We start from the raw sequence: 72,089 nt of genomic DNA on the forward strand, positions 1-72,089 counted from the left end.
GGAAACATGCAGATACACCAATTTCTCATGGCACAAAACTGAACAAAGAAGATGTAGCAGAACTGGTTTATTCCACATTGTATAAAAGTCTAGTAGGTAGCTTCTTATATCTCACTTAAACTAGACCTGATATTATGTTTGCAACAATTTTGTCTCTGGGTTTATGTAGTCACCTAGGATTTCTCATTGGAAGGTTGCAAAAAGGATATTAAGGTATATTGCAAGGACAATAGACTATTGTTTGTTCTATACACATTCTAAAAATTGCTCACTTTTAGGTTATATAGATAGTGATTATGCAGGGAATTTAGATGATAGCAAAAGCACCTCATGGTATTTTTTTCATCTTAGATCCAATCTGATTTCATGGGAATTCAAGAAACAGTAAATCATTTCAATAACTTCTACAGATAAAAAATATGTAGCAACAAATTCAACAGATTATCAAGTTTTGTGGTTGAGAAGGTTATTGAAAGATATTTCAAATATTCAGAAGGAGCTAACTCCAATCTACTATGATAACAATTCAAAAATTTCTTTATAAAAAAATCACATTTTCCACAAAAAGAGAAAGCACATTGGCATGGATTTTTATTTCATCCGTGAGTTTGTCAATGATGGGGACATAATACTTTCTTTTTTTCGTTCCAAATATCAACTAGCAGATATTTTCACAAAGCCATTGGGTAAGAATGTATTTGAATTTCAAAGAGAACAATTAGGGATTGTATGTGTCTCTACATGTAACATTTTAGATTAGGAGGGGATGTGGAGATATTAATCTCATTGTGAGTTAGTTGCCAGTTAGGTGCCATCACATTTGAATCTCTTGTCTGCTAGGTGTCATAGACAATTCAGATTTACTTGATTTCCACTCCACAGGTATCGAGTTTTACTTCAGCTATTTATTATCAATGTTTTCAATGTAATATATTTAGTTATTTTGAATATTGAGAAGAGCAATCTTTGCTCCACTTTTCGGTTTCATTCTTCATCAATTTTTACATAATTTCACTATCTTAACATCTAAAGACTCCTAGTCTTACATCAAACTCTCCTAATTTCTAATTAATACAAAATAAAAATAAATAAATAAATCCCCTTCAAAATTTAAATAATGTTGGCATCACATATACACAAAAATACCATATAAATAAATTTCAAATAAATTATATATCTTTTGTATTTAAAAAAAAAATACGAACCTTAATCTATTCAGAAAACACTACAAATACTTTAATTTTTTTTTTAATATTTAAAAACTTCCATTGAGAGATGGCCATCGCTGAGTTTTTCTCCTGCACTGGAACCGAAACCATTGACACCGTGGTCACTGGAGAAGGGGCTGCAAGGCGGGCAGCCACTGTCCCCCACCAGATCGGCTTCAAGAGCATGGATCTGAAGCATTTCGACCTCTTCCGAGATGCTAGTACAAGCTTGGTTATGTGGCCCAACGCTTGGAAAATCCTTCACACTCTCGGCAGAGCAGATACATTACGTCCAAATTATCTATTGCTTGACGGGCCAAATGAATCAAAGGCGGAGCTGAAGGAGAAGAACGCGAAGACGTACGAGGACAGAGATCCGCACATTTTTGGGTTCAGAACACAACTCGGAGGCGGAAAACAGTCAGGGACTGGCTGGATCGCTCATCCAAACACGGTTCCTCTATTCTCGTCTTCTGCATGCAAAGATGGGGGACTGCATGTGGAAAATCTGCTCCATCACACAATTGCATGGCCCAAACTCTGCAGATCTGGGCCGGATCTACTCGATCTGAGTAAGAATCAAGAAAACCCAGAACCTAGGCAGCAGACCGGTGGGAAAGTTCTTCGATTAAGCAGAGGGTTCGCAGATGGCGACATGCAAATGGAAGAACGAACCAATAAGGGGTTAGATCTGAAAGATTGCGTTCAGCCAGATCATATGGCAATCAGCAGCGCCATTGGTTCAGGCAGATTAGGACCTCAGCCAAAATGCAGACATCAGGTAACAAAAATTCGATTTCAGATTTTTATTAAAACCCCTGAGAGGAAATCCCTTCTAGTTTGGGTGCATGTAGAAAGCATTATTTTGCAGCTAAAACAACAAATTTGGGCTTTGACCGGATATCCTGGTCAGATCCAACACTTAGTCAGCGGCAGATGGTCCCTCCAGGACGACAAAACATTGGGAAGTTATGAGATTAGTTCAGGAGAAACCATTTCTCTGAACCTCAGGCTGAGAGGAGGGGCCATACCTCAGGGATAGCCAAGCAGCTCAGGAGGAGACAAGGTGAAAAAGACAGCACCTCAGCATCAACCCAAGGGAGGATCCTCCTACAAAAACATTCTTCAAGGCAACAGAGAAGCAGGGCCCTCCCCTCATCAAGGTGGATATACACCCAAGCCATACATAGTAGATCAGTTAGGGCAAACCCCAACCCTTAATTTTGATTCCACAGGGCTTGACGATTATGTTAAGTCATATGAAACGCAGGCCTTAATATGCCGTTTCAACAGTTTCTGGCCAAAACCAATGGATCTATTTCATTGGATTTTCACAACTTGGACCATGGAATGTGATATACATTTATGCTCCAAAGGGTTTTTCATAATCAGATTTGCATCCAGGGAAGTCAGAGATAAAATCATCAGTGATGGGCCTTGGTTCTGGGGAACTTCGGGGCTGTTCATGACTCCATGGTTTCCAGATTTTGATCCAAACAAAATGACTGTATCCAAAGTACCGGTTTGGGTTCGCCTATATAACCTTCCCCTTCACTTTTGGAGTGAACGAGTATTGGAAGGAATTGGGAACAACATAGGGAAGTACATCAAAACAGATCTGGAGAGAATTGATGAAAGGGTTTTCACTTTCGCGCGCATATGTGTGGAAGTTGATCTAAGCAAAGGGCTGCCAGACAACATAAGGCTGATCTACAAACAACAAAATTGGATGCAAGCACTAGACTATAAAAATACAGCCTTCAGATGCAGGCTCTGCAGACAAACAGGACATCTGCAAAGCACATGTCCAGAAGCCAACAAAGTAAACAGTAAAAGAAAGCAGAAAGGGAAGCAGAGGAAAGGATGGCAATTCCCCCCTCCTAACTCAGAGGATGAAGAATCAGAAGCAGAAGAGGAAGATACTACCACAAAGAACACGAAGGTATCTCAAGAAATGGAGACACAGAAGGAATCCACCCCAGACAACAAGGCTTCACAGTTTCACCCAAATCTGGCAGAGAGGACAAACGAGGATCAGAACATGGGAGGGTTCAAACGGCATCACCAATCAGATACTTCAGATTCAGACAAGGAAATAGGTTCGAAGAGAGCAGAAACACAGTTAGTCCTAGCCTCGACTGAGCCCACTCAAGGAGAGTGGCGCAAGGTCGAAAAGAAAAAGGGTAGGAAAACTTGAAGCATGAGTTTTACTCACAACTGAAAGCAGTTTTCTCTTCCCTCCTCCTTTCTTCTCTCTCTCCCTTTCTTCTTCTATTTGCACGTTAATTTTGTAACGTTGCGTGGGGCGCGAAAGCACCCGAGCCCAATGGGCAGCTTATGGAATGCTTCATTGCATCTGCAATTGTAACTTTTAATTTTTTAAATAAAAGGTTACAGATTTTTCTCCAGAAAAAAAAGAAGAAGTAAAAGAACATTCACCAAAAATGATATTTTATCTCTTAAGTAAAAACTAAAAAAAAAAAAAAAAAATTAAATAAACCGAAATGACCTTTCACATTTTACACTCTACGAATCCTCAGCCCATGGTCATAAATTAAAATTATATGGTGTTACAGTGCAGTACAATAAAGGGCTAATATTATGCTAAAAGTTCATATTAATAGGTCTAACGATCCAAGGTAGCTTAAGCTTACTCTAAATGTTTATATTTACAGGGTTAAGCATTCTTGATTTATGCATTTTTCAAATGAATTATACTTCTTCTAGATTTTGAGGTTGGTGTTAATCATCTCCAAATTGCTTATGAATATAAAAACATTCAAAGTGTGATTGTTTCCAAATATAATTATCTATTTCTCCATAGAAATCTACTAAGAGATTTAGAATTTCTATTAGCCTCCTCCATAGTGTAAAAATGGTTGACTAACCGCTGCAGTCTATCAATAATCTACTCATATTTCCTCTATAAATTAATACATATCATTGCTAAATGTCTATTATGATTATATACCTGAGCAAGATAATAGAAATTTCCACCATTGAAAGATCCCAGTGGACCTCAGAGAAAATGTGTGGTGTCCCTCATATGTGTAAATATTTATTTACTGCATTATTAAACAAATTGGAAACTGATTATGTTTATATATATAATTAGTTAATTTTGATTAAAATTGCATGAAACATGGAATGCCAGAATAAAGGTAGAAAATGCTTAATTAAAGTGGAAAGAAAATGAATTATCTAAAGTGTGACAGTTTTATTCTAAAAAATAGTTAGGTTGGGTAGTTACCCAACCCTAACTACTTCCATGAGAAATTTATTCCGAGATCAAGAGGATGGAGGGGAATCTAAGATTAGAAAGGAATATATAAAGAAATTTTAAGAAGAAAGAATATTGTTGTGTTGTAAGGATAGATAATGTCTAATAGCTAAGTCTGGTGAAGACCAGATAGTCATTATTTTTCAAGGTAGGAGTCCTTAAAGAGAAACCCTATGAAGGGTGGCTCAGGGAGAGACAGAGAGTGAAGCCGTTCTAGTCTCACAGTTGGGACGCAAGGTAGAATCAAGAATTAAGTTCGGTTCAACAAACCAGATAAGTATAATCTGGAATCTTGAACACTAAGTCCATAAATTTCATTTAGTGAATGAAATAATGAATTATATGACTTCAATAATGTTAGTAGAAAATGCATTACGATATTTATATACATGTGAAGGATTTATATTGTGATACTTGTAGCTATGATAGGTAGGACACCTTAACTGTTGCTTAGTCTGTTTTATTAAAAAGGGAAATACAAAATATCTGAATGAAATTATATTGCTAAGAGTTTCTAAGGAATACATTGAGAAACAAAAGAACAAACTTAGAAACCAGAAGAATTGAATACTGTGTTAAATAATCCATTAAAGGAGAGGCAGATAATTTCCACCAGGCAATTCCAGACTAGTTAAATTGTGGAACGAACAAATGAGAAATGGGAAAAAATGCATGAACTAAGGCTAGTATACTATAAAACCCTAAAAACTACCAATTTTAGTGGTAGGAATCGAACACATCGACATTCATGGTTAAGGGATCTAGGTCGAGAAAACCCCGGGAATCGAATTCACCTATAAATAGGCAAGGGTGGAAGCATACATATTATAAGTGACTAAACAACCCATATTAAGAAAAATACCTCTATCATTCTATTACCATATTTAACGAAACAAAACAGAATCCATATAATGCACCATACAATATAGAAATTGACAGAAGATTGCAATCCATACATAATTTGCAACATCGATAAAGTAAATAAACCAAGATAGCAGCTAAGGAAACATTGATTAACAGAGTCCCAAGAAAATGAAGAACCTCCTATCCAAGAAAAAGTTGCGGGCAAACCAAATAACTTTACAACCAAATATAAGATAGAAGAAAACAAAATAGTGAGGAAACCGTTCGTATCAAGATAACAAACCCTTCTATTGAAAAGATAGCAGAGTTTCATTTGGTCTCATTCTTCTCTCACGTGACAAAACACTTAGTACATTTAGAGTCGATAATTAATATAAGGAAAATTTAATATAAGGCAAATTTAATACAAGCAAGCAACTTAAAACCTAGAAAAGAGGCTCGTAGCTGAGAGTCTAGATCATACAAACTTTGAACCTTGAAAATGAATAAATATACAAACATTATAGACCATGATCTGTCTGAAAAAGGGATTAACTATAATTTCACCGTATAACCCCAAAAATCTACCGTGGATACTGGATAAGGAATGACAAGGGGGTTTGAGGTTCTGACGGAAGAAGTTGTACCACGAAACCCTCCAACACAAGAGCATGCAGTACTTGACGGGCATCAACAATTAAGTGAGAGAGAGTTTCAAAATTGAATTAAAGTAAACAAATTTCATACACAACAAAGCATAGGAAAGTACTCTTACCTATTTCATCCGCGAACACCTCCAAGATGTGACCAGAAAAAAAAGAAGCCATGGATATAATAACTGTGGAATAGAACGAACCCTCGGTTACAGTAGTCAAAGTTATCGGACGAAAGTAGGAAAACTATTGAATGAGGAAAGATAATGATAAAACCCTTATAGTATGATGAACATCACAGAGAACCAAAGTCTAAGCCTGTGACCGACAAGTGCAGAAGGGGTAAGACTCCATACCCAATTGGGGTTTAGGTTTGCAGAAGAGCAGTTCCTCTAGTCGACCAGAAAGGTAAAGCAACACGCTGGGAGAGACACAAGCGACCATGTGAAGCAAGGCCAACTGGAGACCACGGAGAAGACTCGAGAAGTGGGAGAACCAAGAACCTAGGGCATTCAGCCACCCATAAATTAAGAAGTCGAATTAATGTCTTACATATGGAATTAAACATTTCAGAAAAATCTTTATACGAATGAGATTTGCATAGGTTCATCCGGATTCAAATTAAATGATAGTTAGTACTATTGCATTATCATAAAGGATATTTATTATTTGTATTTCAATGGAAACACTTTTTTCAAATAGTGAGATTTCAGTATTAAATTTATATGTATGATCAATACAACATATTACATATGGTAATATTGTGGGGTCATAACAATAATTTTCTCTGTAGGTTATAATGCATGGTAAAAACAATATTACTCTATATTTAAATAAATATAAACTAAAAAAAATAAAATTATGGGGTTTCTGACATGTGGTATTAGAGTTCTTAGGTTACTGAAACTGGGGCCTCTGGAAAATAAGTATTGACAATATTTGTGTAATGTGCACAGACAGGGACATAAGAAGCTAGTATGATAAGAATGAGAACCATAACACATCAGACAGTGATGGGAATATGAGCAGCAACCTTCCAAGAGACTAATCCTGAGGTATGGTTGCAACTAGGAGAAGAGTCACAAAACACTAACACTAGAATCTTAGAAACTATTCAAGAGTTAAAAGCAAAAATGGATCAATTGCGAGCAGACAATGAATGGTTGGTGCAGGAACAAAAAAAGATCATGAAAAGTTTATTGGAAAGACAGAATCGGCAACAAGAAATCCCAACTCGCGAGTAGGGGAATATGACTAGAGAACAAGAATTTCATACTGAGCTAGGAGAAATTGAAGGCGATGAAGAAAAACAGGAAGACAAATATGGTAATGTATCATAACACAATAAGAACAAGAGACAAAAAGTAGAGCTTCAGGGAGAATTCCGGAATATAAAGCCTCCACTCTTTGATGAAGAACAAGAGGAGGCAGGAGAAGCTTGGCTTATTAACATGAGCAAGTATTTTTAGATGTACGAATATGATCATAATTTAAAGGCTTGGTTAGCAATCTTTCAATTGTAGGTAAAAGACGCCTTGTGGTGGGAAGAAGTAAAGACATTTTGTGGTGTAAATGAACAGAGCATAACCTGGGATAAATTCCAAAAATATTTTAAGGAAAAATATCTAACTAAAAGATTTTAGGATGAGAAGGCCAAGGAGTTTCATGAAATTTGTTTGAGACAACTATTTAGGGATGAGTTCATAACCAAGTTCACATCCTTGCTATGATATGTCCCATATATATGATAAGAAAAGGCTAAGTTGTAGTGCTTTGTCAACAGCTTGCCACTGTTCATGAAAGAACGCCTAGAGTTCGATAATCTGAAAACTGTGGATGAGGTCATGCAGAAGGCTCGAGTATGTTACCAGTAAAATAAGCAAAAACACAAAGGAGGTAAGAAATGGAATGACAAAAAGGGGATTAAATTTTCCTCTAATAATAAAGTAAACAAGTTTATGGTCAATAAACCCCCTAGAGGGCAGATGAATAGAAGCATGAACAAAAATCAAGCCAAGTTCAAATTTCCCAGCGAAACCAAGATAAACAAGCAGTCAGTAAGGACTGAAGTAGAGATGGCAGTTAGACCCTCGGTACAGTGTTGGGGATGTGGAGGACCCCATTATGTTAAAAATTTCCCACACCGGAAAGGAACCGATCAAGTAGCATAGATTTAAGAAGTGTCAATAGTAGGAGTCGTGGCCAGAAGCATGCCTATGATCAATGCTGCTCTTGAGGACCATCAGGCAGAGTACTAGTCAACCATGATAGAGTTTGAAGGTAAAATCGTCAGTGAAACTGTGTCCATTTTAATTGGTATTGGAGCTAAATTGAGTTACAATGGACCCAAAATAGTACAACAATGTTGTTTGCAAGCTGTTAAGTTTAAAAATCCATGGTTGGTGCAATTAGGAACAGGAGCCAAGAGGAGAGTACTGTCAAAGGTCAGCAATTGTCCCCTACAGATAGCACGACAATCTATTATGGAAAATTTGAATGTGTTATCCTTACGATCTGTTATATACCTAGGGGGGATAATATGGGGTACCAAGGGAGGTACCCAAGGTAATAATGTAATAATGGGATGGGCCATAGTAATAAATAAGGTGGTTAACCCATGTCTTGTAAGGGACCACAAGTAGTTAATAATAATGTAATGGGCCCATGGTATTAGTTGATGGTATGAGGAAACCATGGTAATGATGCATGGTATTGTATGTATGAGGCCTATATAGAGGCTAGAGACTCCACATGGAGAGATATGAAGATGAAGAGAAGTATTCTTGTATGAACAGGCATATGACTTGTGGAGTGTTCTCCTTCCTTAAGGAGTGAATGTATGGTGTTGCCCTACCATAAGGGTTTTGATAATAAAGAAACATTTTCTATCTATTTCTATCTTGTTATTCTTGGGTTATTTCTATTATCATATCTTTTGGTATCAGATCTACAGCAAGTGGTATCAGAGCTCTTTCTTGGGCAAACCGTGGAGAATTTTTTTTTAATTTTTTGCAGGAATTTTTGGGTGGCGAAATTGCAGATCAGATATATATGTTTTGGTGATAGATCTGTAGAATATAATTGCAGATCTGTATTCTTTGTGAAAAAATACCCAAATTCAAAAAAAAAATCAGTTGAATCGGAGTCCGGATGAAGGAGATATCGCTGATTTAAAAATCAGTGGGGTTGCAGACAATTTTCAGGGCAGCGATTTTGCGGCGCAGATCTAGATGTCCTGGTACACGATCTATAAAATCTAATTGCATATCTGGATTCTTTGGGAAAAAATACCCAATTTCAAAAAAAAATTCAGTCGAATCGGAGTCCGGATGAGGGAGATATCGCTGATTTAAAATCAGCTCTTTTTTGCAGAAATTTTGGTGACGGCGGGAGAGTTGCAGCGCAGATCTGGAATTCTAGTGCCTAGATCAGGATTTCTATCACATGGGCAGATGCAGAATGGTCATTCCATTTCCGAAAATAGGTCATAATAAAGATTCTGAGCAATATTGACTAAACTGTGGCCACTTTAAATTTTCACCAAGTGAGTGAATTTTTTCAAAACCCTTTTCATGGCTTCTAGCAAGCAATATTTTACAGGGAAAGATAATGGTCTTACTATTGAAGAATACATAAAACAAAAAAAGTCAGTATGGGAAAAAAATTGGAGGGATTCAGTGTGGTTTGGTTTCAAAGATGAGGCTTACAAATGGTATTTCTCACTTGATGACAAACAGTTGACCAAACTCTCAGATGCAGAATTTGAAAAAATCCTTTTAGACAAATGGTCTCATGCTAGAAAAAAGGAGAATGAGCCACGTAAGGGGTTATCTTCTACTGGTGTCTCCTTATTGCAGGTTCATGGATTGATTCAAAAGGAGAATCCTAGTTGCAAGCATAATTTTATCAATGTTAATTTGGCAAAAAAATTGCAAGTTCCAGCAAAACACATTGAAAACACACAGGTGAATGATGAGGATGTTCAAGTGTATAAAGATTTGAAGATTTCTATGGATAAGTATGTGTTGCTTGGTGATTTTTATACTTTAGAGATGGATAATATGGATGTTGTTTTGGGATATCCTTGGATGGAATCTGCGGGTACTATCAATATTAATGTGCAGAAGAAATTCCTGAAGCTATGGTATAAAAAGAAGAAAATTACACTACAGGATATTTCCATCCATAAACAGGTAGAGCACATGGAGGCTGAAGCAGAAGATGTTCAAGGGATTGACATATCAGATGATGAGCCTTTGATGATCGACAATCAAACACAAACAGAGGCTGCAGAAGAAAAGGTTACAGGTGATGATACATCAGAGGAGGGCTCAGTGGTTGAAATCATATTGAAAAAGAAGACACCACAACAGGCACCGCAGCAGGGTGAAGTAAAGAAACAGCCATCGTGGGTTAAAACTTCAACATATCATCACCCACATCACCCAGCGAGACAACCATCAAGATGGAAACCAAGTCGTCACATGACTGATCGCGAGGAGAGAAGATCCACCCACTCCACATCAACACAGAACAGCTGCCATGGTCAACTTCTATCTCAAGCGAGCGAGGCACCAGCGAGATCGAGGGTTCACCTTTCTCTTGGATGGCTAGATGCACGTGCATGGTATCAGTGGACTACTCTTTTGAGTAGATCTTATTATTTGTGTTCTTCCCATGTTTCGGGGACGAAACATGCTTAGGGGGGTGGAATGTTATATACCTAGGGGGGATAATATGGGGTACCAAGGGAGATACCCAAGGTAATAACGTAATAATGGGATGGGCCATAGTAATAAATAAGGTGGTTAACCCATGTCTTGTAAGGGACCACAAGTAGTTAATAATAATGTAATGGGCCCATGGTATTAGTTGATGGTATGAGGAAACCATGGTAATGATGCATGGTATTGTATGTATGAGGCCTATATAGAGGCTAGAGACTCCACATGGAGAGATATGAAGATGAAGAGAAGTATTCTTGTATGAACAGGCATATGGCTTGTGGAGTGTTCTCCTTCCTTAAGGAGTGAATGTATGGTGTTGCCCTACCATAAGGGTTTTGATAATAAAGAAGCATTTTCTATCTATTTCTATCTTGTTATTCTTGGGTTATTTCTATTATCATATCTTTTGGTATTAGATCTACAACAAGTGGTATCAGAGCTCTTTCTTGGGCAAACCGTGGAGAAATTTTTTTAGATCTAACCTAGAAATACTATAGATCTGATATGAAAATATAAGATAATGCAAATAAACCCAAGAATAATAAGAAATGATTCTTTATTATCAAAACCCTTAAGGTAGGGCAACACCATACATTCACTCCTTAAGGAAGGAGAACACTCCACAAGCCATATGTCTGTTCATACAAGAATACTTCTCTTCATCTTCATATGTGGAGTCTCTAGCTTTTATATAGGCCTCATACATACAATACCATGCATTATTACCATGGTTTCCTCATACCATCAACTAATACCATGGGCCCATTACATTATTATTAACTACTTGTGGTCCCTTACATGACATGTGTTAACCACCTTATTTATTACTATGGCCCATCCCATTATTACATTATTACCTTGGGTACCCCATATTATCTCCCCTAGGTACATAACATTCCACCCCCCTAAACATGTTTCGTCCCCGAAACATGGGAAGAACATAAATAATAAGATCTACTCAAAAGAGTAGTCCACTGATACCATGCACGTGCATCTAGCCATCCAAGAGAAAGGTGAACCCTCGATCTCGCTGGTGCCTCGCTTGCTTGAGATGGAAGTTGACCATGGCAGCTCTTCTGTGTTGATGTGTAGTAGGTGGATCTGGGCTCCTTGCTATCCATCATACGGGGGTTGTTGTCCTTTTGGCTAGTTGGTTGCCATCTTGTTGGTTGTTTTCTTGCGGGGTGATGTGGGTGATGATATGTTGAAGTTTTAACCCACGGTGTCTTTTTTTTTAAGTCACCCTGCTGTGGTGCCTGTTGTCGTGGCTTCTTTTCTAATATGAATTCAACCACTGAACCCTCGTCAAATGTGTCAGCACCTGTAACCTGTTCTGCTTCAGCCTCTGTTTGTGTTTGATTGTCGATCATCAACTGCTCATCATCTGATATGTCAGTCCCTTGAACATCTTCTGCTTCAGCCTCCATGTGCTCTACCTGTTTATGGATGGAAATATCCTGTAATGTAATTTTCTTCTTTTTATACCATAGCTTCAGGAATTTCTTCTGCACATTAATATTGATAGTACCCACAGATTCCATCCAAGGGTATCCCAAAACAACATCCATGTTATCCATATCTGAAGCGTAAAAATCACCATGAAACACATACTTATCCATAGAAAGCTTCAAATCCTTGTACACTTGAACATCCTCGTGATCAACCTGTGTATGTTCAATTTGTTTCGCTGGGACTTGCAATTTCTTTGCCAAGTTGACATTTATAAGATTTTGTTTGCAACTCGGATTGATAGACACAATGATTTTCTCCTTCTGAATCAATCCATGAACCTGCAATACAGAGATACCAGCCAAAAATAACCCTTTTGGTTCCTTGGTTTCCTTCTTTCCTGTAAAAATAAAAGCTTTGCTAGGCTGTGTGTCTGTCTGTGTGTGCTTATCCACAAAATTTGATTTACGGTCAAAGCGCTCTATAAGAGCTTTTTTGAAGGCATCCCAATTCTGAAAAGGTCCATTGCAACGCTGATGCCATTCCACCCATTTGCATCTTTCAAGGTCCAAATACATTTCTCCCCTGCTCAACTGAGTATAATGATCATAGATGTATTCCGATTTGAAATATTTCTCCATTTGTTCTAGCCATTTAACTGGATGAGAGCCATCAAATTTATACAAGTCCCTCAAACTCCGATCTAGGCCCGCCATCACAAAAATATTGGTGAAAACTTGAAATGGTCACAGATCCGTCAATATTGCTCAGAATCTCTATTATAACCTATTTTTAGAAACGGAACAACTACTCTGCATCTGCTCATGTGGTAGAAATCTTGATCCAGGTACTTGAAATTTCAGATCTGCGCTGCTACTCTCCCGCCGTCACCCAAAATTTCTGCAAAAAGAGCTGATTTTAATTCAACGATATCTCCCTCATCCGGACTCCGATTCAACTGATTTTTTTTTTGAAATTATGTGTTTTTTCGCAAAGATTCCAGATCTAAAATTAGATCTGGCATATCTTACACCAGGACTTCTAGATCTACGCCGCAAAATTGCTGCCCTGAAAATTGTCTGCAACCCCACTGATTTTTAAATCAGCGATATCTTCTTCATCCGGACTCCGATTTAACTGATTTTTTTTTTTGAATTTGGGTATTTTTTCACAAGGAATATAGATCTTTAATTAGATTCTGCATATCTGGCACCAAAACGTACAGATCTGATCTACAATTTCGCCACCCAAAAATCCCTGCAAAAAATAAAAAAAAATTCTCCACGGTTTGCCCAAGAAAGTGCTCTGATACCACTTGTTGTAGCTCTGATACCACTTGTTGTAGATCTAACCCAGAATATATGAGAAATAACAAATATACCCAATAATAACAAGATCAAAATAGATAGAAATGATTCACTTTATTGATCAAACCCTTAAGGTAGGGCAACACCATACATTCACTCCTTAAGGAAGGAGAACACTCCACAAGCCATATGCCTGTTCATACAAGAATACTTCTCTTTATCTTCCTATGTGGAGTCTCTAGCCTTTATATAGGCCTCATACATACAATACCATGCATTATTACCATGTTTTCCTCATACCATCAACTAATACCATGGGCCCATTACATTATTATTAACTACTTGTGGTCCCTTACATGACATGGGTTAACCACCTTATTTATTACTATGGCCCATCCCATTATTACATTATTAACTTGGGTACCTCCCTTGGTACCCCATATTACCCCCCCTAGGTACATAACAGGATCATATGATATTTTAATCAACGTGGACTAGTTGGAAAAACATTGGTCCCTCATTAATTGTAAAATTAAAACTATTAACTATATGGACAAGGAAGAAAGGAGGTAGGAAATTTAGGGAATAATAAGAACCTGAAAACTGAGGTTGGTGATAGCTTCCCAATTGGCCAAGTGCATCCGCAAAGGATGCCAGATTTATGTAATACAAGTAGGGTCCTCTAATTCAAAATAAAAGTCTGTCTCCTTGGAAGATATACCCATAGTGCAAAATTTTCCGGATGTATTTCCTGAAGAAATTCTGGGACTTCCACCAAAAAGGGATATAGATTTCACTATTGAATTAGTACCAAGGGTTGCTCCGGTATCTCATGCCCCTCATCGCATGAGTATACCAGAGTTAATAGAATTAAATTGCAATTACAAGAATTTCTTGACAAAAAATACATCCGACCAAATGTATGACGTTGGGGAGTGCCAGTACCTTTTGTTAAAAAGAAGGATGACACCATGCGTATGTGTATGGATTACCGTCAACTAAATAAGCTAACCATAAAAAACAAATAACATGTGCCTCGTATCGATGAGTTGTTCGAACAAGTAAAGGGAGAAACCTTGTTTTCAGAAATCGACCTTCATTTGGGATATCATTAAATTAGAATCAAGTTGGAGGACATTGCGAAAACAACATTGAGAACTGGATAGAGCATTGCGAGTTCGTGGTACTACCTTTTAGGTTAACAAATGCGCCTGCAACCTTCATGTGCCTTATGAATAGTATATCCATCAATATTTAGACAAATTTGTGCTAATTTTTATCGATGATACTCTCTAACGGTAGAAGAACAGAAGGAGCACCTCTGTATTGTTCTGCAAGTTTTAAGAGAACACCATCTGTATGCCAAGTATAGGAAATGCGACTTATTTAAAGAACAAATCCAATACCTTAGGCATGTCATTACTGAAGATGGAATAGTCGTAGACTGAGAGAAAATAAATACCATAATGGAATGGCTTGTACCTAAAGATGTCGTTGATATAAGATCGTTCATCGGTCTAGTTCGGAACTAGAGGCGACTCATAGAAGGATTTTCTGGCATAGTCTATCCTATTTCTTTGGTGTAAAAGAAAGGGAAAGTTTTTAAGTGGAGTATAGAATGCCAAAAAAGTTTCGATCGACTTAAACTTTTACTTAGTACTACACCCATATTAAGAATTGTTGATCCAAATAAAGATTATGTCATTTTTACGGATGCTAGCAAGAAAAGAGTAGGCGACATACTAATGCAAGAAGGCAAGGTCATTGTTTATGAGTCCAGGAAGCTTAAGGAGCATGATGAAAGGTACTTAGCTTACGATTTGGAACTAACAGTAGTCATCCATGCTTTCGAAATGTGGTGACATTACCTAATAGGTAAGAAATTTCTGCTAACGACTGATCATCATAGTGTAAGTAAGTATTTTAAACAACCCCCTTTCAATGCAAGACAAGCTCATAGGGTGGATATTCTAAGCAGTTTTGATTTTGAAATTAAGAACTTAAAAGGAAAAGAAAATTGTTTTGGTGATGTACTAAGTAGGAAAGTTAATTGCTTATACGAAGTATCCTTCATTGAGGCACAAAATACATTTAAAGAACAAATCAAGGAGGCATCAATGCAAGATCCGAAGTATCCATTTCTATGGCAGCAAACTAAGATTCCGAACAGCAAAGAAAAACAACTTGGATATGAGGTAAATCAAGAAGATATGATGATATATAGAGCAAGAATGTATGTACCTAACACGAAGGATATTAAATAATTAATTTTATATGAATATCATAAGGTTCCGGGAAATACTGTAACGGAAGGCAGGAGAGTAACGAAGGCGACTAGGGTTTCAGGTTTCTGAAGAGTTTTTTCTCCATGGATGGGCGCAGAGGAGGGAGCTCCACTCCCTCCTTCAAAGAGGTGGTGGCCAACAAGGGCAAGAAACCTCCAGAAAAAGGCAGAGGTAATGCGGAGGAAGGAAGAAAAAACAGGGTGGAGGAAACAAAAAGCATGAAATCGAAGGAGAATGAGGGCACAAAAGACAAGGAGGAAAATGACAAAAAATAGGGAATAGAAGGCAAAAATCAGAAGGGTCTATGCAAACAAAATCTAAAATCACTCCTAGAGTAGTTTTAAATGATCCAGTGCTACAGGTTTACAGGGATCACATGTGGACTTATGAAATCATATGCAAATTCATGGGGCTATGGCCCACTGAAAAAGATTTACAAACTTGGATTAGATACCACTGGAAACCTAAAGGTAGCATTGATCTTCATCTGGGGTCAAAGGGATTCTTTACTGTGGTGTTCGCGAATATTGAAGATAAAGACAGAGTATTTGAAGGCGGGCCCTACTTCTATGCAGCAGCAAAGCTATATATGCATCCATGGATGATGAACTTCATACTGGAGCAGGAAAATTTCACTTCAGTCCTGGTTTGGGTTAGACTCTATTCTCTACCTCTAGACTATTGGAAAACAGAATCACTAGCTACCATAGGCAATAAACCAGGACGGTTTGTCAAAGCTTCTAAAGCCACAAGGAGGGGAAAATATACCTCCTTTGCTAGGATCTGTGTGGAGATGGATCTATCCAGAGCCCTTCCGGATGAAGTCATCTTGGAGGTTTTGGATGAGGAATGGGTGCAGACTGTCGACTATGAACATATTCCATTTAGATGTCATAAATGCCATGAACATGGACATCTTCTTAGAGACTGCCCCCTCAGTAAAGCAGAGAACAAAAGCAAAACTAACACAATGAAAGACGCAGATAGCTTTCATAAAGTTGTTCATAAAGGAAAGAGTGGCAGAAAAGGGACAAAGCAACACCAAAATGAAGGACAAAAGGTTAGTCAGAACCAGTTCCAAGTTCTTGAAGAGGAGGAAGAAATATCAGTAGAAGATCAAGTAATGAACGAAGGTTACGAGAAGAAGGAGAAGGAAGAAGAACAAGATCGGACACAGGAAAATGAAAAACAGAAAGGGATCATGCTGAGTGAATCAGAGCTGGAAATGGATCAGGAAATGACCCAGAGTGAGATGGAAATGGAGGATATTGAGCTACAAGAGATTCTTGACAGGGAAAACCTAGATTTATAAGGGTTCTTGATTCAGGGAGAAACTGGCGGGGTAGAATCACTACCACAAGAAGAGTTCAATTGAATACAACAGTTATTCTTATGGAAAACTCAAGAAAAGGGTATGGAGGGAGGAAACAACATTGAAAGGTAGAGTATTGAAGGGGTGAAAGCTGTAAAGACGACTCTGGGGTTAGCACCAAGAAATCCAGGGAAAAAAAGAGGCAGGAAGAAGCAGAACGAGCTACTGATGGAATGTGGAAAGCTTATGGTAGACTCAGGTAAGATGAAAGATCTAACTAGTTACTCCTTTACCAATCTTTAATTATGAAGTTCACAACTTGGAATATTAGAGGTCTAGGAAGCAAGAGAAAATAGAGAATGCTGAGTAATAGAATGAAACAGGCAGCTCCGGATATAATTTTTGTCCAAGAAACGAAATGCTCCATTCAAAAAATAAGGCAAATACATAGTAAATGGCTCAGTAGATTTGAGTTTCTAGAAGTTAAAGCAGAAAATACAGCAGGGGGTATCCTAACTCTCTGGAATCCCCAAAAAATTGGAATAATTGATGCGGAGGCATCAAGAAATTATTTATCAGTGGTTATACAACCAGTAGGAGATAGGGACACTTATCTAATTATGAATGTTTATGGCCCTCAAAGGTTAGATGACAAAATCAAGTTCATAGAATCCTTGGTGGATCTCCGAGTCAGACATGCAGGAATACCTTGGGTCTTAGGAGGGGATTTCAATATGATAAGATCTCTCTCGGAGAAAAAGGGGGGTACAAGAGCTTTAAATAAAGATTCCTTCGCCTTTCAAATCTTTTCAGAAGACATGAAGCTTGTTGATGTTGAGACAAACAATGGCCTCTGCACATGGAACAACAAAAGAGGAGGGGATTCATAGGTAGCCTCCAAGTTAGATAGATTTATGATCTCTGAGGATCTCATGCTTCTTGACAAGGATTTAATAGCAGGAATTCTTCCCTTTGGAGGCTCAGATCACTGGCCAGTTCAAATGGAGATAAAGGGCGTTGGTACCCCAAGGAATAGACTGTTCAGATTTGAAAATATTTGGCTTTCTCACCCAGAATTCACTAGCAACATTGAAAAATGGTGGGCGGAGGATTTGCAGACTCAGGGATCAACAATGTTCCTGCTACACAAGAGGTTAAAGCACATCAAGCTGAAGTTGAAAGCCTGGAACAAGAATGAATTTGGAAACATTTTTGCAGGAAAGAAAGCGGTGGAAAATAAAATTCTGGAGCTTAACCAAGCCTTGATCAAGGAAGGCTTTGATAAGAATAGAAATGATCAAGTAGAAAAACATCAACAAGAATGGGAAAAGTTGTGTAATCAAGAGGAAATTTTTTGGAAACAAAAATCAAGAGTTCAATGGCTAAAAGAAGGAGAGCGTAACACTAAATTTTTTCATAGATCAACCATAGCAAATAGGACTCACAACAGGATCTCTTCGATCAAGGACGAGGATGGGCAGATACATCAATCCCATGAAAAGATAGAAGCAGTGTTAGTTAAGCACTTCCGAGGTATTGCTCAGGAAAACACTTCAGCAAGGGAACCTTTCATCAAGGACCTCATTAAACATATCCCTAGGTTAGTATCCAGAGAGGATAACCGTAGTCTTAACAGACCTGTAACTGAAAGGGAAGTCAGTGTGGTCCTCATTAAAATGCAAAATGGCAAGGTTCCGTGTCTGGATGGATTCAATGTGGATTTCTTCAAAGCTTGTCTGAATATTTTCAAAGAGGATATTGTTAGGGTTGTGGAAGGTTCCAGGCTAAACATAACTGTTTTGAAAGCTATCAATACCTCCTTCATCTCCCTAATTCCAAAATAGGATAATGCTCAAGCACCAGAGAGGTATAGGCCCATCGCTTTATGCAATGTAGTTTACAACATAATTTCCAAGGATGTAGCCAATAGACTCAAACCTTTGCTACCTACACTTGTTTCAGGGGAACAATCGGGTTATGTGGAAGGTAGACAAATTCTAGATAACATCATTCAAGCTCACGAGGTGGTCCACTCATTAACCAGTAAAAGGAAAGTGGGTATGATCATGCAACTGGACATAGCCAAAGCCTATGATAAAGTGAATTGGACATACATCAAGAAAGTGCTTACAGTGTTTGGTTTTGATTATAATTGGGTCAGATGGGTCATGGCCCTGGTGACTTCCTCTAGCTTTTCTATTTTAGTTAATGGCTCTCCCTCAAAAATTTTTCTTCCTTCTAGAGGACTCAGACAAGGAGATCCACTCTCTCCTTTTCTCTTCATCCTCATGATGGAAGGGCTGGGATGGTCCATTAAGAATGCTAGAGTAGCAAGCAAAATTCAAGGACTCCAACTTTCGGAGAATGGACAAGTTCTGACTCATCAACAATTTGTGGATGATACCATGTTACAGGGAATTCCCACAGTCAAGGAAGCACTAGCCTACAAACAAATTTTGAAGGACTTTGCATTAGCATCAGGTATGGAAGTTAATGTTTCCAAATGAAAAATATTTTTCTTTAACACCCATAGCCATTCAGAGAAATGTCTCTAGAATTCTGGGCTTTTAAAGGGACTCCCTCCCCTCTAAGTATTTGGGAGTCCCTCTAATGCCTAAACCTTTACTCAAGAACATTTGGGAACTGTTAATCATTAAGATGCAAGATAAGGTCAGGAAATGGGCAATGGGGTCTTTAAATCTTGCTGGCAGATTGGTTCTTGCAAAGGCAGTGCTCCAAGCTATCCCAGTCTTCATGCTTTCGGCTCTCCTAGCTCCAAAGGGAGTCTTACAACAGTTTAGAAATATACAAAGAGATTTTCTTTGGGGCAAAGAGGATACGAGGAAAGAATGGGCTTTAGTCACATGGGAAAAGAGAGAACAACTTTAATATTAAGGAAGCAAAAGGTATTCTCCTTGGGCTATATTCCCAAGCTCCAGATAGTACTTGGCAGAAGCTATGGAGGCATAAGGGCTAGATGAAGATCAAACTCCTTATGTGGCTGGTTCTTCAAAGAAAAAGCTTAACTTGGGATAATATTAGAAAAAGGGCTATGCTAGGACCCTCTATATCTTAGCTTTGTGAAGCCCAAGAGGTAACCATTGAACATCTTCTCAATAGCTGCATTTTCACCTCCAAGTTATGGGATTTTTTTTCCACCATCTTTAAACAGTCTGATAGAGACAAAGAAAGTATCACGAATACCCTCAACAATTGGAAGAATAATTTTTTGGATTATGAAGTTCTTAACTCTGCCCAGGCTCTTTTTCCAAGCTCCATTATTTGGAATGTGTGGAAAGAAAGAAATAAAAGAATCTTCAAAAAAGAGAAGAATTCCTTTCGGAGCCTGTTGGAGCAGATCTTATAACAACTTAAGGAAATAGTTAGTACTACAGTAACGAATCTCCCCAAAAATCATCCCTGAAAAGTAGAGTTAACAATGATCAAGCAGTTAGGCATGCAGGGGCTAATTCCACAAGGACTAGACAAGAAAACAATTATGAGGAAAAAGGTTAAAGATTTATGGAATCCTCCCCAGGAAGGTTTTTTGAAGTATAACATTGATTGACCTTCAAAAGGTAACCCGGGAATGGTAGGCTATGGAGGAGTCCGTAGGGATGATACAGGAAACATTATCTCCCTCTTCCATGGTCATCTAGGAAAAGCCACCAACAACATGGCGGAATTAATGGCATTGGAGCAAAGCCTTGAATTTCTGAAACAGAACAATTTCCAAAATGTGATAATAGAAGATGATTCAGAGTTAGTCATCAATGTGACCAAGAGAATTAGAAATGTAATGGGGCTGGAAAAAGTCACAAAACATTGGAGGTTAATTCGGGTTCTCCATAAAATTCAAGGACATCTTCAAGGACTACGTACTCTCAGATTTATCCATGTGCATAGAAAGGCCAACAAGTTGGCGGATATTCTTGCCAACCAAGGTGTCAGCTCTAAGGATAGCAGAATCTCGATGGATTGGCTAGCTATGCTGCATAGCAAACTAAGAGAACTTTTCCATCATCAGGCAGAAGAGGAAAAAGAAGTGTATAAGAAAAAGACTGAGGAATCCAATTCTTAATGAGCAGATTTCCGCAAGTACTACATTTTTGGATAGTAAGGCCTTCGATGGAAGACCGGTTAGGGGTAGCCTTACTAGCCATGGTGAGCACCTTCCTGAAAATCCCTGGAGTTAGGCACAAGGTTTTCCCAGACAGAAGAGAGGTTGAAAGCAAGAATTGATGGCATTTGATGGGGAGGCATCATTTCTCAATTTTTCAGTGGCAAGATTCAAAACCGCTTCCAGAGTGGTTCCGAAGCAATCACACTGCTTCCAAGCCGAAGGTGGCTTTGAAAATTTGGCAGCAATACCGAACAACTCTAGACACGTGGATGAGGGTCGGGTCTATAAACCACACTCATCACACACTAAAGGTCAATCACTTCGATCGTGCGATATTCAGTTCTGTCGTAAAATTTTGGAAGGTAGCTCGACGTCCTAGATTGAGCGAGCAGTTTGGTGGGGTCTAGAGGTTAACTATCTTGCTTCTTCATGAATCGATCTGTATCTTTGACGTCAGATTAGATAAGAGGAATGAACGACAATGATTAAGAGGTAGGTTTGCTTTTTGACAGCGCGGTTTTGTTTGGGGAGAGTTCACGTGCCCTAGATTTCTCGTTGCAAATTTTTGTTTGTACTCATAAGGGTGGGAAGAGTTTTCTGTTGGGGTTTGTAGGCTTGGATTCTATCGGGCATTCTCCTTATTGGCATTAGCCCACACAGTTTAGTGGATTGGTGTATATATTGTAAATTTTGTTTGATTTAATGATATAGAAGGCATGACTCTTGCTTTAGCAAAAAAAAAACAATATCATAAGGTTCCATATGTTGGTCATTCGGGTTATTAGAAATTGATAATTTCCCTTAGGAATGAATATTTATGTCCCGACATGCAGAAGGAGGTGGCTGAATATTTGGCCTGATGTTTCGAATCCCAGCAAGTCAAAAGAGAACACCATCCCCCAGCTGGTTTAGCTCACCCATTTCCTATTCTGAAATGGAAATGGGAAGTTATTTCCATTGATTTCATAACAGAGCTTCCCGAGTCAAAGAAGCAGAATGATTGAATAATGGCGCTAATTGATAAACTAAGAAAATCTGCTAACTTTATACCTATACAATCTACTTATAAGGCAATACTAATTGCGAGTATAATTATGAAAACTATTTTTAAGCTACATGGCACACCGAATTTATAATTTCGGGCCGTGATGTAAAGTTTACATCAGCTTTCTAGAAATCCTTATTTGGAGGATTGGGCACTTAGCTACATTCACTAGTAGAAAATGGTGAAATTAGTGACTGGGTGACTAAGAAAGTTAGTCACCACATCTTTTCCAAGTGAAATACTACCAAAAATTAACAATATTAAGACACCGAACTAAAAACGAGTAACATAAATGACTATTTTAGTCACCAATTAAAATATACGACTAGCTAATAAGTAATACTACTAAAACTGACTAACATAAATGACTAATTTAGTCTAAGAAAAAAAATATGACTACCTAACAAAAACTAAAATAATATGAATTAGTTGTTTATTTTAGTCATTTTAACTGCATCACTTCAACAACCTAAACTTACAAGTCATAGGGGATTCAAAGGTTGTTTTAGATTGGGTGAAAGGTTATACTTCCTTGTACACATGTTTATTGGACCAAAGGATGATTAAAATTATGGAGCTTATTAGAATATTTAGGGTCATATCATTTTATCACATTTACAGGGAATCAAATTCAAAGGTTGACAAATTATCGAAAAGTGGAGTGGGCCAACACCTCCTTTTACAACACGACATGACCACCTATATATGTTGCAACAACCTTTCCAACTTATTTAGTTGGTTGCACATATATTTCACATTTCTTCTTCGTGTTGCAAAGTGGTAGTGCTAAGGAGAGGGTATGAACTTTGATCAAAGAATTTTCACTTAGTACCACTACCAAATTTCCTTCATGCAACTTGCATGATGATAAATGGATGACATTTGAATGTTAGAAACGTGTAAGTAGTCCACATTCAACTTTGTTGTCTTCATTGTCCTTAGTAACAACGACAAGCTTCATTATTTCCTTTATTTATCATCGCAAACACATAACTCTTTGTTGTCCCAAATATAGTTAAAGTTGTTGGTGTATGATCTCTTAATTGTGTAATGGTCTCTTGATAATGATAAAAAAATATTAATCTCCAATTCTCATGAATATGTTGAATGAATGATCTAATGCCTTACTTGTATAGACAATTTATGAGTTATTTTCTATTTTTGTTATGCCATTGTGTACATGCTTCACTAGCATCTCATGCTATATGGTTAATTTAGCAAGATTTATCTTTCATTTTTCAAGTATAATTTTGTTGCATGAATAAGCATAGGTGTGTAATCAAAATCATTCAAAATTTGTTATAAATTCATGGTTTGTTTGACTATTCGCACACCTATCTCTAACCTTTTACTTTGTGAGTGGGTAGTTTCAAATCAGTAGTCTTCATTAAGGAACTTCCTTTCATTACTCAATGACCTACTTAGCTCGATATTTAAGGATTCCCCCCAGATAAGGATATCCTTCTCGTAGTCTAAAGAGTGAGAGAAGCCCACCAAGGTGACATTGGGTGGCTTGGTTGGTTGGTGGGGTCAAGACTTTTTTTTTCTATGAGAGTGTTTGAGTGGAGATACAATTTCGAAAATGCTTACAAGAAAATTATTTTCCTTTATTTCCATCACCTAAACTACTTCCAATAAAATCATGTGCTTTTAATAAAATATAATTTTGATAAATAATTAATTCAATAAAATTAAAAAAATAAGATTATTATTATTATCGTTATTTGTTGTATATGAGAGAATAGACAACTATAGCATGTTTGTACTTAAGGATCGATTCTATCAACTACCACAATCACCCCCAAGTGTAGCCATATTTCCTCACACGAGGCACACTGAGCTAATCAAAGTTTAAACCAATAACATCATAAGGAATGCCTTAACAACCCATTCTATCGTCAACTAATCTACACCACAGGGAAAATTAAAAATAAGTTTTGATGTTAAAAATATAGCCAATTAATTTTATTTTAAAATCAATTTTAACATCTAATTTGAGGAAAATCCATAAAATAAAATTCAATGTGGAAAATGTTAGGCAAAATAAAGTTGGGGTAAATTATAAAAATAAAAATAAGTGAAAGATAAAATTAATAATTATGATTATAATTAATAATTCAATCATATTACTCCTAATTTACCAAGTGTTAGAGGCATAAAATCTCTTCATATACAAACCTTTCTTAAAGTGAAAAGATATTTAATTCCCTCTGCCCTTGGTAAATCTAAAATTAAGATCTAAAATTAAGATAGATCCAAGCTAGTTTTATATCAATTTATGTAATTGAAAGTAAAGAATTATTATTTTAATGAAAAGTTACTTTCACAAATATTTGTAATTTCCTCAATTTTAAGATAAAGCCATCCTAGTTCCATCTTAGCTCCGGATCTATCAATCAATGAGAGGGATCACATCTCTTGAGGTGCAAACCTATTTTTTGAGTGAAAAACTTGAGGAAATGTTTGTACCTTGAGATATTTGATCCCTCTCAGTGCTTGATACATCCAGAGTTAATATGGAACTAGGTTGGTTTCAGTCATGTGTGACCAAAGAAAATATAATGAACATATGATTAATTTGATCAATAATGTGTAAATTCATCTAATATTAATATAATCATTTTAAATATGCTAATATGTCTCATATTAATTTGTATATTTTAATTTTAAATTTTCTTAGTTGCCTGAGTTTGTTGTGATGATAATAACTTTAATGATGAAAAATGATGAAATATAAATTTTGAATGTAAAGGGATAACGTAATAGTGTTGAATGATAGAAAATGTGAATAATAAGAATATAGCGAATTACAAATAGTCTTCATTATGGTTAATTTAAAACTATTTTCTTCTATTATTCTTATTGTCACCCTTTTTACTTTTGTAATCTTTTCATATTGATTGTCATATTTTCATATCGATTATATGGAAAGGACAGGTTAAACCATAAACCCTTTAAATCTTTCACTCAATCTATTGTAGTAAACATCATTCCTTGTCTCTCCTTCTCTCCAATATTAATAGGTTGAATTACTATAACACAAAAATCAATGTACATTGTCAATAATTTTTTATGCTTACACTAAAACCAGTGCACAATGTTAATCCAATAACTTTAAAATTAATGTACCATCATACATCCAATTACATCAAAATAGAAATCAACATTTACACTCAAATCAATTCATCTAGTGCACATAAGAAAATTGGATTATAAAAAAACATCTACACTGAAATTAATGCACCTAGTGCAAGTAAGCAAATAGGATTATAAAGCAACATCTGCACTGAAATAAATCCATCTAGTGAAAGCAATCAAATAGGATTAGGAATCACCATCTACATTGAAATCAATGCATTTAGTGCAAGCAATGAAATAAGCTTAGAAATCACCATCTACACTAAAACCAATGTATCTACTGCAAGCAATCAAACATTATTAGAAATCAACATCTACATTGAAATCAATGCATCTAGTGCAAGCAATAAAATAGGAATAGAAATCACCATCTACATTGAAATAAATGCATTTAGTGCAAGCAATCAAATAGGATTAGAAATCACCTTCATTGAAATTAATGCATGCAGTGAAACCAATCAAATATCTTTAGAAATCGACATCTACACTAAAATTAATGCATCTAGTGCAATAAATAAAATTGGATTAGAAATCACCGTCTACACTAAAATCAATATATCTAGTGCAAGAAATATTTTTCCCTCCCCCCCCACCACATATAGATCTACATCTCCCTCCATCTCTCCTTATTTTCAACTCTATCTCAATCCCTGAAACACACATCCAATTTCACTTTATAGTTATCAATCTCTTTGTCCCTCCCTCCCTGTCTCCATCTCTCTCTTCTTTCCTCTCTTCACTTTCCATCAATATCTCTATCTCCATTTGCCTCTCTATATCACCACAAAAACACAGAGTCTATTTCTTCAATCTATCTACATATCCCTCCCTCCTTCTATCCCTATCTCTCTCTCTCCCTCTCTCTTTGTTCCCCTTCTCTCCCTCTCCCCCGCTTCTACCTCTCTTCCCTAGTTATTTCCTCTCTCCCTCTCTCTCCATCCTCTTAATCACTCCCTCTCTCTCTCTCCACCTTTCTCTCTATATTTGTTTATTCTTACCTATCTCTCTCTTTCCCTCCCTCACTCCACTCTCTCACATACTATCTCTCCTCCTTCCTCTCTTTCTCTCTCTCTTTCTTACCCTTCAGCCTCCAACTCTGTTACTATATCCCTCCCTCTCTCCTTCTATCCCCCATTCTATCCATCTATCTTTCTTTGTCTTTATCTGAACCCCAAACATACATACTCTCTCTCCATATATACATTGTTACTCCCTCTCTGTCTCCACTTCTCACTCTCTATGTATTTCTTCTTCCCTCCCTCTCTCCCCCTCCAACTCCATATCACTATGCATCACCCTCTCCTCCTCTCTCCCTCCTTCTCTCCTCCTCTCTCTCAAATCTTCTCTCTTGTACTTCCTCTTTCTCCCTTTCTCTCCTACCTCCCTCTCTCTTCCCCCATAACTCTCTCTCTCTCTCTCTCTCTTTTCCCTCTAATCCTCTCTATTACCCTATCACTCTCCTTCTCTCTCTATAATATTATCTCTCATTCTTCCTCTCTCTCACTCTATCTATCTCTCTCTACCCTCTCTCTCTCTCTCTTTTCCCTCCAATCCTATATCTTCCCCCATCTCTCTCTCTCTCTCTCTCTCTCTCTCTCTCTCTCTCTCTCTCTCTCTCGCTCGCTCGCTCTTTATCTCTACCTATGTTACTATATCCCTCCCTCTCTCCTTCTCTCCCCCCTTCTCTCTATCTATCCTTATTTATCTCTTTATCTCACCCCTAAACATACACTCTTTCTCTCCATCTCTTCCTCGCCAATTCCTCCCTCTCTCCACTTCTCACTCTATATGTCTTTCTTCTTCCCTCCCTCTCTCCCCCTCCAAATCCATGTCTCTATCCCTCCCTCTCTCCTCCTATCTCTCATCATTCCTCTCTCGCCCTTTCTCTCATACGCTTATCTCTCTTCCCCTCTCTCTCTCTCTCTCTCTGCCCTCCAAACCTCTCACTATCTCCTTCCCACTCTCCTCTCTCTTCCCCCTCCATCTTTGTGTCTCCCTCTCCCTCTTCTACCCTTCTCTACCTCTCTCTCTTTTTACTTCTCCTCTCCCCTCTCCTTCAGTTGATCTCTATCTCTCCCTTGTCACTCCCCCTATCTCTCCACCTCTATAATTTTATGTCTTTGTTCTTACCTCCCATATATATAGAATTAATATATATCATGATATATTAATATATATTATAATATAACAAATTTAATATTGGATTAAACAAAAGTTATTATATTTAATAATATCAATATTATGATATATTAATATGAATATTAGATTTAATAATAATAATAATAATAATAATAATAATAATAATAATAACAATAATAATCCTTTAATATTAATATTATGGTTAATAGTTTTTTTTGCATGGTATTAATAATAATTTGGCCCATGGTATTTTCCCCTGAGGCTTCACCTAAATAAAACCTATTTTTTGAGTGCTAGTAAATGTAAAGAGGTTTATGGAGTAAATATAAAAAAATGTTTTATTTATTTACCAAACCTCTTGGTTCTTTATATTTTTATTTATTTATCATATTTATTTTATTTACAATGGGTTGATTTCTAATCTTATTTGATATGTTTTTATTTATTTACCATACATCTTTATGCCTCTTTTATATTTATTTATTTGTCATACCTCTTTTATAAATATGGTAATTGGCCCATGGTATTAATAATTATGTGTTCCACAGAATCCACCTAAATAAAACCTATTCTTTTAGTTTTTATAAATATAAAGAGGTTAATGGAGTAAATATAAAAAGAGGTTTTATTTATTTACCACACCTTTGGAGTAAATATATAAAAAAAAAGTCTTATTTATTTACCATACTTCTTGTTTATTTATATTTTTATTTATTTACCATAGTTCTTTTTTTTACTATCCATAAACCTCTTTATATTTTAAATTTATGTTTTTTTTTATACATAATAACAATTAGATTGAGTTTTAAATAGGGTCTATATTAGATTAACAATGTTAAATGTTAAATATTAAATTTTACATTTACTTTTATGTTTACATTTACATTTAAGTTTACATGTTTACGTATCTACCCCATGGGTGCAATAAGTATTTTATTTTTAAATTGACATTACAAATAACTTCGAAAAATACGTATAAATAACCAAAAACAATTTTATATTAATTAAAATAAAATAAATTTTAATTAATTGAAAGTTAAAATAATATTATTTGAATGAAAAGTTGCTTTCTATTTTCAAAGAGAGTAAAGTGATTTGCAATTATTTTATTTAAACTTTGAATTAAAAATAACTTAATAATTTACGATGCCGTAAATTTGGGGTTTTGAGTGATTTTTCCCTAAACGTAGGGGTTATAGATCATCTTGCCTTGATAATTGGCAATGCAAAGGTATTGTTTTACATCTGGCATCTGGCACTGTTTCTACCAAGTTAACACCTATCCAAATGTCTGGGAGAATAAAATTGATCCAAATCGCGAGGTTGGATTTCCAGTCGATACATGTGTTTGGTGCCCCTGAAAACCAACATCTCAACCAACAGAGTGATTTCAACATTGAACTAGTGACAACTAGTTGGGAATTAGAGAAAGAGAGATGCAGTGAGCTGGTGAAAGCTGGAAAAAAACTAGTAGGTTTTTAGATTCGAAGTTCCCTGTAATGGAGACATGGTGGGTGCTTCAAATATTGATTACATTCAGTACGGATCAATGGATGTCAAGGTTTCATTGAAATTTGGTCTTTGAAAAGGTTGAGGAAGCCTTCGGATCTGATGCTAGATTATTCTCACATTGTTGTTCAGCTGAATCAAATATTCAGCTTGTAGAATGATTGATCTAATCATTACGCACTATGGAAAAGGTTAGCTATCTTTCTTCTCGGCCGATCTAGATATTGTGCTAGTTTTGGTGAGTAACTCTTAAGAAAGTGTGAAAAAACATTTCGTAATTAATTTTATATTTTTTGTAGTATTTCCCCCCCCGGCCCACACACACACACACACACACACATATATATATATGATTACATTTTTAATCTATGCTTCAAATATTGATTACATTCAGTACGGAGCAATGGATGTCGAGGTTTCATTGAAATTTGGTCTTTGAAAAAGTTGAGGAAGCCTTCGAATTTGATGCTAGATTATTCTCACATTGTTGTTCACCTAAATGAAATATTCAGCTTGTAGAATGATTGATCTAATCATTACCCACTATGGAAAAGGTTAGCTATCTTTCTTCTTGGCCGATCTAGATATTGTGCTAGTTTTGGTGAGTAACTCTTAAGAAAGTGTGAAAAAACATTTCGTAATTAATTTTGTATTTTCTGGAGTATTTCCACACACACACATCTATCTATCTATCTATCTATCTATCTATCTATCTATCTATCTATCTATCTATCTATCTATATATATATATATATATATATATATATATATATATATATATATATATATATATATATATATATATATATATATATATATATATATATGATTAAATTTTTAATCCATATCTGGAAGATGATAGTGGATGGTTCCAAACTTAGATTTGACATTTTTTAATTATTTAAATCATATTTATTTGATTTTTCTAGAGCTTCTCTACGTTATTTATTTCTCTTGGGAGACGAGATCTTCCATATATGTCTTCAAAACATCGACACAAAAAACCATTATCCTTTCTCTCTTAAATGTGTTATTTATTTTTGGTTGAATTAAAAATATCGAGAGACATGGTTGCGAATGCAACTTTAGTAGCCATGGCCAAACATGCAAGAAAGCATGGCATAAATGTTTATTAGGTTGCTTCTTCAATGGTAAATCCCATAACAATTTAAAAAAAAATTAAAAATAATATTTGAACATTTTAAATGTAATCACTACATTGATCACAATGGAAACCTAGTAAAATTGTTGAAGAAAATGACTTGTGTTAATGATACTCTATGTTTCTTACTCCAAATTTTAATGAATATAAGTGGCATTTGAAAAGTTAAAAATTTTCTCATGTAAATTTTATTTTGCATATAATTTCTGCATATAATCTTTGTTCAAGGAGTGGATTCATTATTTAATCTAAAAGGATTATTGATTCACCATAATAATAACAAAAAAAAAAACATAAAATGAATCATTTCAAACTAATAGTCATATTGTAGATAGTGGGGTTATCAAGATCATCGACAAAATATATGTTACACCAATTGAAGCACCTTGAAAAGATCTACTAGCCATATGCATTTTACGAAGCAAGGTGAATTATGTGCAATGGAGGTGAAATACAAATTTTTTGGTACTATATTGTTTTGAACATTTTGATTGGTAATCAAGCAGCATACATTAATAATTTTTTTAATATATTTGTGCAGATTCGATACAATTCTGAAAAACTATTTTAAGAGCACTCTGAAGATGAACGAGACAATTTTGGATTTGATGTGAAGATGAACAAGACAATTTCGGATTTGATGTTAAGATTATCGAGTGGAAAAATTACATAAGAAATATTCATATTCCTTGACTTGGTGAATATATCTTAAATGCGTGAATATGTATCAGTGGATCACAATGGTTGTAATGGCCAACATCAATTTTCACTTTACTGGGTTCACTATTTTTGGGAGAGTGATGGGGGCTATTGGAGAAAAAAGTCGTCCAGATATAAATGGAGGTCATGTCGATGTGAATGTTTAACTCATTTCCACCAGCAATGATCTCATTAATGATGTGTTTATCTTGAAGAGGGGAAGTTACACGTTTACAAATCTCACTACAAGGAAATAGAGGTTGGTTTCTTTCCATCATGAATACATAAAATTTATCAATCCTTGAGCAGTATACAAATATCAGGTGATATCAAATCTCACTACATTTTTCTTTTAAAAATGAAAGGCCATGATATTTTTCTCTCTTTGCCTTCGTTTGATATGCAAAATAGGTTTGGATATTCCTTAAGCACATGTGAGTGTCCAAAGGACACAGTAGCCCTCCATGAAATCAAACGTGAAGAAGTGGAAAGAGTGGGCTCTGTGAACCAATTGTTAAACAAATGAAGAATATACAAGGTCATACCTAATGTCGATCCTAGCTAGGATGGCGATACATATGAGGTACAATTATTGAGGTTTATAGAGTTTATTTTCTATAATATTCTCTTTCAAATACTTGATTCTCATGTTCTCTTAACAATTGTCCAAAGAGGCTCTCCAGAGATGGAGTTGTGCTTTGGAAATCTAGTAGGAGATGACATATTTTGTGTCCCAAGTTATTATATGGATGATTTAGTTGTTTCTCAGGGTAACCCTATTTTATGTGTTCATGTATACCTTTATTTAGATGATGTCCATCATGTGAAGTGCCCACAAAGAAGCTCCTTGGCCAAATCAAGCGCTTTGTCATGCAATATATGATTCATATGGGAAACTTGCTTTTAATTTTATTGCATGTGGAAAATAAAGTTTGTTGCCATTCTACAAGGGTGATAATACAATATTTGATGTTTCACTTCAATCTATATATGATATTGTTGAGCACAGTCATGTTAATATACCTCAGTGATTCTAGGTCATAGGTTTCTCAGTTGGAGGACTTGTGGTGACTTCTGAAGGAGTCTATTTTGAAGGTGTTAAGATATTAGTTGATGGATGAGAAAGAGATACAATAGATGTCTAGGGATATTATGAACTTGATCATGCAACATCAACACGCTACACAATCAAGGCTGAGAAGGAGTACTTTGAGTTTAGCAGTTTGGAGAATTTCATGGTTGTGACAAACATGGCTTCAATCACAAAGATCGAAGCAACACATTACAATATTTTTGGTTCCCTAAAATTAGTGACAAATGGCTATTATGGCAAGAGTCAGGTTGGCTTGACACATGGGCCAAACAATGTTAAGCCTCAACTAAAGAGGATTGATGATGTGGGAAACTTCTACTTTAAGGTTCAACCATGTTAATATCAAATATCCCCACTAACCACAACAACAAAACGTGATTCTGGTTTTCAATTTTCACCATCACATATTGATGTGATAGTAACTAGACCAATGTTTGGCATTGAATTTATAAAGGCCCTTGTTGATGTCGATGAATCGATGATATGCAAGGAAGGATGTGACTCTTTGGTTTCTATATCACTTACTTCTCTGGCTGCTGAACTCTAGGTTTAGAGAAGCTTAACTCTTTAAGTTTAACAAATGAGAGCAGTGACTTCATATTTGAGAAATTCCTACCTGGTGCATTGCATCTTGAGGTAAAACATGGACCCTCATCTACTTTGTTAGATTGTGATGATGACTAGTGTTGGGAGAGAAAGGTTATTGATGTGAATGTTGGTGTTTATGATGATTCAGAGATAGTGTTTATCCAAAAATACTATTTCTTGCGTATTATGTCTATTCATCCTGTGGCTTCTTACATCGTACAACCAAACAAAGAACCAATGAATTTGTTGATTGAGAAAGGATGGTAGCAACTCTCCTTAGAATCCTCTCGTGTGCACATGCTTCATTTCATGAACTCATGCATTTTCTTTGGAATGTCTTCATTAGAATTCAATGTATTGAACCATAAGCCTTTATATTTGACTGGTGAAAAATATGAACTGAGTGGTGAAATACATGTTGATTCAAGTTCTTATCCTAAAGAAAAACGAGTTGTCTCAAAGCATTATTGTAGACATATGGGAAAACGAGGGTGAATTTATAGATATGATCAATAATGTCAAACTTGTTTCGAGTGCTAATGGACCAAGCAACATTGTTATATATCAGTACACTCACTGGGCCAATCTTGAAGATGAAACGGTCTTTATCCTGAGCGATAAAACAAATGCTAGTGAGAAAAATAGTTTTGAAAAGGTCTTGTTTTATCCAAGAAGTCGACACATTGCTGTTAAAACTGATGGGTGCCAACCTCATATTCCTTCCTTTGTCAGGTGCTTAGGAAAGTACATTCAAGGTTAGTGCTTCCAACAATCCCAGGTGTTGACATTAAAATAATTGCTCAAAATGACAGTAGCAATGGTCTTCTGAAAAAGGGTGACTTGGTTCTTCAAACTTCAACAAGATTAGATGGTCTGTTTTTGGGTGGTCCTTTGTATGACAATACTGAGTACTATGTTGAAGCTTACAAGGGATATCATTTAAAAGCACTTGCATAGGACTCCTTTTGAAGCTTAGATGTATGCTCATCCAATTTGATCAGACACCCCACTGAACTAGCCAAACCATAAAGAATATTTGATTGCCAATATTTAACCTTTTGTGCACTCCTTGCGTTTGTGATCCTCAGTAGAGGAATCACTGAATATGCGTCAAATAGCCACTAGATATGGACAAAACGAAGTAATGACTTTGTTTCATATGTATTCCTTAATGAAAATCTACACTACCCAAATTAAAAAAGTTAACCTGTTATAAGATGTGAAAAGACCATAAAATTCTTCCATGGTTCTTTTCAATGATGTTCATAATGAATATTTATGTCTTTTACCTCCTAAATGAGTGCAGAGTTGCCTTATTCTAGTTTTGAAATGGAATGCAGGAACTTTCAAAATATCCCATACCTCGACGTCTCACATCCCCACTCTCTCATCTCCGTATATACAGGTTTATGTAGACATAACTAAATTTCATGATAGGGAAATCAGTGTATTAGGTTGCTTTCTTCAAAGAACCCCTGCTCTAGAGATGATAGAACTTCGTTTAATTGATGACTTGAATTATGACAATCCACGATATGTAAAGTTTTTGGAGGAAGTGATGTATTTGAATAGAGTTTCAAATATTAATTTTAAATACACGCTTCAAAATCTTTAAACTCTTGACCAGTAAAAAGGCTTTTGAGCTTCATTTTCTTTTATTTTTTTCTTTACAGAAGGGTATGACCAATGCAGGTTGTATCTGGATACGAAGATGAAGTCTACTATGGATACGAGGATGTGGAAACCAGTGGAATGACCTTCTTAGTCTTGGGAAACATCGAATATGGAAGCGGATGGCAGTCTCATGGAGTGGGTATGCAACATTTTGGCCCATTTTAATTTTGTTTATCATTTGTTGTTTGCACTGGTTCTAATAGTCAATTTTAATTATTTATCTTTTTGACATTTATATCATTAACATTCCATGTTTCCCACGCAAGGTAACTTCTTCGGTTGCTTTAGATGAGTAGCCTGTAGGATTAGGATGTTCCCAAAGAATTCTGAAGATTTGTCCAATATGCCATGTCGATTTTGGATTGTCATTACGGGTTATCACTTTAATTATTATCTGGTTTGACATTTGATTGACAATGAAATTCCATGCTTTTAAAAATGATTTGTATGTTAATTTTTAAAATTATTTAAGAAATTTGGCTTTAGTAGCCACACTTCAAACAATGGATTTCACACTAATGGGTTTAAGGTTTGGGTTATGTATTTGGTTAAAATTTCCCAAGATTTATATCATATCTCAAGTGTCAGGTTTGGGTTATTTATTTGGTCAAAATTTACCGAGATTTATATCATATCTCAGCCTTTCGAAATTCATGCATTCATACCATTTGAATGTAACACATCACGACAAGGATGGCCCTTATTAACCTCACCAACTATGTTACTATGCTTCATGAATCATAATTCAAATGGACTCCAAATTTGGTTCTTTTCCTTGACTAAACAGTATTAAGCAAAATCCTCTACAAACTCAACCCCAAGTCATACTCAAAATTTTGACATGTCAATAACATTGGCTCGGCAACAAGTTTGACACCCAAGTCCTTGCAAGTCAGACAAGACCATCCATTTAAAAAAAATGATCATATCCTTAAATTGTTAGCCCTTGGATTCCTTCATTAAATAAAACATCATTCTATGATCTTGATAATTGGTCTATCAAAACGTGGATGGGGCAAAATATGAGTTAAGGAGTAGAGAAAGAAATTTTCCTTGACATTGCGTAGAATATTTTGAACTTTTGGGGGCACATCACATGTCACGACACCAACATTTTTTGGTGAAGTTCCACTGCAAGAGGAATCCATTGATTCACATTCCTCAACCCATGACGATAAAGATGATTCTTCCTCAACATTTTTCATAGATGATAATGATATATAGTCCTTATCATCATAAAGTATGGATTATCTTTCTTCACCCATGGTCCACCTTCCCCCTCCCAATTTTATATAAGCACCAGTTTCTCTTGCATGGTTCCCTCTGATTTCAAAGTTATACCCATACCGGAAATTCCCGTCTTGAACTTGGTTCTTATGCTTCTCTTCTTCTTCTAAGCTAAGTAATCAGAAAAGCATTACCTCCCTACCACCACAAATAGAGAAACCATTTTTTCTACACCATCCTTCAATATCCACAAGAGGAATTCTACTAAACAATTCTCATGCTTTTTTTCCCTCTCCAATCACCATAGCAACATCTTGATTTGGACCAGATCCATCTATTATGTTCGTAAGATTGGATTCAGACCTATCAAGGTCCTTCAATGGTGGGGCATCTCCACATATTGAATGAAAGGGAAGGACACCTGAATTTCCAAACAAAAGATAGGTAGCTCTCCATCCATTCACATAAGAATATGAAAGGAGAAACCAATCTAACCAAACCTAGAGAACTTTCATCAGTCTCTCCTGCAAGGATGCCATAATATAAATGTACAAAAATTCAGAAAAAGATCCACACAGTCATTACACTAATTATGATATTTTTTTTTACGAGTAAAAATTACCAGCCTCCTTGCTAATGGACGACCAATAAGGCGCTTGATCTTAATACATGATCTTTTTTCATCATTACTATCCTCAACATGTTCTATTATTTACAGTGAGATTTTTTGAATTTTCAAGCGTGTTTATCCACATTTCTATTTTATATCCCACACAATTAGAATGTTGCTACATTTTGCCTCCTCTAATTCCCTAGGCTACATGTGTTAAAGAGGGTACAAAACACTAATGATATGTTCTTTTTCCATAAGTTCTTCTCATTTTTTGGATGAATTCTGTGGAAATTTTATTCATGCCAATTATGTGGCAAGAAATAATTTTCCATTATTCTTTTCTATCACCTCTTTTTTATGAGTTAGCATGCTTCTATTGTAATAGTTCATTATGACTATGTCATGTAAAGATCAAGTTGAGTGGGCTTTACATTTGATTTCCATTGTAGTCAACAACTGAATATATAAGTTTTCTGTTAATTTGAATGATGGGACAACACATTTTGATTTCCACTAGTGCTCTCTTTTTCATATACTATCACAAGTTCACAAAGAAAAACTAACTTTTATTTTTACCTAGATAAGGAGATGATGAAAACTTTGTATTTTGTAGTGACAAGGATAATTATGTATTGGAGCTATACCTTAAGCCCTTAAATTCATCCTTTCCTTACCCAACACAACCATATCCTATTGGTAACAGAGTTCAATTTCTGAACCAACATTTGTCTTCAATACTATTTCATGATAAAGAAAGAACACAACCATTGTTTGATTTCCTTCGAGCACACAAACACCAAAGCCATGTCATTTTTATTTCTTTTGTTAATATATTGCATCGTTGTGTTTGATAGTTAATTCATTATTATTCTATGCCAATAAACCTCTATCAAATAGTAGAGAAGGATGACCTGCCTATTTTAGAGATATATAATATGAATTAATTAAAAATTCACAGGGTTATTCCGATTCTCATCTTCCTATTTCACTTCTTTATAGAAAACTATATATTCAAATACCAACTCAACTCAAACCAAACTAAAATAGAGAATCCTAGTTATGAAGATGTTTCTCCCTCAATACGTTATAATGACATTATTTTTTTGAATTATACTTGAATTTCACTAATAATAACCTGGATATATATATTTATTTTAGCACGAAATTGAAATCATGGTAAAAATATGAATATCCCATTAAATATGACCTAAAGATGATTCAAATAATATCACCTTTAGTTTGAACACGTGGCAGAGTAATTTCTGAGGTGTGAAGTTTTATTAGAGGCATTGTTTGTTTATTTGTTTTGGTTAGAAAATGGTTTTCTCTTGCTTTTATGTGACTTTCAATTTATCATATCTAGCATTTTGAGAAATGGGAAAGAATAATGTGTGACATTCATCTTGCATAAATCGATGATGAATGAAAGGATAAATAGTTTAACCAAGCTACAATATACTTTGGTAAAGGTAGAGGGACATCTTAAAAAGTTACCTAAGAATATACCATATACATAGTTTGAACATAAGTAATATATGGTTTTTTCATTTGCAGATATGTTCTTTTTTCTATCCAAGATATCTCAGTAAGACAAATATTGATATTGTAGAAATTGTTAGAGGACCTTATTGAGGTCAATTTTTCTGATGTTCTACTTGATTGATACATTCTCATGACAAGAAGGCTTTAAATATGAATTAATATGTTACCAAAACAAATTATATTCAAAGTTTATACATATAAAAAGAATTCAAATCCTTCATTTGATTGTTACTTGACATTGGTGTGGGCAAGTTACATGAAATGTGATTGGAAAAGGGATGGCAAGGTAATATAGAGATCATGTCTTGGATATGATTCATTTGTTGTTGGAGATCCTTCAGGCACTTTAGCCATCAACTTTGGAAATATTTCTACTAAGTATTCCTTTGGTTTTTAATGTTGTGATTCTTTCACCTCATGGTTATTTTGGGCAAGAAAATGTTTTAGGAATGCGTGATAAGATATTCATGGACAGGTAAACAATTTTCTTATAATTGCAAATTCCACTCCATGATATCCTCTCTTTATTGTTTGATTGTATTTTGAATGTTTATTTCAATTTTTCTTTGTATTTAAACTATGAAATTGAAAGTACTTGGTATTATGTTTGTTTGAATAACGACCAAAGCTTGAAGATGAAATTAATATTACGCGATATTGACTGAAATCCTTTTAACTATTTTGTATGGAAATATTTTCATGATTATTAGAAAAGTTTACTTTCATGTTGTTATTTGAGAACATGTTGTTTATATACTTGACTAAGTTTATGCATTAGAAAACAAATTGTTGTTACGAATAAAATGAGAAGGATTAGACATCACACCTCAGATTATTTGTTTTAACAAGTTATTTACAGCTTGAGATTTTAGCATGTAACTTAGTTGGCATGATTTTTCCTAAGCTTTCCCTGAAGGTTGAATACTAAGCTACAGTTAAGGTGTGATTTTCTATCGTGACTTTAATATGTGTATACAGGTCATCTAGCCACATAGTGGCCACTATCACTCAACTGAAGCAAACTTGTTTGATTTTCATGTTCTTATGGTGAAGAATGGCTTTAACATTGTTGATTTTGAGGTATATGTAATATAAATCCTTTATAGTCTACTTTCATTTATATTCTAGTGTTCATCATTTTTTATGTCTTACACTGCATTCTAGGTTATTTTGTTTTCAGAAAAGGAACTCAGTATTGATGGTAAGAAATAGGATTTGAAGAAAGAGGAGAACATTAACACTGGAACGAAAAATGCAAAAATAGAGAGAAGAGAACCGGTCTAGTGGTACCGTTAAATAAAATATCCCACATAAGACACACACATAGAGACTGATGTTCAAATCTTTATAGATGATGAATTCACCTACAATGACTTGGCAGCACAATGATAATGTTTTATAGTGATGAAACAACATTTCACGTGTAAATTGTAGTCCAACCGATGTTAAGTTGGAAACTCATATTGTAATACTGGACATTTCATATAATATAATTTCTGTGGTTGAAATTATTTATAGTTGCACTTAATATTGTTTAGTATTTTAACTAACATATGTAATTTTGAATTTTCATACTAGATGAACCAATTCACATTGTATGATGTTTTTTAACTTAGTCGCAAAATCATACTAATTAATCTATGTTGATTAATAATGAACACATAAAATCAATCTGAAACTACTAAATTAGTAGTGTATATTGATTAATGATGAACACTAATAAAATGAATATATGACTAAATTAGTTGTTTATAATGAATATTAATGAAAATAAATAAAATTAATATAACTACTAAATTAGTCGTTTATATAATGAATATGAAACTACAAAAAAAAATATAAATGACTACTGCAAATGATTAATTTCTCATTAAAAATGACCACTAAATTTTGCATATATATGACTATTAGTAGCTAATCTATAGTATCTTATAACACGAAAAAAATTTAGTCATATTTCTTTGGTCATTAATTGGTTTCAAACGATGACTAAAATTTGCATATATATGACTATTAGTAGCTAATTTACAATATCTTATAACACGACCAACATTTTGGTCATATTTCTTTAGACATTAATTGGTTTTCTCAGATGATCATATAGTAATATATTGTTGTATATTTGGTCATAAATTATGGAAATTAATGACTAAATCAATAACTAAATTTATGACCAAATTTATGACTAAATATACTGCTAGATGATAAAATTGAGACAATCAATTAATGACTAAGCTAAAAACGACTAAAAGTTGGTCACATTATAAGATACTTTAAATTAGCTGCTACTGGTCACTGACTGAAAAATAGTCATTCATATGCAAATTTTAGTCATTGTTTTAGTAACTAATTAGCCATTTTGTACTAGTAATTTTAGTACCTCCTACCACCCTCAAACATATGGGCAGAATGAGCGAGTAAACCAGGTAGTGGAGGATATTCGTTGAGATTATGTAATGCAACAACCATCTAAGTGAGAAGAGTACTTACATTTAATAGAATTTACTTATAACAATAGTTATCACACTTCTACACAAATGAGTCCTTTTGAGGTGTTGTATGGACGTAAATGTAGGACTCCCTCAAATTGGGGTGGCCCAGAAGATAAGTTAATGCTAGGGCCTAATATGATGGCATAAATGGAAGAAATGGTTAAAAAAGTACGAACTAATAAAAAAGATGCCCAAGATCGACAAAAGAATTTCACTGACCGAAAAACAAGTTTTCAGGAATTCTAGGTGGGGAATCATGTCTATGTTTGTGTTCAGGCTAAGAAAAGTACACTGCAATGGAATGAATGCGCCAAATTAGCACCTCGATTTTGCGACCCCTTTCAAATTTTAGCACGAATTGGACCAATGGCCTATCAACTTGCCTTACCTAGTCATATTCGTGTGCACAATGTTTTTCACGTTTCTGTATTAAATATATATATATATATATATATATATATATATATATATATATATATATATATATATAGATATAGATATATATACATAAAAATTGTATAGTTGATTTGCGTTTTGATTTCATGAATTAACTAAAATTTTACTTTGGCATACAGGTTGAACCAGCAGGTGGCTTCCAGGTTGAACTGATGGGTATACTCGATCAGAGAGAATTAATGTTGCAAAGATGAGTTATCGCCCAAGTTAAAGTACAGTGGCAGCATTTCGGGCCTAAGGAGACTACATGGGAAGATGAACAGACGATGAGGGAATTTTTTCTGAAGTTATTTCCAATAGACGAACATCGGGATGATGTTAAATCATAGGGAAGGGAGGTGTGATGTCCTTGACATGTGTAAATATTTATTTTCCACATTATTAAGAAAAATGGAAACTAATTAAGCTTATATATATATAATTTGTTAATTTCGATTAAAATTGCATGAAAAGTGGAATTCCAGAATAAAAGCAATAATTGTTTAATTAAAGTGGAAAGACACTGAATTGTCTAAAGTGTGATAGTTTTATTCTAAAAAATTCTTAGGTTGGGAAGTCACCAAACCATAACTACTTCCATGAGAAATTTATTCCATGATGAAGAGGATAGGGGGGAATCTGAGATCATAAATGAATAGATGGAGTAATTTAAAAAAGAAATAATATTGTTGTGTTGGAAGGAAAGACAATGTCTAATAGCTAAGTCTAGTGAGGACTAGGTAGCCATTACTATTCATGCCAGGAGTTCTTGAAGAGAAACCCTTTAAAGGGTGGATCGAGGGGAGACATAGAGCGAAGCTGCGCTAGTCTCATAGTTTGGAGGCAAGACAGAATCAAGGATTAATTTCGGTTCAGCAAGCCAGATAAGTATAATCTAGAATCTTGAACACTTAGTACATAAATTTCAGTTAGTGAATGACAATGAATTATATGACTTCAATAACTTTACTTGCAAATGCATTACAATATCTATATACATGTGAAGGATTTCTATTGTGATACCTGTAGCTATAATAGGTAGGAAACCCTAACTGCTGCTTAGTTTATTTTCTTAAAAAGGGAAAGACATAATATCTGAATGAAATTATATTACTGAGAGTTTCCAAGGAACACTTTGAAAAACAAAAGAGAAAACATAGAAACTAGAAGAATTGAATACTGTGTTAAATAATCCATTAAAGAAGAAGCAGATAATTGACACCAGGCAATTCCATACTAGTTAAGTTATGGAATGGACAAATGAAAAATGGGAAAAAACGAATGAATGAATACTAGTATAATAGAAAACCCTAAAACCTATCTATTTTAGGAATCAAACACATCGACATTCCCAGGTTAAGGGATCTAGTTCGAGAAAACCCCAGGAATAAAATTCACTAGTAAGTAGGCAAGGGCAGAAGCATACATATTATAAGTGATTAAATAATCCAGATTAAGAAAAGCACCTTTGTTATTCTATTACCATATTTAATGAAACAAAACAGAATCCATATAATGCACCATCCAATATAGCAGTCGACAAAAGATTGCAACCATACATAATTTGCAACATCGATAAATTAAATAAACCAATACAACAGCTACAGAAATGTTGATTAACAGAGTCTCCAGAAAATGTGGAACCTCCTGTCCAAGCAATAGTTGCAACCAAATAACTTTACAGCCAAATCTAAGAGAGAAGAAAACAAAATAATGACAAAATCCTCTGTATCGAGATAACAAACCCTTCTACCAAAAACATAGCAGAGTTTCATTTGGTTTCATTCTTCTCTTAGGTGACAAAACACTTAGTACATTTAGAAGCCGATAATTAATATAAGGAAAATTTAATACAGGCGAGAAACTTAAAATCTAGAACAGAGGCTCCTAGCTGAGAGTCTTGATCATACAAACTTTGAACCTTGAAAACGAATAAGTATACAAAATTACAGACCATAAAGTCTCCAAAAAATGGATTAACTATAATTTCGTTGTATAACCCAAAAATCTACCATGCATACCTGATAAGGAACGACATGGGGTTTGAGTTTCCAATGGAAGAAGCCATGCCATGAAAGCCTCCAACACACGAGCATGCAATACCTGATGGGCATCAACAAGAAAGTCATAGAGAGTTTCAAAATTGAAGTAAAGGAAACAAATTTCAGACACGACAAAGCATAGGAAATGACTCTTGCTGGTTTCATCCACAAACAACTCCAAGTTGTAACTGGAAAGAGAAGAAGCCATGGATAGAATAATTGTGGAATAGAACGAACAATCGGTTACAGTTGTCAAAGTTATCAGATGAAAGTAGGAAAATTGTTGAATGAAGAAATATAATGATAAAACACTTACAGTATGAAGAACCTCACAGAGAACAAAAGTCTCAGCCTGTGACCAACAAGTGCAGCAGGGGCGAGACTCCATACCCAGTTGGGGTTTAGGTCCACAGAAGAGTAGTTCCTCCAGTCAACTGGAAGGGTAAAACAACACAGTGGGAGTGACACAAGCGGCCATCTAAGGCAAGGTGACCTAGGGACAACGGAGAAGACTCCAGAAGTGGGAGAATCAAGAACCTAGGGCAGTCAGCCACCCAAAAATTAACAAGTGGAATTAATGTCTGACATATGGAATTAAACATTTCATAAAAAAATCTTTATACAAATGTGATTTTCATATATCCGGATTAGAATAAAATGATCGTTAGTACTATTCCATTATTAGCAAAGATATTTATTATTTATATTTCAAGGTAAACAATTTTTTTCGAATAATGAGATTTCATTATTAAATTTATATGTATGATTAATACAACATATTGCATATGGTAATATTGCGTGGTAATAAAAATAATTTTCTCCGTAGATTATAATGCTTGGTAAAAATAGTATTACTCTATAGTTAAAATAAATATAAAAGAAAAAAAAATTATGTATTTTGTGGCAAAAGGAGAAGTTGAACCTTCAGAACTACTGGATTACATGTGGCTTCAAGTTGACTAGATTTGGAGGAACGACCTTCGAATGCTACTCAAACGCATCAATTTACAAAGGATAAAACAAGGAATTACAAATTTAATGAAACTTGTTTCTTCCACGTGGACCTATACGCCAGATTTAAATTGCAAATCCCCTCAATAGGGCTTTGGTTCACCTCCTTTAAACAAAAAACAAGGATTTATTCAAGTGCAAATAATTCCTTGGTCCAGCCACTGATAAGATGTTAGGCTACCATACCTTTTTGCTTCGGTGAAAAGTGATTCAATGAAGAGTTTCAAGTCAAGGATGAACAACACAAAATTTTTTCAATCCTAGAGATTGGTAGCAATAAAACATGAGATAAACCATTCATATATGAAAATACTTCCTTTATTTCTCCTGCATTCGCCTTACAAATTTATCTTACCGCCGTCGCCTCTCTACAGGGCTCATTAACAAAAATAATGACATAGGGATGAGCTTAAAAGAGAACTCGATATAATAGCACTAGTAAAAAAGACTTTACACAAATTATATATATATATATATATATATATATATATATATATATATATATATATATATATATATATATATATATATATATATAGACACACACACACAAACACAATAGAAAAGAAAGAAATATCTTCTAAATGTTGGCAATAGTAGCCTTTCCAAAATCGACAAGAAGTCTTCATTCTAGAAGGGAATATTTATGAATAGAACATCTGTCCCAAAAATGAACACTTCATTTAACAGTAAAATAAACAAACTAATCTAGCTTCCCCTCCTAGGACATGTAAGTGAATCCATCTATGAGATTATTGCAAACTTAGTGTTAGAAAAAAGCATGGAGTGATGCTCTTGCATCACACATAAGTGAAACCATCTATGAGATATTTGCAAAATCATTTTTAGAACAAAGCATGGAGTGACGCTCTTGGATCAAACTCCCTTGGAACAAAAGGTTTCATGGAATCTTGTCCATGAGATCTACAACAGTGTTTCCCTATTTTAGGATATTTGTTTCATCCATCCAAATTGTTTTTCAGCTAGAAGACTTTTCCATGTAACCATGCATTCATAATAATTTTTCTTTCTGGTTTTTTAGATGAGTTTTTCATCAAGAATCACATACGTAGATTCTGAGCTATAGGTAAATGTGTCTCCAACTAAATTTGTTCTTCCTCATTTTGTGTCTATTTTCCAAGTTCCTAATAAGGCTACAGATATATAACATTGAATATAAGGGAAATTTGTATATCTATAGATAGTTCGGTCTCATAACCATTTGCTGAACATTTCTTCAGTACTTTGCAGGGATGAATCTTCTTTAGCTTCCACTTATTTTACTCACACTTTAGGAACCTTTCCTTCCTTAAATGACCTAAAACTAGATGCCCAACTTTGAAATTGACCTCCCTTTTCTTGAGATCAATACTCTACTTATATTTAAGATTGCTTTCTTGTAGCTTCTATTTAAATTTCTCATGTGTCACCTGCATTTTTGTAATGAGCTACTCTGCTTCGACACTTCAATTTTATCCTTTTACCAAATCTCAAAGTTTAGAAATACCACTTAGATGTATGCCATGCACAATCTAAAAAGGACTTTGTTTGTGCTCTTATTAGGAGAATCATTGTAGGCAAATTCAGCTTGTGGGATAACTTGATCACATTGTTTATTATGCTCATGTACTAGAAACCTTAGTAAATTTCATAGACTTATATTAACCACTTCGGTCTACCCATATGTTAGGGAATGATAAGATAAGATCTACGTCAAGTTTTTCCTCAATTTCCTCTATAAAGTTCTTGAGAAATTTCCAACAAACTTGGTGTCTCGATCTAATACAATGCTCCTAGGAAATCCGTGTAGCCTCACTACCTCCAAAAAAACACAAATTTGCAATATGGGAAACATCATTGGCTTTGGAATAGGGTATGGTTATAAAACCTGTCCAGTACCACAAAAATTGAATCATGATTCATCTGAGTTTTTGGCAAACATAGAACAAAATACATGCAAATGGATTCCTAAAGCATGTTCTCTATGGGTAGTTGCTAATGTGGTCCCGCATTTCACTGTCTCTCTTTAGCATGTTGAAAAATTATACATGTATCTACAAACCTTTTGGCATATGCCCTCATACCTAGCCAATAATTAAAAGAAATTAATTGTGCATAAGTCTATCATGCCCAAAATGAACATCAAGACCTCCACTATGTTTCTATTTCAGTAAATTATCCCTCATTGATCCTTTTGGAATGCATGACTTGCTCCCCTTGAATAACAATCCATCTTGAACCAAATATTCAAGCCATTGGTTTCGATCTCTAATCAACTGGGTTTCCACTAACTTCTTATATTTCTTTAAAATTTTAATCCTCCTTATACAAATCTTGGAGATCCTCATATCCCAGAGTATTAACTTGGAACTCCTGCATAATTAAACATCGCCTACTCAAACCATCATCAACTTTGTTAACTCTTACATTTATATGTTCTAAAACAAAAGAAAAAGTATTCATGTACTCAACCCATTTTGCATGTCTTTGGTTCACCTTATGTTGTTTACTAATATATTGCAATGCCTAATTGTGAGTGTATATGATGAACTCCTTGGGCATAAGATAATTTCTCCACTTCTTGAGAGACTAAATTATTGCATACAACTCTTTGTCATAAGTAGAATATTTATATTTTGTCTCATTCAATTTTTTACAGAAATATGCAACTATATTATCATCGTGGATAAGGACAACTCAAATTATTGTTCCACTCACATCACATTGTACCTGAAAAGGCTTTTGAAAATCAGTCAAAACAGATACATGTTGGTCAGTAATTTTCTTCTTCAACAATTGGAGGTTTTTTTTTGCGGTTTTTGTCCATCTAAAAGGTTTTTTTCTTTTATTTTTAATGGTCTCTACCATTTGTTTAGAAATGTGACTGAAATTTTGAATAAATTTTCTGTAAAAGTTGGTCAATATGTAGAAGCTTCTCACCTCATGTACGATAGTTTGGGAAGGCCAATACTTACCTTTCAGGATCATTTTCATCCCTTCATGAGAAATTACAAATCCTATATAAACTAGCTATGTATTAAGAAAATAACATTTATCCATATTTATTAGAAGTTTTTCTTGTTGCAACTTCTTTAATACTAGCTTCAAAAATCTAAGGTTTTCTTCCTTAGTTCTGATGTACACAAAGATATCATCCAAATAAACAATCACAAACTTTCCAATGAGTTCTTTTAGAACTTCATTCATGAACCTCATAAAGGTGTTAGTTGTAATGGTCAAGCCAAAGGGCATAAGAAACCACTCGTACAAGTCATCATTGGTTTTGAATGTTGTTTTCCATTCATCCCATTATCTCATTCGAATCTGATGATACTTTCTCTTTAAATATATTTTGGAAAGATATCTGCCACCACTGAGACAATCCATTATATCATCCATGTGGGGTAAATGAAACCTATACATGATGGTTATTTTGTAAATAGATCTAGAATCAGTGCACATTCTCCGGCCTCCATCCTTTTTTAGGCTCGAGGTAGTTGGAATAATGTAAAGCTTAGACTCTCTTTGACCAATACTTTTTCCAACAACTCTTTGACTTTTTTTTTTATTGCTTTTTTTTCCTTACGGGTCATTCTACAAGTTATCTTGTTACGTAGACTAGCTCCTTGAATTAAATCTATTTGGTGACTAATGATTCTTATAGGTAGTAGGGCATTTCGAAACTCATCAACAATCACATCAACAAATTCAACTAATAATGATTGAATTTCAACAATAAACTCATTTAAGTTTGTATGTGTAAGTATAGTTCGAGGCTTACTAATTACAAAGCATTTCACCTCCTCTTATTGTTTGATTTGTTGTAGCAAATCCTTCCCAGTTATCATTAACAAACTCAGGCCCACATCATCTTTGACTCTGTTTTCTTCCAACAGTAATAACGGATGCCTCCAATTATCCTTCTAGAAAGAGTAGGTTCTTTTTCCCATCATGAATAACACCCTTTTCATACTACCACAGTCTACCCAATAAGATATGACAAACATCCATATGAATCATATTACACAACACCTCATCTTTGTAGCTGCCAATTTGAAATTTCAACTTACTTTCTTCATTGACTAAAATTTAATGTCCTTTTTGTAGCCACGTCACCCGTCAAGCAGTCGGATGTGCCATCCTTTGTAGCCCCAATTTCTCCACCATTTCCACAGAAACCATGTTCTCAGTGTTGCCACTATAAATGATTACTTTGTAGCACTTAACATTAGATTTACAAATTGTTCTAAACACATTTCTTATGGGGATGTCTATCGCTTCACCTTTTCTCCTTTAATTAAAATCCTCCTCAACATTAGAGACTCACCCAACTCAAGGGTTTCCTCTTTTACTTATGTTGTTTTCGCCTCATCCCTAGTTTCTACATCATGCACTTCTCTCTGGCCTGTTGATTTATTTTTAGGACAATTCCATGAGAGATGGTCTATCATTCCACATATGTAGCATCTAACTTCCTTGTCTTTGCCTTTTCGTCTTGGGACGAATCTGCTGCCCCTTGATTCGACTGCTCTTGGAGATTGATTTCTTGAACTCCTTGCTTCTTCTTTCGGAGCCTGGGTTCTTTCTCTATTGGGAGTCTCTTTCCCTCTAACTAGACTCCTTCCTCTACTGCATTGGTCTTTCTTCCTACCTAAATTTTCTTCTTCCCTCAGTATTTCCTGATATGCATCCTCTGAAGTCTTCAAGGGCAAGATGTCTATTTCATCTTGAATATCAAGTCTCAGTCCATTTAGGTACATGTCATCCTTCTCCACATCATCCTTGACATGACTTTCTCTTATATTCATCCTATAAAACTCCTCTATATATTCTTTCATTGTCATGAATTTCTGCTTCAAATTTGGTAATTTCTTGAATAGATTCAACTGGTAATCCTTGGGCATAAATTTTCTCTTGAATTTAGCTACCATCTTATTCTAGATTTTAATATTTGTCTTTTCCTTTTTCTTTGGTATGGCTATAACTTATCCCACCACAATGATGCATATCCTCTTAACCTAGTCATGACATACTTGACCTTTTGGTCCTCCTCAACATCCTCATAGTCAAAATAATCGTCTAGAGTGTTGATCTAATCCAGCATCTCTTACACATTAGATTCCATTCATATACTTGCACTTCCATTTTCAGACTAGATCCAACCTTGATAGCAAATATAATTAGTTGCTCATCTTGTTCTTCTATTCCTTTAGATCTTTCCACCTCTTTCTCAAAACTCGTATCCTCACTTTCACTGATGTCTTGTGCATCAAGGTCTCATCTTTGGGTAGTTTCCATGGCTTTCATCCTTGCCTCAATAAGCCTTAGATCTAATCTCCAGTCATCATCCATTACATGCCTTTCTCAACTTCCTCTCCTTGCTAGAATGTTAGCAATTCCTTCTTAGCAATTTCTTTAAATTCTCTTGCAATGATAGATTTTGTTTCAGAGTAGTGCCTTCCTAGCAACTACTTTAAATTCTCCTACAGTTATAGGCTTTGTTTCAAAGAGCAAAGTACGCTTTGATACCACAAATAACACAACATAGCGTGGTTTTTTAAATTTCTTATTCCAAAGAAATTTAACCACAAGAAGAACTGACATAGAGAAACACCTATAGCACTCTCTACTCCTCATGTATTATCACTCTTTGATTTTGCACAAGAAAACCCTTTCAACCTTCCCTCCTCTTTAAATTAAAATTCAATAAGCATGCTCTGACACAAAATCCCCAAAATTCTCATGACTTCCCATGCCATCCCACCTAGATAATTCAAGGTTCAAACTTCTCTTTTTTTGTTATCAGGTTCTCACACCAAATTCCTTCTCACTCAGACTAACTAACGGTACCTCAATTCAGGCCACCACTCCTAATTTCGCTAGGATCTAGGTTGACTAGTTTGAGTACTTGATGGACCTGCAACATAAGGTTGGGGTCAACTTTATTTGCAAAATTGATAGAACGAAAGAAGCTTTAGAGGACTGACCTTTGAATGCTACTCAATCGCCTCAATTTACAAAGGATAAAATAGGTTATCACACATTTAATGAAACTTATCTCTTCCATTCAGATCTATACTCCATATTTAAATTCCAAAATCTGCTCAACAAAGTTTTTGTTCACCTCCTTCTAACCAAAAACACAAATTTATTCAAGCACAAAGAATTCCTCTATCCAACGACTAGTAACAAAGTAGGCTACCGTTGTGAACTTTTACACTACTTGTATGTATCAAGCTATCATGACATAAAAAATATGGAAATCTATCGATAAAACTACACTTAATACAAATTGTCCATAATACCACTAATATGATATCCCATGGTGTTATGGAAACCTATCAAAATATTATATTTCTTTCACAATCTAGGGAGAGCGATTATACCTAGAGTATGTGAGCATGTAGAGACAAGTGAAGATAAGTTTATCTATAGTCTTTGTATGATTGATGTATTTCCAATCGATGTAAACTTAAAACTTTTCAATTCAATTGCATATCCATAGAAAATGTTATTTCAAATATATATTTATAATTTACAAATTTATTTTATATTTGAAGTTATTAAATATCTAAATTAAATTTATTATTGTATAATTCTTTTATTAAATTTTAATTATATATTAATTTTGAAACTCATCAAATTAAAAATAAATCTAAACTAATTTTTTTATTAAATGTTGTAATCTCTATTTCGCAAATCTTTATTTATATAAAATTATAAATCTTTTTCACACAAAGCATGTAGCTACTCTTTAGAATAAAATCCAATCCTTATTATTCATTATTAATTAATTATAATAATTTCATAAATAACTTTTAAACATAAAAATTTATAAATTATAATATATATATATATATATATATATATATATATATATAATCTTTATTACTATCTTTTATGACAAAATTATGTATATCTACTTTAAATTATATTTATATATCTAAAAAATATTGTAATATAATTATTATTATTAAATACAACATTAATGTGATAGTGAAAGTGAAAGATAAAGTCTTTTAATACAATAAATTTTCAGTAAATTAATATTCTATATAAATATAAATTCTTTTATCTTTAAAAGAATAAAATTCTTTGAGTTGTAAATATTTTTGTTTTTAATTTAAAAATAATTGTTATTCATATAGATTAGAAATTAATACGAATTTACAATAACTCCTAATATGTATATATATAATATGATTTTCCAACTTTATATTAAATAAATATATATATATATATATATATATATATATATATATATATATTTTATTATAAAAAATATATTATTAAATTAATAATAATTTTAATTAATATGAAAATTAAAATATTTTATTTAAAATAGATATCAAAATATGTTTTAAAATATTAATTTTTTATATTACTTTTAATTACTCATCTACTTTAAGATTAATTTAATATAAAAACACTTATAATATATATAAATTAATATTAAAATCATTATTAATCAATATTATTTTATATAACTTAAAATTCTTTATTAAAAATAAAAACATTACATAACAAGTTTCTAAAAAATTATTTCATATAAATTCAAACTCCTTTCCGAACATAATATATCAAATTTCACCTAAGTACTAACTCCATAATATCCCATACCATATATGCAAAACACAGTACGATTATAACATATAAAATAAATTATTATTATTATTATCATATATATATATATATATATATATAAATTTATTAAGTAATAATATTTCAAATTAATGATATTTTCTTTATTATAATATTTTTTTACGAAAGTGAAATATAAAAAAATATAAATTTATAATTTATTAAAGTTGGTTACAACTTTTTAAATTCTAATATTTTCTATAATATTATATAAATAATGCTTTTTATAACATTATATATAATATTAAAAATCAATCAATTAGTATATTTAAGTATTGATGACAGTGTTGATGTAGCATTTTAGATAAAGATTTATAATATCATATATATGATGCTTTCTATCTCATTGTTTCTGAGATTAAAAAATCATTCAATTAGCATATGTAAGTATTGATGCCAGCATTTCAAATAAAGATAAAGGGTTTATTTTGTCTCAAACATAGTTAAAAATTAAAAAAAAAGATTTATTTAAAATAGTTTTATATTTGAAATTTATAACAAGAAAAAAATAAATAAATATGTAATATATTATATGTTAAATTTGTTATTATTATGTACTCCATATTATTATTATTAGATTAATAAAATGAGAGAATGCATATAAGCGTGGTATATAGGAAAAATACTAATATTAAATGTATATGTTTTTATGAAATTATAAATTTTTTACCTAGGTTAATTTTATGTCTTGAATTTGAATTTCATATCACTATGCATTCTATTTATATATCATGTATAGACATTCTTGTTCACATTAAAAATTCACATTGAAGACAAATGCTTGCATGTTAAGACTATATGCATTATGGATGCAAATTATTTCTTTACACTAAAAATTGTATTGAAGAAAAAAAGCCCATGCACAATCTACTTCCAACTAACAATACAAATTATTTAATTTTAGCCTTGCACCATATGCTTAATCTCAAATACTTAGAGAGAAATGGAAAATTGATTTTGGTTGAATTTACAAGTAATTCATTGTACAAAGCTACAAATAGATATTTTATCTTGATGGAATTTATAAGTAATTCATTGTATAATTCAAATTTATCATGAGACATGAGCCAATATGGAATTCAATGATTGGGGTCTCAAGGGTAGATAGATTTACATACATTACTCAATGCCTAACTCAAATGAAGCATACCGACATTTGTAATTTCATTTTTCTTGAAACTTGAGGCTCTAAATATGAATGAGGAAAATATAAGTTTTAAGATCTAAATGAGGTTTTTAGGAAATACATTTAATACAAATTGTTCGTAATACCACTCATATGATATCCCATGGTGTTATGGAAACCTATCATAATATTATATTTCTTTCACGATCTAGGGAAAGGGATTATAGCTAAAGAGTTTGTGAGTATCTAGAGACAAGTGAAGATAAGTTTATCTATAGTCTTTGTATGATTGATGTATTTCGAATCGATGTAAACTTAAAACTTTTCAATTCAGTTGCATATCCATAATAAATGTTATTTCAAATATATATTTATAATGTACAAATTTATTTTATATTTGAATTTATTAAATTTCTAAATTAAATTTATTGTTGTATAATTTTTTATTAAATTTTAATTATATATGAATTTTGAAACTGATCAAATTTAAAATAAATCTAAACTAATTTTTTATTAAATGTTGTAATCTCTATTTTGCAAATCTTTATTTATATAAAATTATAAATATTTTTCACACAAAGCATGTAGCTACTCTTTAGAATAAAATCCAATCCTTATTATTCATTATTAATTAATTATAATAATTTCATAAATAAATTTTAAACATAACCATTTATAAATTATAATAAAAAAATATCTATAATCTTTATTACTATCTTTTATGACAAAATTATGTATATTATTTTAAATTATATTTATATATCTAAATTTTTTTTTAATATAATTATTGTTTTAAATACAACATTAATGTGATAGTGAAAGTTAAAGATAAAGCCTTTTAATCCAATAAATTTTTAGTAAATTAATATTCTATATAAATATAAATTCTTTTATCTTTAGAAGAATAAAATCCCTTGAGTTGTAAATATTTTTGTAATTAATATTCTATATAAATATAAAATCTCTTAGGTTTTGAAGAATAAAATGGATTGAGCTATAAATAGTTTTGTTTTTAATTTAAAAATAATTGTTATTCATATAGATTAGAAATTAATATAAATTTACAATAACTCCTAATATGTGTATATATAATATGATTTTCCAACTTTATGTTAAATATAAAAATATATATATATATATATATATATATATATATATATATATATATATATATCTTTCTACATATACTAATATAATATTTTAATTATAAAAAATATTTTAATTACTTGGTTTATAAATTATTATTAAATTCATAGTAATTTTAATTAATATGGAAATTAAGATATTTTATTTAAAATAGATATTAAAATATGTTTTAAAATATTACCTTTTTTATATTAGTTTTAATTACTCATCTACTTTAAGATTAATTTAATATAAAAACACTGAGAATATATATAAATTAATATTAAAATCATTATTAATCAATATTCTTTTGCATAACTTACAATTCTATACTAAACATAGAAGCCTTACATATCTTTTAAACAAATTTCTAAAAAATTATTTTATATAAGTTCAAACTCCTTTGAACATAATATATCAAAAATAAAATGATATTTCACCTAAGTACTAACTCCATTATATCCCATACCATATATGTGATGCCCAGGGTTAAAAATGTAAATATTTAATTTACTATGGTAAATGTAAAACTGAACCTATTACTTTTATCTATTTTAAAAATTTAAATATAATTTGTTCTCATGATGAGGAAAAGGAAAAGTGTTTTCCCTAAAAAGGAAAAATCCTCAAGGAGGAAGTTGTCCTTGAGGTGGAAAGACAGCTACTGTGGCAGCAACCCTAACTACCTCCATAACTCGAAATGTTTCCAAAGAAAGGGGGGAGAGGAGGGAAAAAATCTTCGTTGTAGGGACAGGCAGAGGAAAAAAGGAAAAAAAAAAAAAGAAATCTAGTGGCTAAGTCTGGTGATGACCAGATAGCCCTGCTCGTTGTTTGAGCACTTGCAGAAGAATGTGGTCTAGCAAGAAGAAAGGGGGAAGATTATGGTCCTAAAGGATGAATCTCATGGTCGGGTGGATTGAAGACAACAGACCTTGATTCGGGTGACTGTCGGAAACAACTCTTCAGCCGAAGGACTCCAGGTACGTAAGAAAACTATGTGTTAGGATTATTTTAGAAATCTGTATAATGTTAATCTTGTTTTTCCTCCTTGGTTTTCCTCTGTGCATTGTGGGAAGGGAGTGAGTGGAGTTTTCTTACAGGAAACCAGGACAGGTAGCTGAGCGAGGAAAATGACTTTTCTCCTAGGGAAGCTTTTACTGAAAATAGTGTTTGTCGCTTGTGAATAATTTGAATATTGTTTTCTCTTCTTTAAAATTCTGAGAGTTAAGTGTGGGAATGGTCTACTGGGAGACTCCTTTAGAAATTACAGTAGAATGAAAAATAGCAAATTAGAACAAGAAATCCATAGGTTCACCATGGGTTCAAGGTCTTCTAAAAAAATTGCTCTTGTAATAAAAAAAAACGAGAAGCATTCCGTTAAACAACAGAAGGACAAACAGAGATCTTTCATCAAATCTGTTTATATGCTTATCACAAAGAAAATGTAGGAAAATATAATGTTTCAAATGAGAACCTTGAAGCATTTGCGGAATAACGATATACATATAAAACAAAAATTTCTGAGCAGCATAGTCGCAACCACGAAGGGATGCAGACTTTATAACTAAGGTTTAGTGACCCTTCTCCACATGCAAATCCATCTATGAGACAGCGAGATAAGCACTCAGATAAATATGCACTTATACATGAAAAATAAAAAACAAATCTTATAAGTCTCGGCTTCATACATAAACGAATATCTCAGAGAGAATGCATATCTGAGGGCGAGTTTAAGTAATAATCCTGTAGGTTATACACATGAGACTAGTAGTATGCAGAGCCAGATTCTCATTCAATGTCATGCAAGAAAATTAAACCTGGGTAGAACAAAACCATTGCTAACGTGCAGTGTACATTATACAGTACATCATACAATATGAAAAGCCGAACATTATACAATACGAAATGGAACCTCTACTGGTAACAGAGTGCACAAAACAACAACATATATTATATATATTTGCAAGAATGCACTGCTACATTGGGATATTCATCATAATCCCATAACTTATAAAAAATTAACAAAGGGTTTGTAAATACAGAGAAATTCCAAGGCGAAAGGTAATGTGCCTTAGGGTAGGCATTTACTCCTTAACTGACAAAACTCAGGTTGTAGAGGCTAGACCAATAGTAGAAAAAAAAACTGGAATTGTGCATAAATACATTGTGTGCATGAACAACCTTAAAACCAAGGAGTCAAAAATGTTCTCCACGGTAAGAATCTGAATAAAATCACTTAACAGTGTATCCATTACATAAACAATAGTATAACATAGCTCGAGGGATCATCCAAAATATAGTCAACAGTTTAAAGAAATAACCCTCTCGAAGGATGGATTCCAACCCTGCGAGAGCTGGGCGGACCCATCAGGTTTGAATCCTATCAATACTCTATCATTAAGCGGAAGAGAAAAGCTGTAAGGAATGGGCCAAAGGGCCATCTCTAGTCGACATAGGTAATAAGCAACTATTCGTATTCAGAAAGGCCTTCATTACTTGCTGTAGCTAAAAAACAATATATAGAACGCAGAGGAATATAAGAACATACCCGTCAGCCGAACTTCAAGAGAATTGAACCTGGAAGCCGGGTGGCTACAGCAACACACATACATGATTCATAGAAACAAGAACTAGAATCCTCGCCTATAGAGAGCAAAGAAAGCCTGTAATGTGTTAGGAACCTCGGGCTGAGCAGAAAATGAAAAGGGAACTAAAACTTGTAGATAGATAGCACTATGTTACACTTACCAAAGACCTTTGCTGTTAAAGGAAACAGCTCCAAGTCGATCTAGAAATGCAGCTAGGTAGCACGACCATAACCCTCCCTCGTCAAGCCGAGGTTCTGAGCCTGTTCAACTACGAGAAGGAAATGGAGTTGTGCAGAGTCGAAACCAAGTGTTTTTTTGAAAGCCATGTTGGATCAATAAACCGAATTGATATGCATCGAACCAGCTTCACCCTCGGATGGGCTATCTCCCATCTCCACTGTAGATGCCGGGACAAGCCCGAGGGTGTGGAGGCAGAGGAACCCTCATCATGTGAACAAGTCAGCCAGCATAAATGCCATAGGCCAGGTGGACTGGAAACAACATGCAGCATTTAAATCCGCATACAATACCCTATCTTCCATGGGATATTTCACAATATGATTAAGGTCATCCAGATAATTCTATTCATAACCCTTTTCTATGGTTTCCGCGTGTAGGTGACATTAAAATCAACAAAGAAATTACGTACAGAACCATGCAGGGTGGTAAAATATGTGTAAATATTAAAAAAAACCTTTATAAGTATGTAGGTTAATTGGTGGGGTCATTACAAGTGGTATCAGAGCCTAGAATCAAAAACTGTGGCCTCTGGGGAATTTGAGTTGTTATACAGATCAAATATAATTTAATTCCATCTCTACCGAGCACTTACAAAAAAAAAAAATTGTGTGACTACTCACCTGTTATTTTTATGCTTAAGTACAGGAGAAAGATTGACATCATGAGGAGAGCAGACAATGCATCACACAAATTTGTAGTGGGACAGGGACCTGCAGAGAATAACCCCGAATTATGGGTACAGCTTGGGGAGGAGGCTCGCAATACAAACCTTGCAATTTTGGAGACAGTGCAGGAATTGAAAAATGAGATGGCTCGATTGAGGGAGGATAACGCAAGGTTAACAATGGAACAGGAAAGAATTATAAAGAGCCTATCGGACAAGCAAAATCAACAACCATCGAATCCTAGTGCGGAACAGCAAAGGATGTCAGGGGAACAGAATCAAAATACAGAACCTGAAGAGTCAGAAGGAAGGGAAGAGGAACGATCTGATAATGCCTCCGAACAACAAACATCAAAAAGGCAACGGATAGAGTTGCAAGGGGAATTTCGCAAGATTAAACCGCCACTTTTTGATGGAGAACAAGAGGAGGCAGCTGAGGTGTGGTTGATTAATATGAAAAAATATTTTCAGTTGTACGAATATGATCACAACCTTAAGGTAAGGTTGACCATTTTCCAATTGTGGGGAAAAGCCACCTTGTCGTGGGAGGAGGTTAAAATGGTGAAAGGAGTAGCGAGCAGACTATCACTTAGGAAAAGTTTCAAAAATACTTTAAAGAAAGATACTTGATAGAATGTTTCTATGATAAAAAGGCAAGAGAGTTCCATGACCTGAGATTGGGACAACAAACTATGGATGAGTTCATCACTCGTTTTACTTCATTATTACGTTATGTGCCCTATATTCAGGAAGAAAAAGCTAAAGTACAAAGGTTTGTCAGCAATTTACCCTTGAGTATGAGAGAAATAATCGAATTTGATCACCCAAAGACTATGGACGAGGTTATACGCAAAGCCTGAACTTGCTACGAGCAAAGAAAACAGAAGGGAGAAATCCTGGGTAAGAGATGGACTGATAGGAAAGGTAGCAAGCTCACTGGAAGTACTAAGGGTAATCGCAGAGGTGGTAACAAAGGATTCGCGAAGGGACAAAACAGTAGAAGCATACATAAGAACTCTCTCCGATTAAAGCCTCCCATTGAGTCTCAAATCAATGAACAACCTGGAAAAATGGACAACGAAGGGACAACAAGGCCTCTTGTGCAATGTTGGGGCTGTGGTGGACCCCATTACGTTAAAAACTGCCCTCAACGAAAAGGAACTGAACAAGTTTCCCAAGTCTATGAAGCTTCTATAGTTGGCAATGTAGGATGGAGTCTATCGAAGATTAATGCTGCTCTAGAGGATCGTCAGGCGGAGTACCAGCCGACCATGGTGGAATTTGAAGGTAAACTCTTAGACACTACTGTAACTATTTTAATTGACCCTGGTGCAACATTAAGTTACATTAGTCCTAGAATTGTGGAGCTCTATAGTTGCAACCCATTAAGTTTAAGGACCCTTGGCTAGTTCAGTTGGCAATAGGGCCAAAAAGATGGGTAAATGCTAAAACCAAAAATTGTCCTTTAAAAATAGCAGTATAGTCAGTTATAGAAGATTTAAATGTGCTTCCTCTTGGTTCATACGATGTATTAATTGGTATGGACTGGTTGGAGAAACACTGGTCCATAATTAATTGTAAAACCAAGACTATCAGTTATAAGGATGAGCTTGGAATAAAGCAGGAAATGCAGGGAATCAAGCAGCTGGTGCAAATTGGGCCCATAACCGCCTCATAGTTAACAAAATGTATTAGGAAGGGATGTCGGATTTATGCTGTCCAAGTCGGCTATGCCAACTCGAATGATAAAACAACCACAATAGAGAATATTCCTATGATACAAGAATTTGCTGATGTGTTTCCGGAGCAGATTCTCAGATTACCACCAAAAAGAGATATAGACTTTACCATTGAATTAGTGCTAGGAGCAGCCCTGGTGTCTCGGGCACCCTACAGAAAGAGCATACCAGAATTGACAGAATTTAAAATGAAATTACAGGAGCTACTAGACAAAAACTATATCCACCCCAGTGTGTCACCCCAGGGAGCCCCGATGTTGTTCGTTACAAAGAAAGACAGAACCCTTCGCATGTGTATAGACTACCATCAATAAAACAAATTGATGATAAAAAACAAGTATCCTCTACCCCGTATTGATGAACTGTTTGATCAGGTAAAGGGAGCAACAATTTTCACAAAGATTGACTTGTGATCAGGATATCACCAAGTTAGAATTAAAGAAGAGGATATAGCTAAGATAGCCTTTAGAACACGATATGGTCATTATGAATTTGTGGTGTTACCCTTTGGATTGACCAACGCCCCCGCAACTTTTATGTGTTTAATGAACAACGTATTTCACCAGTATTTGGATAAGTTCGTACTGATTTTCATTGACGATATATTGATCTATTCTCGGACTATGGAGGAGAACTAGGAGCACCTCAAAATAGTGTTGCAAACCCTCCGAGAACACCAACTATATACTAAGTTTAGAAAATGTGAATTTTACAAAGAGAAAATATAGTATTTGGGGCATATAATTACTAAGGAAGGAATCTCAGTGGACCCTAAAAAAATAAGGACTATAATGGAATGGCCGGTGCCTAAGGATGTGGCAGACATCCGATCCTTCATGGGGTTGGCGAGCTATTATAGACGGTTTGTAGAAGGATTTTCGAGGGTAGCTTACCCCATTACTTCCTTACAGAAAAAGGGAAGGGCCTTTAGGTGGACCCCTGAGTGTCAAAAAAGTTTCGAGCAACTTAAATACTTACTCACCAACGCATCCATTTTGAACATAGTGGACCCCAACAAGGATTATGTGGTGTGCACGGATGCAAGTAAAGAAGGAGTAGGCGGCGTGTTGATGTAGGAAGGGAAGGTAATAGCATATGAATCAAGAAAATTAAAGGAGCATGAGCAGAAATATTCTGCTTACGATCTAGAGTTGGCAACTGTGATTCACGCCCTAAAAATGTGGTGCCATTACCTTATGGGGAAAAAATTTGTGTTGCTGACAGATCACCACAATCTGAACAATTATTTTAGATAGCCCATTCTAAATGCAAGGCAAGCACAGTGGGTAGATTTCCTAAGTGGTTTTGATTTTGAAATTAAGCATTTAAAAGGAAAGGAGAACCGGGTTGCAGATGCATTGATTCAGAAATTGCATTGCCTATATGAAGTTTCTTGTAGTGAAGGGAAAAGCCCCTTTGGGGAAATGATTAAAAAGGCAGCCGAACAAGATGCTATTTATCAGCAAATACAACAACCAACCAGCGAAGGAAAACAACCGGATTATGCCCTGGATGATGCTCGATTGTTGTATTATAAGGGAAGGCTGTACATGCCCAATTAGAACAACATTAAAAATCTGATATTGGACGAGTATCATAAGAGTCATTACACTGGACACCCAGGATATCAAAAGATGATCACGACACTTCGAAAAGAATATTATTGGCTGGGAATGAAGAAATATGTGGCTGGTTATTTGGCACGCTGTCTAGAATGTCAGCAAATTAAAGCAGAACATCAGCATCCTGCGGGTTTGTTACAACCATTACCCATTCCAGAATGGAAGTGGGAAACCATCTCCATGGACTTTATAACTGGTTTGCCTAAGTCAAAGAAAAATAACGACTCCATCATGGTGGTTGTGGACAAGCTGAGTTAGTCAGCACATTTTATACTGGTACAGTCTACCTACAGAGTTGTGCAGATTACCCACGTGTTCATGCAAAATATTTTTAAGCTCGATGGGTTGCCAAAGACGATATTTTCGGATCGCAATGTGAAATTTACATCGGTCTTTTGGAAAACATTGTTTGAGGAGTTAGGAATTCAGCTGAACTTTGGCATGGCTTATCACCCTCAAAATGACGGACAAACCGAATGAGTGAACCAGGTGGTGGAAGACATGTTGAGAGCTTATGTGATGCAACAACCAACCAAGTGGGAGGACTACCTACACTTGGTTGAATTCGCATAAAATAATGGCTACCACACATCATTGCTAATGAGCCCTTTTGAAGTATTGTCTAGGCGAAAGTGCCGCACCCCCTCGAGCTAGAGTGGACCAGAAGAGAAATTGTTGTTAGGTCCTGAAATGCTCAAGGAAATGGAGGGACTGGTAAAAAGGTTACGATCTAATTTAAAGGCGGCTCAGGATAGGTAAAAGAACTTTGCTGACCAGAAAAGGAGGTTTAAGGAATATCAGGTCGTTGATCATGTGTATGTGAGAATTCGAGCAAAAAAGATCTCATTGCAGTGGAGCGGGTGCGCTAAATTGGCACCTCGATACTGTGGACAGTTTCAGATCTTAGAAAGAATTGGGCCAGTAGCTTACCAGCTCGCTCTGCCAAGTCACAAACGAGTCCACAATGTCTTTCATGTGTCCGTGTTAAAGAAATATGTTTATGATCCTAAGCATGTGATTAAATGGCAGAATATTCAGGTGAGAATTATCTCCTATAGATTAATCTAAATGTTTTCTTCTAAAGAAAGACTAACATAGGATGTTTCTGGTTGCAGGTAGAACCGGAAGGAGAAATCTGGGTCGAACCGCTGAACATCCTCGATCGGAGAGAAGTAACGCTGCGGAAGCGGGATATTACCCAAGTTAAAGTGTAGTGGCAGCACTTTGGGCCTGATGAGGCCACCTAGGAAGATGAAGAACTTATGAAAAGGGCTTATTTAGGGTTGTTCATAGCTAAAAGACATCGGGACGATGTCCAATCTCAGGGGGGGAAGATGTGATGCCCCAGGTTAAAAATGTAAGTATTTAATTTACTGTGGTAAATGTAAAACTAAACCTGTTACTTTTATCTATTTTAAAAACTTAAATATAATTTGTTCTCATGGTGAGGAAAAGGAAAAGTGTTTTCCCTAAAAAGGAAAAATCCTCAAGGAGGAAGTTGTCCTCTTGAGGTGGAAAGACAGTTGGTGTGGAATTAACCCTAACTACCTCCCTAACTGAAAATGTTTCCAGAGAAAGGGTGGAGAGGAGGGAAAAAATCTGCAGTGTAGGGACAGGTGGAGGAAAAAAAGAAAAAAAAAGAAATCTGGTGGCTAAGTCTGGTGATGACCAGATAGCCCTGCTCGTTGTTTGAGCACTTGTAGAAGACTGTGGTCTAGCAAGAAGCAAGGGGGGAGATTCTGGTCCTGAAGGACGAATCTCATGGTCGGGTGGATTGAAGACAGCAAACCCTGATTCGGGTGACTGTCAGAAACAACTCTTCAGCTGGAGGACTCCAGGTACATAAGAAAACTATGTGTTAGGATTATTTTAGAAATCTGTATAATGTTAATCTTGTTTTTCCTCCTTGGTTTTCCTCTATGCATTGTGGGAAGGGAGTGAGAGGAGTTTTCTTACAGGAAACTAGGATAGGTAGCTGAGCAGGGAAAATGATTGTTCTCCTAGGGAAACTTTTACTGACAATAGTGTTTGTCACTTGTGAAGAATTTGAATCTTGTTTTCTCTTCTTTAAAATTCTGAGAGTTAAATGTGGGAATGGTCTACTGGAGACTCTTTCAGAAATTACAGTAGAAAGAAAAATAGCAAATGAGAACAAGAAATCCATAGGTTCACCATGGGTTCAGGGTCTTCTAAAAAGATTTCTCTTGTAATAAAAAAAAACGAGAAGCATTCCGTTAAACAACAGAAGGATCAACATAGCTCTTTCTTCAAATCTGTTCATATGCTTATCACAAAGAAAATGTAGTAAAATATAATGTTTCAAATGAGAACCTTGAAGCATTTGCGGAATAACGATATACATATAAAACAAAAAATTCTGGGCAGCATAGTTGCAACCGTGAAGGGATGCAAACTTTATAACTAGGGTTTAGTGACCCTTCTCTACATGCAAATCCATCTATGAGACAACGAGATAAGAATTTAGAGAAATATACACTTATACATGAAAAATGACCACCAAACAAATCTTATAAGTCTCGGCCTCATATAGAAATGAATACCTCAAACAGAATGCATATCTAAGGGCGAATTTAAGTAATAATCCTATAGGTTATACACATGAGACTAGTAGTATGCAGAGCTAGATTCTCATTCAATGTCACGCAAGAAAATTAAACCTAGGTAGAAAAAAACCCTTGCTAACATGCGGTGTACATTATACAATATGAAAAGCTGAACATTATATAATATGAAATGGAAACCCTACTAGAAATGGAGTGCACAGAACGACAACATAGATTATATATATTTGCAAGAATGCACTGCTACAGTGGCATATTCATCATAATCCCATAACTTATAAAAAATTAACAAAGGGTTTGTAAATACATAGAAATTCCAAGGCGAAAGGTAATGCGCCTTAGGGTAGGCATTTACCCCTTAACTGACAGAATTCAGGTTGTAGAGGCTAGACCAATAGTAGAAAAAAACTAGAATTATGCATAAATACATTGTGTGGATGAACAGCCGTAAAACCCAAGAGTCAAAAATGTTCTCCAGGGTAAGAACCTGAATAAAATCACTTAACAGAGTATCCATTACATGAACAATAGTATAACAGAGCTTGAGGGCTCATCCAAAATATAGTCAACAGTTTAAAGAAATAACCCTCTCGAAGGATGGATTCCCAACCCTGTGAGAGCTGGGCGAACCCGTCAGGTTTGAATCCTGTCAATACTCTGTCATTAAGCGGAAGAGAAAAGTTGTAAGGAATGGGCCAGAGGGCCATCTCTAGTCGACAGAGGTAATAAGAAACTCTTCATATTCATAAAGGCCTTCATTACTTGCTGTAGCTAAAAAAAAATATAGAACGCAGAGGAATATAAGAACATACCCATCAGCCAAACTTGGAGAGAATCGAACCTGGAATCCGGGCAGCTACACCAGCACCCATACATGATTCACGGAAACAGGAACTAGAATCCTCACCTATAGAGAGCAAAGCAAGCTTATAATGTGTTGGGAACCTCCGGCTGAGCAGAAAATGAAAAAGGAACTAAAACTTGTAGACAGATAGCACTGTGTTAACACTTACCAAAGACCTCTTCCGTTAAAGGAAATAGCAACAAGTCGATCTGGAAACGCGGCTAGACAGCAGGACCATAACCCTCCCTCATCAATCCGAGGTTCTGAGCCTCTTCGACTCCGAGAAGGAAATGGAGTTGTGCAGAGTCGAAACCAAGTGTTTTGTTGAAAACCATATTGGAGCAATAAACCAAATTGATATGCATCAAGCCAGCTTCACCCTCGGATGGGCTATCTCCCATCTCCACCGTCTATGCGGGGAGGAACCCGAGGGCGTAGAGGCAGAGGAACCATCATCACATGAACATGTCAGCCAACATAAATGCCATAGGCTAGGTGGACCGGAAATAACATGCAGCATTTAAATCCATAGACAATACCCTATCTTCAGCGGGATATTTCCCAATATGATTAAGGTCATCCAGATAATTTTATTCATAATCCTTTTCTATGGTTGCCACGTGTAGGTGACATTAAAATCAAAAAAACAATTACGTACATAACCATGTAGGGTGGTAAAATATGTGTAAATATTAAAAAAAAACTTTATAACCATGTAGGTTAATTGGTGGGGTCATTACATTATATGTAAGTTCAAAACCCAGTAAAATTATAACATATAAAATAAATTATTATTAATATTATTATGATTATGATTATTATATTATATAATTATAATTATAATTATAATTATAATTAATTAATTAATTTATTAAGTAATAATATCTCAAATTAATGATATTTTCTTTAATATAATATTTTTTTTGGTACGAAAGTGAAATTTTAAAAAAATATAAATTTATAATTTTCTAAAATTTGTTACAACTTTTTTAATTCTGATATTTTCTATAATATTATATAAATGATGCTTTTTATAACATTATATATAAGATTAAAAAATCATTCAATTAGTATATGTAAGTATTGATGAGAGTGTTGATGTAGCATTTCAAATAAAGATTTATAATGTCATATATATGATGCTTTCTATCTCATTGTTTCTGAGATTAAAAAATCATTCAATTAGCATAGGTAAGTATTGATGCTAATGTTGATATAGCATTTCAAATAAACATAAAGGGTTTATTTTATCTCAAAAATAGTTAAAAATTAAAAAGAATATTTATTTAAAATGGTTTTATATTTTAAATTTACAACAACAAGAAAATTCCACGTGTATATTTATAAATATTTAATATATTATATGTTAAATTTGTTATTATTATGTACTCCATATTATTATTATTAGATTAATAAAATGAGAGAATGCATATAAGACGTGGCATATAGGAAAAATACTAATATTAAATGCATATGTTAATATGAAATTATAAATTTTCTACCTAGGTTAATTTTATGTCTTGAATTTGAATTTCATATCACAATATATTTATGCATTCTATTTATACATCATGTGTAGACATTCTTGTTCACATTAAAAATTCACATTGAAGACAAATGCTTTCATGTTATGACTATATATATTATGTATGCAAATTATTTCTGTACACTAAAAATTGTATTGAAGAAAAAAAAGCCCATGCACAATCTACTTCCCACTAACAAAACAAATTATTTAATTTTAGCCTTGCACCATATGCTTAATCTCAAATATTTAGAGAGAAATGGAAAATTGATTTGGGTGGAATTTACAAGTAATTCATTGTAAAATGCTAGAAATGGATATTTTATCTTGGTGGAATTTATAAGTAATTCATTGTATAATTCAAATTTATCATGAGACATGAGCCAATATGGAATTCAGTGATTGAGGTCTCAAGGTAGATAGATTTACCTACATTACTCAATGGCTAACTCAAATGAAGCATACCTACATTTGTAATTTCAATTTGCTTGAAACTTGAGGCTTTAAATATGAATGAGGAAAATATAAGTTTTAAGATCTAGATGACCTTTTTAGGAACTTAGCAACCAAAATAGCATCTCAAACCACCACACAAGGGAAAAATTATTTATATGGAAAAACCTTGCTGATCTCATTTTTTAGATGTCACATTTGGTGATTTTTTTAGCCCCATTTCAAATAGAATTGTCAATAACACTCCCTTTTTCATAATGTCAATATTACAATCTTTTGTCATGATAGTATTAAAATCATTACAATATTGCTAGCCAAAAACATAAAATAAAACTTCTAATAAAAAATGTAGTTTTTTTCAATGGGTTAAAATTACTACTTTTTTAGACCTTGTGCTTATCAGCTAATACCTTTGAATCAAAGTCATAAAATGAATCCGTAAATCAAAAAGTGTTCTTAACCACATAGTCCATTATTTTTAAGGTTTAAAATTATATATTTTTTAAATAATAATGTTAATGCTTAATGTTGTCAGAATACAAATCCTAAAATTTCTCCTCAAATCAAATAAAAGCCCTATATGTATGACTTCTCTTTTGAGAGCTCAAAACTTACAAATTTTTGGGAACCCAATCCCAAAAGCTAATATCTATTGCAAATGAAATAATACTTATAATGTTAATAATGATAATAATTTTCAAAATAAAAATTTAAAAGTAAAAAATAATATTATAATAATATTAAAATAATGAAAAAATAAAATAAAATATTATTATATTTTTTAATTTTTTTAAAATTAAATTTAATAATAGTTAAATACAATAGAAAAATTTATAACTATTTAAATTAAAAATAATAAAAATAAATAAATAGATAATATTTTAATAAATAAAAGAAAAATAGAGAAGGGGAAATTTGTGTAACAGAGATTTCTGAATCATCCTTTCACCTCACAATCACGTCGCAAGTGAATCTCACAATCACCTCACGTCCCGTTCTTTTTTTTACCACCTATATTTTGCACAAGAAATGAAGATAAAAAAGGAAAATTGGGAAAGGGATATGGAGGAGAAGAATTATTCATAATTACACCAAAAGTATTCCTCTACTGTGACGAGAGACATATGAGAGTCGATTAATTAAATGAAAAGCAATGTTGAGGAAGAAGCGAATCAACGTGACATCTGGTTAATCCTTTCGCCACGTGACATCTCAATCGCGGTATTCACTCAACGCTCCATTTCTCTGGAATCTATTATATCTTTTCGAATAACAATGATTTAGGAACATTTTAGAGTTTATGTTTTGTTTACTCATGTACAAGGTACACGTATTTTTCAATTTATTGTAAATGTTTATTTTATTAAATTTGTTTTTGACTTAACATTTTTTATAAGAGATATTTAGTGATAATTTATGACCTATCAAGAGTCCTAATGTTATAGAAATACTAATAGCAACGAGGGCTTATTTAATCAATATGTATGTCACACTTAAGGATCTTCAACGTATTTTGGTCATGAAATTGTAGAGAAGGTTAGGTAGAGGAGATATCGTTTGGTGTAAATTTAACAACGTGTATTATTTGTTTGGTAATGGAGGGTTTGTTTTGCATGTGTGTATTGAAAGGTTTATTTTACTAGAGAGGGAGATGTGTAATTTCAAAATTTTATATGGAATTGATTTGTAATATTTTTAAATTAAAAATAAATATTTATGAAAAAACTATCATGATTATAATAAAATACAAAAATATAGATATTATTTAATTTTAATTAAGAGAATTATTGAGATTATAAGATAATATAAAAGACATGTAATTTCTTGCATGCTTAACAAAGAGATGTCATAGGCAAAGCAAGAAACCATTGTCATTGTTTGAAAAAAGCATGATACTGATGAGCCAAAGCCATTGGTGTTGGATTTTCTAGGAAATAGAAGTGTTGTTGAATTATATGCCAGCGCATGTATTTTTTGTTTAAAAAAACCTTGCAAAAAGTTTTGGTCTACCTTATGTTGCAAGAAGTATTGCTTTGTCTTACCGTGCCACGTCAAACTGAAGCACAGGCTTATACATGGGCTGCGTACTATGAAATATTTACCTGGTATTATGGAATATTTATACATGTACTACATATTCATACAAATTTACCCTCGTTTATCTACCTTCACAGTTGATGAACATATTCATACATATTTACCCTTAGTTATGTAGCCACATTGTTGATGAATTACTAATATTCAAACATATTTACCCTTGCTTAGTCCATGTTTATTGAAAATAAGTGATTTAGGTTTCATTATTATAAAATAGTGCATTTCTTGTCAAATCAATGGTACGTTGTGATAAATTTATTTTATTTCATTGTGTCATCAGTTCTAATGTTATCTCCATCATTTTGAAATTCTAAGTCTTCATTAATTTCATCATTTGGTTTGTGTCTAGGTTGTGGAGGTCCATTTAATGATGTTAGAGAACAAATCAGCCCAAATTTGGAAATTATGACAACCACATATTTGAAACTATTAGCAAAGTTATTTATTCTACACTAAAAGGGATACACATCGGTTGAAAATGAACTTAGGTTCCTTTCAATGGTTCATTAGTGCTTTAAGAAAAGGATGATTGGGAAGTTTTGAGAAAACTCTTATAAAGGATTTACTTTGAAGATTTGGAACATAGACTGTGTTAATGTTGGTGTCTTATTTTCTCACGTAAGTGTCCTCAAAATACATTTGAGATATTTTATTTCATCTCTTTCTTCAAAGACCTTTGAGACATTTCCTTTTATCTCTCTTTTCAACATTCAAAGATGCAAAACTAGATTTTCAAAGATTGGGAGCTAGATTCAAATTCTCGTGTTTTCCATTAGGAAGCTAGTGATGACTTGGAACACAATATGGATGCCATGGTGCTTGATTTCATAGAAAATTGAAGCTCAGAACAATCATCTCACCAATGTGAATGTGATACTAAAGGATTTGACTCTTCAAAAGATCATTTACATTTATATTTATGTTGAAAAGAGGTTTTAAAACTTCTCTTTTCAAAAGATTATGTTAGCTCAAATTTCATTTACTTTGGAATCTACTATAGTTTATTTAAATATTTATTTGCAATCCTTGTGTCAATGTGTCCACATGAAAGAGAAACTTTTTGGTTAATTGTATCTCTAAGTTTAAAAGTGGCTCTGACCTTCAGTTAAATTTTTGTTTTCTTCTCTAAAGTTGTCCTTTGGATTTTACTGGAATGATTCTCTTATACTCTTATGAACTATCCAATAAATTTGCATGAGGCCCTCCAAATTCCATCAGAACACCAAACCGAGAAGAATATCCAATACCCATGTCTGCTCTAAAATCCCCTATGTGAATTTGATATTGCAAAGCCAACAAATGCGGCCATGAAAAAATTAATGCCATTGACAAGTTCATTTCTAAAAAAATGAAAGTAATCCGAGACCTACCTATTGTAATATAAACAATGGCATGCATTGTTACCGATATAAATACATCAAGTACATACAGGACAAGCATATATAAAGATACAAGAGACACAGTATTGGAAAACCACTAGAACTATGCAGATATATTCTTTATTATATGGCGAACTAGAACTAGTACATTGATATACAGATAGATATATATAGATTATCAGGATAGTTATGGCAGTATAACTATCAGACCAAGCATGATACTTATTCCATATTTAGTTATCCTTGTGTTACATACATGAGTACTAACTTCACTTGGGCTAGTCGGCTAGGCTCACTAGCCCTCTTTTCATCAAACTAGCCAAATAGACCGACTAGCTCCTCCAAAATCTCCCCCACCCTCAAAGCCTTCGTCATATAAAAGAAGGGAAGAGTTGGAGTGCTAAAAAAATTGTAAAAGACAAAGATTTTACATTCCATGTTATTAGTTCTTTGAAATAAAATTCTTGGTACAATAATTACGATAAAAGTAAAATAAGATAAGGCAACTAGTGGGTCATTCCCCTGTGCTTCTGTAGCTGGCATTAGAACTTCTAGACTTTATTTTGTTGACTAGTTTACTTCATTTTGGAATTCTACTTCATGAGATTGTGGTTTTCATGATGTGGCATATGTTTATACATCAGGTGCAAAGAACTGATGGATAGGCTGTGGTGGTTTTGGTGAAGCAGAACGAGGTGGGGGAGGTGAAGTTTTGTTGGTAAATATAGTCTGATAGATCATCGAAGTTAGTATCTGTATATGCTCGTCAAGGATGGATTACTCTCGTACTACAAGTATGGCTTTAGCACGAGACTCTTTTAGGTCTAAGAGGTACTGAATTTTATCCTCTAATGGTGTATCCTCTGCTATTTTTTGGTCCCAATAATGGAACCAATGTTGTAATCTAGCGAATAACATGCATTGTTACTAGTAGATAGACGATAAGTAAATACACAAAAAGCGTTGATAAATATACAAGAGACACAGTAATGGAGAAGTAATAGAAACACGTAGATATATTCTTTATTATATGCCGATATAGAATTAGTACAATGATATACAAACACACACACACACACACACACACACACACACAGATATATATATAGATATATATATATATATATATATAGATATAGATATAGATATAGATATAGATATAGATATATATATATATATATATATATATATATATTGTTGAGATAGTTATGGCAATTTAAGTGTTTGACCAGACACCCTAATTAGTCCATCATTAGTTATTATTTTTTTATGCAAATTAGTACCAACTCAACTTGGGCTAGTTAGTTAGGCAGACTAACCCTTTTTTCATAAGACTAGTCAGGTAGACTCACTAGCTCATCTAACACTGACCTTCATTTCTAGGATACTATACTAGAACATTGAATTAGTGTCGACTAGACTTGTGGAATCTTAGAGGACGCCCCATTGTTCAACCTGAGGAACATTTTGTTGGGGTATAAGACCTCAATGAAGGTCACTCAAGCACCTTGGTGGAAATTTGAGCCTAAAAACTCTATGTGGCAAAGAAAAGACAACTAGTCACATGTGACACACTGAGGGCAAGGTCTATCAAAACTTTGTGCTCATGCATAGGTTGTAAGCAGTGGTCTCACCTCATGGTAATTGCATTGGAGAGTTTGAAAAACCTAATGTACATACATTTAGTAGTGGGATTTGTTCATGAGATATGATCTTCCTAAATATTGTATTTTTAACTTAAAAAAAATAAAAATAAATAAATAAATAAAAAATCCTACTTCCTTTTTTAAAATCATTTTAAAATTTTAAAATTTTTAATTGCATTAGAGATTTTGGAAAACGTGATGTACATACATTTAGTAGTGGGCTGTGTTCGTGAGATATGATATTCCTAAATGTTATATTATTAACTTCAAAAGAATGAATAAATAAATAATCCTACTTCCTTTTTTTAAATCATTTTAAATCTTTAAATCTTTTTGATTCATAATTTTTTTTAAATAAGATGATGTGATCAAATAATTATTCCTTTTCTTTTTGTTAATCTTAATTATTTTTATCATTTATTTACATTTAAAATATTTGTTTTTTTTTAAGTTCAACATCAGTGTGGCTAAATCATGGTCATGTCCAACAATAAACCCGAGTAGGGTGGGGAATTGAACTGATGGCTTAACATCGAGGAGTGCCTTCAGAACACACCTGATCACCATCTATCCAACACCCTACATATAAAATATTTATTTCTTATGGTTTTATTTAAGGTTTAATTAGTCTCTTTTTTCTATACACACACACACACACACTTTTAATTACAATGGTATTAATCATTTAGGTCATGCTTTAAAAAGCTCCATACTTTCATGTCCCAAATGAAATTATCTTATTAATGGGACCTATTTTCAATTGGAGAGATATTATTGTACGATTTATTTCAGATAGCATCAACTATGAAGGTCATGGTTTCAAAAACAATATATTTCTAACTCCAACACCCTCTCCAATCCCCATCTAACCCCCAACACATACAAAGGGGCTACCAGTAGTAGCACCACTTTTTTATTTAGGTATTGATTTTTAGATATTTCAAAAAACATCAAATTTTTTTTTTACTATAGTTGCAAAAGGTTATAATTTAGCCATGTGTATATATATATATATATATATATATATATATATATATATATATATATATATATAGACTAGTAAAACCAATTTTTTTATCCAATTGTTGATTTTAGTGTTTTGGATACAAAATGTGAATTCTAGGGCTAGAGTTCTTATTTTGGTATCGTGATTATTGATATAAATCCTATCATTAACCTCCAACAAAAGATGTGAATATAATTTAGACGGTTTGGATGGTAT

Source organism: Pinus tabuliformis, chromosome 4_1, assembly GCF_031772625.1.
Source record: "Pinus tabuliformis cultivar Carrire ecotype Pingquan chromosome 4_1, CPIR1, whole genome shotgun sequence".
NCBI lineage: Eukaryota > Viridiplantae > Streptophyta > Pinopsida > Pinales > Pinaceae > Pinus > Pinus tabuliformis.